This window comes from Panicum virgatum, chromosome 3K (assembly GCF_016808335.1).
Source record: "Panicum virgatum strain AP13 chromosome 3K, P.virgatum_v5, whole genome shotgun sequence".
NCBI lineage: Eukaryota > Viridiplantae > Streptophyta > Magnoliopsida > Poales > Poaceae > Panicum > Panicum virgatum.
Genome location: NC_053138.1, coordinates 10,931,302 through 10,999,304, shown reverse-complemented (window position 1 = coordinate 10,999,304; position 68,003 = coordinate 10,931,302). Strand labels below are relative to the sequence as shown.

General features: G+C 45.0%; 8 protein-coding genes, 3 long non-coding RNA genes and 1 other non-coding gene across 16 annotated transcripts; 4 read left to right on the top strand and 8 right to left on the bottom strand.

Moving 5' to 3' along the window:
• The first annotated feature begins 11,536 nt into the window (after positions 1-11,536).
• LOC120697523 (coiled-coil domain-containing protein 150-like) lies at positions 11,537-20,481 on the top strand. 2 transcript variants are annotated; one of them, XM_039980782.1, is made up of 18 exons: positions 11,537-11,811; positions 12,201-12,407; positions 12,563-12,658; positions 12,751-12,803; positions 13,297-13,393; positions 14,403-14,476; positions 14,775-14,892; positions 15,476-15,586; positions 16,593-16,669; positions 17,197-17,263; positions 17,745-17,810; positions 18,437-18,544; positions 18,707-18,837; positions 18,990-19,056; positions 19,163-19,230; positions 19,315-19,454; positions 19,678-19,748; positions 19,836-20,473. In XM_039980782.1, exons 1-17 carry the CDS (start codon positions 11,668-11,670, stop codon positions 19,701-19,703), a joined length of 1,650 nt encoding a protein of 549 aa, XP_039836716.1. In that variant the 5' UTR covers positions 11,537-11,667; the 3' UTR covers positions 19,704-19,748; positions 19,836-20,473. The 2 variants fall into 2 exon arrangements, with proteins under 2 accessions (XP_039836716.1, XP_039836715.1); XM_039980781.1 differs by having other exon boundaries at positions 11,542-11,811; positions 19,315-19,417; positions 19,836-20,481.
• A 309-nt stretch (positions 20,482-20,790) lies between these two features.
• TRNAR-UCG lies at positions 20,791-20,864 on the bottom strand. Its single transcript has one exon. It is a non-coding gene; the product is annotated as a tRNA-Arg (tRNA).
• A 3,495-nt stretch (positions 20,865-24,359) lies between these two features.
• Positions 24,360-26,039, bottom strand: LOC120697520. Of its 2 annotated transcripts, XR_005684517.1 has the most exons (3): positions 25,881-26,039; positions 25,578-25,707; positions 24,360-24,645 (listed from the first exon to the last, which is right to left on the bottom strand). It is a non-coding gene; the product is annotated as an uncharacterized LOC120697520 (long non-coding RNA). The 2 variants fall into 2 exon arrangements; XR_005684516.1 differs by lacking the exon at positions 24,360-24,645 and having other exon boundaries at positions 25,401-25,707; positions 25,881-26,022.
• Positions 26,017-27,880, top strand: LOC120697519 (peroxidase 5-like). The gene is made up of 3 exons (XM_039980779.1): positions 26,017-26,331; positions 26,653-27,111; positions 27,185-27,880. Exons 1-3 carry the CDS (start codon positions 26,128-26,130, stop codon positions 27,611-27,613), a joined length of 1,092 nt encoding a protein of 363 aa, XP_039836713.1. The 5' UTR covers positions 26,017-26,127; the 3' UTR covers positions 27,614-27,880.
• Positions 27,881-28,962: 1,082 nt separating this feature from the next.
• On the bottom strand, positions 28,963-30,155 carry LOC120697522. The gene is made up of 2 exons (XR_005684518.1): positions 29,457-30,155; positions 28,963-29,375 (listed from the first exon to the last, which is right to left on the bottom strand). It is a non-coding gene; the product is annotated as an uncharacterized LOC120697522 (long non-coding RNA).
• A 3,451-nt stretch (positions 30,156-33,606) lies between these two features.
• On the top strand, positions 33,607-35,391 carry LOC120697517 (peroxidase 5-like). The gene is made up of 3 exons (XM_039980778.1): positions 33,607-33,941; positions 34,114-34,566; positions 34,713-35,391. The coding sequence occupies exons 1-3, from the start codon at positions 33,738-33,740 to the stop codon at positions 35,133-35,135; spliced, it is 1,080 nt and encodes a 359-aa protein (XP_039836712.1). The 5' UTR covers positions 33,607-33,737; the 3' UTR covers positions 35,136-35,391.
• A 435-nt stretch (positions 35,392-35,826) lies between these two features.
• On the bottom strand, positions 35,827-37,974 carry LOC120697518. Of its 2 annotated transcripts, XR_005684515.1 has the most exons (4): positions 37,621-37,973; positions 36,447-36,647; positions 36,120-36,344; positions 35,827-35,847 (listed from the first exon to the last, which is right to left on the bottom strand). It is a non-coding gene; the product is annotated as an uncharacterized LOC120697518 (long non-coding RNA). The 2 variants fall into 2 exon arrangements; XR_005684514.1 differs by lacking the exon at positions 35,827-35,847 and having other exon boundaries at positions 36,016-36,344; positions 37,621-37,974.
• Positions 37,975-39,408: 1,434 nt separating this feature from the next.
• On the bottom strand, positions 39,409-45,949 carry LOC120697516 (probable GTP diphosphokinase CRSH1, chloroplastic). Of its 2 annotated transcripts, none has more exons than XM_039980777.1 (4): positions 45,535-45,949; positions 42,967-43,899; positions 42,318-42,596; positions 39,409-39,679 (listed from the first exon to the last, which is right to left on the bottom strand). In XM_039980777.1, the coding sequence occupies exons 1-4, from the start codon at positions 45,910-45,912 to the stop codon at positions 39,644-39,646; spliced, it is 1,626 nt and encodes a 541-aa protein (XP_039836711.1). In that variant the 5' UTR covers positions 45,913-45,949; the 3' UTR covers positions 39,409-39,643. The 2 variants fall into 2 exon arrangements, with proteins under 2 accessions (XP_039836711.1, XP_039836710.1); XM_039980776.1 differs by lacking the exon at positions 39,409-39,679 and adding an exon at positions 41,891-42,189.
• A 3,025-nt stretch (positions 45,950-48,974) lies between these two features.
• LOC120697515 (ubiquitin-40S ribosomal protein S27a-2) lies at positions 48,975-49,734 on the bottom strand. The gene has a single exon (XM_039980775.1). It carries the CDS (start codon positions 49,627-49,629, stop codon positions 49,162-49,164), a length of 468 nt encoding a protein of 155 aa, XP_039836709.1. The 5' UTR covers positions 49,630-49,734; the 3' UTR covers positions 48,975-49,161.
• A 530-nt stretch (positions 49,735-50,264) lies between these two features.
• LOC120697514 (protein MAEA homolog) lies at positions 50,265-53,561 on the bottom strand. Its single transcript, XM_039980773.1, has 7 exons — positions 53,191-53,561; positions 52,803-52,997; positions 52,028-52,150; positions 51,391-51,576; positions 50,931-51,064; positions 50,627-50,813; positions 50,265-50,546 (listed from the first exon to the last, which is right to left on the bottom strand). Exons 1-7 carry the CDS (start codon positions 53,476-53,478, stop codon positions 50,445-50,447), a joined length of 1,215 nt encoding a protein of 404 aa, XP_039836707.1. The 5' UTR covers positions 53,479-53,561; the 3' UTR covers positions 50,265-50,444.
• A 1,129-nt stretch (positions 53,562-54,690) lies between these two features.
• Positions 54,691-59,093, bottom strand: LOC120697513 (leghemoglobin reductase-like). The gene is made up of 2 exons (XM_039980772.1): positions 58,675-59,093; positions 54,691-56,283 (listed from the first exon to the last, which is right to left on the bottom strand). The coding sequence occupies exons 1-2, from the start codon at positions 58,927-58,929 to the stop codon at positions 55,033-55,035; spliced, it is 1,506 nt and encodes a 501-aa protein (XP_039836706.1). The 5' UTR covers positions 58,930-59,093; the 3' UTR covers positions 54,691-55,032.
• A 1,953-nt stretch (positions 59,094-61,046) lies between these two features.
• On the top strand, positions 61,047-66,503 carry LOC120700592. The gene is made up of 5 exons (XM_039984842.1): positions 61,047-61,324; positions 62,221-62,325; positions 62,420-62,493; positions 62,583-63,001; positions 65,846-66,503. The coding sequence occupies exons 1-5, from the start codon at positions 61,132-61,134 to the stop codon at positions 66,501-66,503; spliced, it is 1,449 nt and encodes a 482-aa protein (XP_039840776.1). The 5' UTR covers positions 61,047-61,131.
• Positions 66,504-68,003: the final 1,500 nt, after the last annotated feature.

Here is a 68,003-nt window from a genome sequence, read left to right as displayed (position 1 = left end):
TAGTTTTAATCTTATATCAATTGCTCAATTATGTGATCTTGGACTAACGTGTACCTTTGACAATAATGGTGTTGTAGTAACTCTTGAAGAAGACAAGTCATTTGTATTCACGGGGTTTAGGCATGGCAACATATACTTGGTGGATTTCTCTTCAAAGCAAACAAGCTCTATGACATACCTCTTCACCAAGTCATCTCTTGGGTGGTTTTGGCATAGAAGAATTGCTCATATTGGCATGAGCAACCTCAAGAAAGCCCACAAGAGAGGGATGATCACCGGCTTGAAGGACGTCACATTTGACAAGAACAAGTTATGTAAAGCATGTCAAGCCAGAAAGCAAGTTGCAACACATCATCCAATCAAGACGATGTTGTCTACCTCCAAGCCGCTCGAGCTACTACACATGGATCTTTTTGGTCCAACTACATACAAGAGCATTGGTGGTAACCTCTATTGCCTAGTAATCGTTGATGATTTTTCACGTTATACTTGGGTCATGTTTCTAGGCGATAAGGGTGAAACTCCGGAAATCTTCAAGACAGTTGCAAGAAGAGCTCAAAGGGAGTACAACTCCCCAATTGTGAAGATCCGGAGTGACAATGGCACCGAGTTCAAAAATTTGAAGATTGAAGAATGGTGCGATGAAGAGGGCATCAAGCATGAGTTCTCCGCCACCTACGCGCCTCAACAAAATGGAGTGGTGGAAAGAAAGAACAAGACACTCACCACTCTAGCAAGAGCAATGTTGGATGATTATGACACATCCGAGAAGTTTTAGGCGGAAGCAATCAATACGGCGTGTCATGCATCCAACCGAGTGTATCCCCACCGACTCCTCAAGAAAACTCCATATGAGCTCATCACCGGGAAGAAACCAAATATATCCTACTTTCGAGTCTTTGGTTGCAAATGCTTCATCTATAATAAAAAAAGGCTCGGTAAGTTTGGGAGTAGATGTGATGAAGGTTTCTTTCTTGGTTATGCATCAAACTCCAAAGCATATAGAGTATTCAATCAAACCTCCGGGTTAGTTGAAGAAACATGTGATGTGGAGTTTGATGAATCTAATGGCTCCCAAGAGGAGGTTGTTGGTTATGACAATGTAGGTGATGAGGAGATTGATGAAACTTTGAAGAAGATGTCCATTGGGGATATCAAGCCGGAAGAGGTGCATGAAGGCAATGATCAAGGGGGAGGACCTTCCTCGTCTACACCAAGCACCTCCATGGCACCCCAAGTGGATGAAGATCAAGAAAAAGATGATCCACAATCTCAAGAAAATACGCCAACGCCAACACCCCAAGTCCAAGAACAAGAAGAGCAAAATATTCCACCACAAGCACAAGTCACCCATGATCCACCCCAACACACATCCACGCATGTACCGCTAGTGAAGCATGGTCGTATCTCCAAGGATCATCCAATTGGTCAAATCATTGGTAGTCCTTCCAAGTGAGTAAGAACTCGCTCTAAGCATGCTTCATTTTGCGAATATTACTCGTTTATTTCTTGTATTGAACCCACTAGCATAGAGGAAGCGCTTGAGGACTCGGATTGGGTGATGGCCATGCAAGAAGAATTGAACAACTTCACCCGCAATGAAGTTTGGGTCCTCGAAGCTCCTCCGAAAGACAAGAATATCATCGGCACCAAGTGGGTCTTTCGAAACAAGCAAGATAAACATGGGGTGGTGATACGCAACAAAGCAAGACTTGTGGCAAAAGGGTTTTCTCAAGTCGAAGGTTTGGATTTTGGTGAAACTTTTGCTCCGGTCGCAAGACTTGAAGCTATTCGCATCCTTCTTACTTATTCTTCACATCATAATATTAAATTATATCAAATGGATGTGAAAAATGCATTCTTAAATGGCGTTATTAACGAACTTGTTTATGTTGAGCGACCTCCCAGGTTTGAAGATCCGAGGAATTCTAACCATGTTTATAGGTTGCACAAGGCACTCTATGGGCTCAAACAAGCTCCAAGGGCTTGGTATGAGAGGCTTCGTGACTTCCTAATCATGCAAGGCTTCAAGATCGGGAGGGTGGACACCACATTGTTCACAAAAGACATCAACGGAGATCTTTTCATTTGTCAAATTTATGTTGACGATATTTTCTTTGGCTCAACTAATGACTTACTAAGCCATGAGTTTGCTACCATGATGCCTAGGGAATTCGAGATGTCCATGATCGGCGAATTGACCTTCTTCCTTGGTTTCCAAGTCAAACAATTGAAGGAAGGGACATTTATCCATCAAGAAAAGTATACTAAAGATATCTTGAAGAAGTTCAAGATGGATGAATGCAAGCCGATCAAGACACCCATGGCAACCAATGGGCATCTCGACTTGGATGTGGACGGTAAACCGGTTGATCAATCCCTCTATCGTTCTATGATAGGGTCTTTGCTTTACCTTACCGCATCTAGGCCCGATATAATATTTAGTGTGTGCTTGTGTGCCCGCTTTCAAGCAAACCCAAAGGAATCACATCTCTCGGCTGTGAATAGGATCCTTCGATATCTCAAGCACACCCCAAGCATAGGCTTGTGGTACCCCAAAGGCGCTAACTTAGATCTCTTGGGATACTCGGATTCGGATTTTGCCGGATGCCGTGTGGATCGCAAGAGTACCTCCGGGGGTTGCCACTTGCTTGGGCGTTCTCTAGTGTCTTGGTCGAGTAAGAAGCAAAATTCCGTGGCTTTGTCCACCGCGGAAGCGGAATATATAGCGGCCGGTGCATGTTGTGCCCAAATTCTATATATGAAGCAAACCCTTTTGGACTTTGGTGTGAAACTAGATAGGATACCACTCCTTTGTGACAATGAAAGTGCCGTAAAAATTGCCAAGAATCCGGTTCAACACTCTCGCACAAAGCACATTGATATTCGCCATCACTTCTTGCGTGATCACGAAGCCAAAGGAGGCATATCTCTTCAAGGTGTGAGATCCGAGGAGCAATTGGCGGATATATTCACAAAACCATTAGACGAGAGTACATTTGTTAGGCTAAGGAATGAGCTTAATGTGCTAGATGCGGCAAACGTCATGTAAGTTGCCATGTCATATAGAAAAATGCATACATATACACTTGTCTAACCATGGTAAGATAGTGATGAGCATGGGTCTAGCTAGAGGTGGTGGTCCACTTGTTTTCCTCTAGGCTTGTAGAAAGGCTCATCATGAAGAAGCTTCCTGTGGGTTCAAACTTGACAAGTAGATCTTAAATTATTGTTATGCATTTTTTGTCATATAGATGTGCACTTCATGTTTACTTTTCTTTCGCATGTGGTTGTAGCTTGCACCATCATTGCATGCGTAAGGGTCACAAAGGAGATCACTTGATGAAAATGAGACTTGTTTCATATGCAAGATCTTAATTCATGAAAAGTGAAAAGAGCAAAGTGTTAGGTGCGTTATTGCCTAGTGAGTCATGTCACAATGAGTTTGAAGCTTTCTACCTTCAATATTCCTATGACAAGGCTCATACATTTTTTTGAGCTTTGTCTCACTTTGCGGCTTTTCCTTGTGTTTGAAAAAGAAAATTACTAAGCTAGTGTGCTATCCTAAGTATTTTGAGGGGTAGAGTCGCCTATGCAAGTCCATTAACTTGAGTTTAGTTGAATTTTATAAGTTTATTGGACTTAGCATAGAAGAGTGAGCTGAGTGAGGGTTTTTCGGGTTCACCGGTTAAACCGACGCTTAATGGATCTATACCCATCGGTTTAACCGGCGTTACTAAGTTTCTGTCTCTAGCTCAGTCAAACCAGGCGTTCAATCGGCGTATACAAAAGTCACAGCATCAGATCAACCGGTGAACGTAACTCAGATCAGACCCAGAAATCAACCGGTGTTAGCAGCGTTCAACCGGCGAGTTCAAATTTCATATCGTCGGATCAACCGGTGTTTAGATGAATTTCTGCTGGAGTCTCGGGTAAATTGAACCGATGAAATCAACTGGCGTTATAAACCTAATCATCGGTTTAACCGGTGTTACGGAAAATCGCGGGCCCACCTATCATATTTGTTTCTTGCTCGCGCCGTGGCCTCCGTTTTCCTTTCTCTTTTCACGCCGTCGCCGTTCCGCACCTGACTCGAGCCGCCGCCGCACTCGTCTACACCCGCGTCGTCGCCGCTCCGCCATAGCCACCGTGCCCTGCAAGCTCCACGCGCCTTGCGCCATCCACGCCGCCGACCCAAGCCGCCACGCGCCGCCTGCATCACAGCCGCTCGCGCTCCGTCCGCGCGCGCACGCACCGCCCGTGCACCGCCGCCGCCACCGAGTGCCTCCGCGCCGCCACCACTGCCACTCCGCGCCATCGCCCACGCAGCAGCACTTAACGCCGCAGCCGCAGTCGCTCTGTGCTCATAGGGTGCTCGACGTATTGCCCGAGCCGTTCTTTGCACTACTTGCGCATCGCGTTCGTGTTCCCACACTCTCGCGTCACGATCTAGCCACCGCCAGTCGAGATGGGTCGCGAGAAGAGGAAGGGGAAGGAGGCCGTAGTCGAGAAGCCAGTCCGAAAGCGGACTCGTGCAGAGAGGGAGGCCGAGAGGGCCGAGATGGTGGCCAAGGCCGCCGAGGGGCAGGCGTCAGGCCGTGCTCGTCTGTTCGCGATCAGGGAGCAGCCAGCCAGGGGCAGGGGCAGAGGTCGAGGTATGGGCAGAGTCTGAGGTGCCAGGGCCACCAGAGCCACGACTGAGGCAGCAGCAGAGTCAGATCACTCAGATACAGCTGCAGATTCAGAGGCAGATTCAGTGGCAAATTCAGAGGCAGAGCAGTCTCAGGGGCAGAGTACTCAGGGGTCACCGACTCCACGACGTTCTGGCCGCACTCGGCAGACGTCCCCAACAGAAAAGTCTTCACCAGCGACCGAGCGTCGCACTGGACCGAGGACGCGAGGAGGTCACCAGCCACAGGAGCCTCACAGGTCCACAGCTGTAGCAGCAGCAGCAGCCCGTAGAGCCGAGGCCCTAGAGGCCGAGCGCACAGTGTTCCGTATGGACACTGTTGTGCGTCTGGAGCCAGGTGTGCTGCTCCAGAACTTGACCAAGGCCAATGCGGCGAAGGTCAAGAGGCTCAGGTGGAGTGTTGGAGAGGAGGACTGGTTCCTCGTGACCTGTGACAGCAGGGTCGACCAGCTTCTACGAGACCTACCAGAGGCGAGGGCACATGATCTTTCCACACAGGGTGCTCGACTGGGTCTCTCTGAGGACAGCTGCAGGGGGAGCAGATGTCAGAGAGCACTTTGCACACTTCAGAGGCCTGCCCAGGTTACTTCAGATAGAGCAGAACATGTATATCGAGGACTGGGTCAGAGTGTTTTATGCCACAGCCTGGATCGCTCCCGAGCGCAGAGCCGTACACTTCGTGTTTGGAGGCCAGGTCTTTGGTCTGTCGAGAGCGACGATTGCAGGGATTCTCGGAGTCGATCTGGTCGATGTCTCCCTGCACGAGATGGTATACGGAGACGCAGATCCACCGCGCAGAGCGATGATTGGCGGGATTGCACCTTCTCACGAGGCGATCTCTTAGTGCTTCCGCCAACCGTTTCCAGCGTCGTACGTCAGAGTCCCTAGCTTGCTGACCCCAGAGGTATACACTGTTCACATGGCACTCCGGAGGACTCTGTTACTAAGGAGTGGCTACCCAGAGGGGTTTACAGGTCTGCAGCAGCTGCTACTTCTTCACATACTCACTCACGAGCCGTTTGACATTGTTGACTTCATTTTGACTGAGATCGAGGATGTGATCACTGACGGGATGGGGGTCGTGAGGCAGTTTCCTTATGCTCACTGGATCATCTACATATGCTCTATGATTGTGCCAGCTGAGTCACCCGTCAGTGCCGTATACCGTCAGGATGAGGCTCCCCGGTTCCCAGTTTACCGTCCGACAGCTCCCCAGGACCGGAGGAGGGGCAGACAGGCCGAGAGAGCTGCCATGGCACAGTTATCACCTAAGGCACAGGCCCGAGTAGCACAGGAGGACAAGGCACTTCTGGCAGCCAAGGCACAGCTTCCCGGAGGAGATGATGAGATACACTGGTCTGAGCTTGAGTAAGACTCCTTCGAGGACCTCGAGTACTTTCTTGCAGCCCCAGCTAGTCACGATCACGAGGCAGGAGGGTCCAGAGAGCCAACTCCAGAGTCTCCAGCAGCTGCCACAGTCACAGAGTCCCAGGTGACTCAGCCTTCCGAGCTCACATCTCTTCTTCAGCAGCTTGTTACTCAGCAGCGAGAAGATCGGATAGCACAGGAGGAGGCCAGGAGAGCCCATGAGGCTCAGCTAGCAGCTATTCAGAGAGAGGCTGCCCGAGAGCGTGCTGCAGCCGAGGAGCGTTTTATCGGGCTTATTGACCGAGTATCACAGAGGACAGACGCTCAGTTCCAGCAGATGCAGCAGGGCATGATGGCGATGTTCGGGATGATTACACAGCTTTACACTCACACCGGACTCGCCCCGCAGCAGCCAGGCCTTCAGGGTATTGGAGCACCTCAGCTTGCAGTCACTCCAGCTCCAGCCCCTACTGCAGCTCTAGCTACTACGGCGACACCGGAGACCACGTTCTCGATGTCCGCACTCCTTGGGTCTGCCGATCGTCCGCTCTTCTCACCACTGCCAGCGACTACACTCTTCCAGGACTCACCATCGGCAGTTCAGACAGTCGCCCTCCCCGTTGTACCACAAACACTACCTTCAGGGGGAGGAAGGGAGGAGTCTATAGTTCCGCAGTCGACACAGCCTGCAGCTTCAGCACTTACTACTTCAGATGTTGATACATCTTCTGCTGAGCCGGCTACCACTTCTACGGACCCTCTTCCAGGCAGTGCCAGCACGAGAGCCTCCACGACAGCTACACCTCTAGTCAGCTCAGACCCTCAGCTCCCGTCCGTCACCGAGGGTTCTCTGTTCGACGACGATGACACCGACGACCCGGACCGCTTCCTCGCTGTGCCACGACAGCCGGATCAGTAGCTCGCCTTTTTGGTGCTTTGATGCCAAAGGGGGAGAGAGTTAGGGGAGTTGGAGTCAGGGGGAGGGTAGAGATAGAGAGAGAGAGCTCGTAGTTGCAGGACCTTTGATGTTATATCTCATTTGATGTTAGTTCATGGATATCTACATTTGACTCTTGAGTATGCTGTGTTTTGAGACATTTCTATGGATTTCGTTTGAGCCGTTTAGCTCCTTGGTTCTCTTTCGAGTTTGCTTGAGTTTATCCTGTTTATCTTTTTCGCTCTCTCGTTATATTTATGTTTGTGTTGTCATCAATCACCAAAAAGGGGGAGATTGTAAGCATCTAGGCCCTCAAGGTATGTTTCGGTGATTAATGACAACCATTATTGTGACTAATGAGTTTGTGCAGCTTAATGAATCTTTACCGCTCATTTGGTCATATGTCAAAAGAGGCCCCTCATTTTCGTTATTCAAAAAGGCGATCTCGGTAATCAACTCAAATATATAACAAGACTAAGGATCTTTCTAGTCCTAAGTGTCGTAAGGTTGAGAAGGACACTTAGGTTAGTATAGGTTTTATAGTTTTGTAGTGATCGCACTATTAAGAGGGGTTAAGGTCAAGTAACTTGAGCATGGACATGATCAATCAAAAATGGATGCACACTATGGTCACTCAGGTTCTAAAGAAGTTCAAATAAGTGGTTTTCAACTTATATCTCAAGAATATTTGGATTTCACTCAAGACTCAAATAAGAAAAGGCAAAATCAGAAAAAGTCTATACACCAGTTTAACCGACGCTTCCATTTTCCTATACGTCGGTTAAACGCAGTTATCAGAGTCTGGACAGGTTCTATACACCGGTTAAACCGACGATGTTTGAATTAACGTCGGTGCATTAGTCCAGAGTTGGTTTTTCCAGGGTATTTCAAGTTCTATACACCGGTTAAACCGACGATGTTTGAAATGAAACGTCAGTGCAATTGACCAGTGAGATGGTTTTTCCAGGGATTTCAGAAGTTGTATTCACCGGTTAAACCGATGATGGATTTGAGTTAACGTCGGTGCAGTTGTCCAGAGACTTGGTTTTTTCAGTTGATCAGTGGACAACTACACTCACCGGTTAAACCGATGATACGTCGGTTAATCTGCCCAAGTTGTAACGGCTAGTTTTCAGAATGGGCAGTTTACATTCATCGGTTAAACCGACGCTGGCTATTGGAGGTACGTCGGATTAATCGGCGCTAAGCAGTTTTCTGGCAGCTTTTCTCCAACGGCTCTATTCGTGTGAGCTGCCTATATATACCCCTCCAATGGGTCATTTTGCTCTCTCTTGACACCAGGCAACATTCATACACTCATATATTATTGAGAGCCACCTTGAGCTTCATCTTCCACACATTTGTTCATTCAATCATTCAAGAAGCAAGACTAAGGACTTGAGTAGAGAGAAGCTTGTGTGCATCCGTTTTTGGTGATCGGTTCTTGCTCAAGTGAAGGCCCTAGCTTGTTACTCTTGGTGATTGGCAGCACCTAGGCGATCTTGGTGATTGAAGGTGTTTCTTCCGGAGCTTGCCAAGGATTGTGGGAGCCCGAAGAAGTTTGTACGTGGCTTGAGCTCCACCACGCCGGGATGGTGAACGGAGACTCTTAGTGAGTGTCACAACGTGGATTAGGGGTGGGTGCCAACACATCGACACCACAGAAAAAAATCCGGTTGTCTCTTGCCCACTCTTTCTTTTCAAGCACTTACTTTCATGCAATTATTCATGTGCTTGACCTTAGAGATCATAACTTAGCTCTACCTTGCTTAGTTTGTTATCTTGTTGTATCTTTGATAGCTTGTGTAGTTTGCTTAGTTAGCCGGTTGGTGAATTGAGCCTTACTAGCATTGCATAGATTAAGGTTGCTTTAATTATTTTAGAAATTTGAAAAAGGCCCAATTCACCCCCCTCTTGGTCCATCGATCCTTACACCAGTAGATGAGACTAACTCAATTACAAGTGTTGAAGTCAGTCCTGAATGGAATGCCTTTAGGGAGGAGCTAGCTAATGATATGTTTGCTGAGTACCTTTTGAACTTGCTTTGGAATAGGTTGTGTGGGTTCACTTGCTGATGGTGGCCTTTTGATGTGTGATAGCATAGCCGCCTTTTGTTTGCTGTGTGGGACAACTAGTTGGTGGTGCCTTTTGTTAGCTTTTGTACATGCATCATCTTGGAAAAGAAATCAATATTATATGATATTATCTCAACTAACTTCTGTAAGTTATTTGTGGTATTTTTTGTATAGCATCATGTCTGCACCAAAGGGGAAGAGAGTTTACCTCACCTGGACAGATGAGATGGACAATACATTGTTGGATGTCCTTGTGGAGCATCACAACAATGGTGATCATGCCCAAAATGGATGGAAGCCACATGTCTACAATGCTGCTATAAAGAATGTGCGTGACAAGTGTAATGTGGAGATCACAACCAGGGGCGAAGCCAGACCACGGGATCACCGGGGTCTTGTGCATAAGAGGATTGGGGTCATAATGATAGATACAGTAACTTTCCATTGATTTTTTTAAAAATCGTCGGGGTCGGCAGACCCTGGTGGCAAAGTGTAGCTCCGCCACTGATCACAATGGATAACATAACATCAAGGTGCAAAACTTTTGATAAGCACTATGAGATCATTAGCAAGATCCTTTCTCAGAGTGGATTTGATTGGGATTTGGACAATAATAAGTTGTCAATGGATAGTGATGATGTTTGGAATAGATATGTGGAGGGAAGTACATGCACGTCTAAACCATGATTACTTTCTATTAAAAAGTATAACAACTTGACTGAGTTTGTGGTGTATGTTATGCAGTGCAACAAGGCAGCAGCTTGTTACAAGACCAAAGTAGTGAAGAATTGGGATGCAATCTGCACCATTTACTCAATTGATCATGCCAATGGTCAAGGTGCTAGGATAGGTGCTGAGGATGCTCAAGATTCACCTGAACAAGATGCTGATGCATCCCCAGATTTGCCCCCAAAGAGACAGCGAACTGGTGATGCAATTCTTTACATGCTTGGAGATATGAAAACCTCATTCAATGATGCTTTGAAGTCCATTGAGCCATTACCAATGCCCCAAGTAACTCCTCCTGCTGAAATCCTTGCTGCACTTCAAATGATACCAGATTTGGATAGATGTGATATGCTGAAATCTTATGGAAAGTTGATCCTTAATGAGCGCTTGTTCCAAGCGCTTATGGAACTCCCCATGGACATGAGGAAGGAATGGCTCTTGATGTTGAATGAGAAGAATTCCAACTGAGCGCAGTTCTGCATGGTTGTTATGTAATGCCTAGATTTGCTATCCTAATTAGGTGCTTCCAGTTATGTAATGTCTTTTGCGAGTGTAGCACTTTTAATTAGTTTGTTCTTGCTATGATGGACACAAAGTTGGGGTTTGTCCTATTATCTTCTATTACTATGGTTGAATATGTTGCTACTACTTGTAAGAGACATGAAAAATATTGATATCACGTTATTGCCTCAAAAATAGCTCTTGTTATCAACATTTATGCTACTGGTGTCATCATTATTTTTAAATATTATTGCTGTTTTCACGTATTTTTCAGAATATTGCTGATATTATGACATTTTTCAAAATATTTTCGGAACATGAAAATTATTTTTCTTGCTTTTTTTTGTGTTTACATATACTACATACTTGTTGATAACATGGTCTCATATAGGAATGAATTTTATAATGTTCAAACCATTCAACATTCACAATTCCACGAGTTGTACATCCAAACAAGAATTGGAATTGCATTCTAGCCTTTGATTCCAGCTACCAATTACAAGCACATCCAAACAACAACATTGGCATTGCAGACCATTTCCAATGCAGCTTGGATTAGGTATTCAAGCCCAATTCAATTCCTCCAGCTGAATGCCTACATCCAAACGAAGCCTTAATGAAAATCATGGTAGCACGTGCAAGTAGGGAAGATGCAAAATGCAACAAAGCCTTAATGAAAATCATGGTAGCACGTGCAAGTAGGGAAGATGCAAAATGCAACAGTGTGTCGTAAACTCTATAGAAGCCAGACTATTTTTTTCCTTTTGCGACGATGACACAAGATTCTAACTTTGAGTAGTTTATTTTTCAAATCGAACAATATCAAAGAAAGCTACAAAAAAATTAATAGCTAGAGTAGTGCCACCACAAAGGAAAATGTCGTGTTAACTTTAGCAACATAGTGGTTTGCAGACTTTAAAATTTCTTATTTTATCAGATGACAATAATAGAAAGATAGCAGCTATAAATATCTAATCTGCAAGGCAAACGAACTTTATGCAAATTTTTCTGTATCACAAAGATCGGACTAACAACATTTGAATTTTTAAAAAACATACATCATTTGCTATTTTAAGGTTTATTAGGCGGCACTGCACTCAAGCAGATCGAGAACAGAAAGAAAAAGTCAGTAGTCAACTCTATCGCTTGACACTTGACCAAAGAAAAGCCCAGGACAAAGTGGTAGAGTTCACCGCCAGCGGGGCCCGCACGACATCCAAATCCAAGAGAGCACGTCGCTGACACACCACCTCCCTCTCTTTCGCCGCATTCTCCACTCCGTTGGTCTTCGCCTTCCACGTCGCCGTGGTCGGTGCCGTCCGAATCCAAAAACCCTAGCTCCCCTCCCCTTCGCCCGCTCGCCGGAGATGTCGTCGTGGCTGCGCAGCGCGGTGAGCCGGGCGGTGGAGGCCGGCGGCCGCAGCGGCGTCGCCCGCGCCGTCAAGGGTTACGCCGACGCCGTCGCGCACCACGCCGGGCAGGCCGTTGCGGACATCCTGCACGACCGCATGGTGAGCTAGCTCCCCTCCATTTCGTTAGCGCTCCGAGCGGGCGTCCCCTGCGGCCTGCCCAAATCCTAATGCGGGGCAGGTCTGGGGCGCGAATCAAACACGGGCATATTCCCTTTGAGGGGTGGATTCATTGCATCTGCTCACCAATGCGATGCGCTTAGTCGATCAGTTGTAAATTGGAGCTTTAATCTGTGGTGTGGCTATAACTGCTGGTGCCCGTAGCTTGGGTTGCTCTGGACTGAAGGTTGTGTGCTTCAGAGTCATTAGCACATAAAGGAAGGGACAGTGAAGTTAAGACTTCCAGTCCTAGTTTAGCATAGATGGACCACTACTGAGTCCTTGATTATCTCCATTGGTCTAAGTTGGTTCTGCTACTGTGTGATCTGCAGGGTGCTCAGAACTATAAAAGTTTCAAGAAAACAGTAGCACGATTGGAAGAGGCAGCAGTTTCATGCCGTGGGGGTGAAAGAGTTGAATTGTTAAAACGCTGGTTGGGGGCATTGCAAGATGTTGATGGTGAACTTGGAGGTTCGGATTTAAAGGTTTCTGAAGATCATGATCCTTCTGGTGAAACAGATACTACGAAAGCACCAATGGTGAGATTACATGCTCACAAATTTAATCACTTGCCTGTTTGTTTCATATAGTTATTTGATACTGTTGAGTTTAGTTAAGTCGTTTGTACATATCTTAGTTATCGTAAACTTTCTGAAGTACATATATTCTTCTTAAAATGACATTTTGGAAGTAGGTTTTGTTCTATGATGCCGATATTGATGGAGCACCTATGAACTTCCGTGACGTATTCTTGTACAGCCAAGCACTTGAAGGTATTACGCTATCCATGGTGAGTTATTTGAACCATGCTCTCCCAGCCACATGGCTATTTTTGTTCGTACTTAGTTAATGCTAAGGACTAATTATCTTTTCTTTAATAAGATTCTTGAAGCTCCTTCTGAGGAGGAGGTTTCACTGCTTTTGGAAATATTCGGGTGAGTGTGTTTTATGAAATCACGCATGGCATGCCTGTATTTAATATTTCTTCATGAGATTAAAAAAAACGAAGAGGAGTTACATTTATATATTGGGATTCCCGTATCCTTATAGACCTTGTTTCGTTTCCTTGACAACCTTTTTCTCTGTTCTCTTTATGGATTATACATGCTGAGCATTGGTGGTTGTGGTTTCTTTTTTGGTTTATTTCATGCCTCATTGTCCTGTTCCAAGTTTACAGCTCGGTTCGCCATTTCATAATGGGCAAATATAAGCTTACCTAGCTAGCATTCTGCTGAAATTACATGCCTCAAAACCATATTTATTCAAATAATTAACTCATTAACATTACTAATGCTTATAGTTTTTCCAAGCATTTTATACTATACAATCTCACCTACTTCATGCACCTTAATTCTCTATTGTCTTCTCTTATCAGTGATATTTTGTAATTTACTGTATTGAAAATTGCAATGCTATTGATTCCTGCAGCATATGTCTTACTGGTGGGAAAGAAGTGAACAAGGAAATCATGAGCAATGTACAAGACTTGGCTAAGGCATTTTCAGAATACAAAGATGAAGTCCTGGTATACTTTTGGTTTGCCTTTAGGCATATCTGTTTTCTTTTGAAAAAAAATGTAGACATTAACTTGTGTTTTTTTTGGTGGCATCTCTAAAATCAATGGTACCTAATAATTCTGGATTTTTCTGTTACTTAAGTGTTTACCTATCTACGCTGTTGTTGGATACAACCCCTAGATGGGAGTGTTTACCTAGGTTTTCTTCTAAGACCTGAGTTCTGTTTTTGGTCCTTTTCTGTCAACTAAGTTTTTGAGTCTTGCAATATGGGAGTGCCATTCTGTTTTTTGTTTCTCAAAATTGCTTTCTTATCATATTTTCTCAAAAATCTTATGAGTTACTTTTACATCATGCATGCCTACACTCGCCTTGTCTTGAAGTCGAAGTCAGTGTTATGATATGGTTATACACTTATACTAGTCAAGGTTTAGTACCATATTGATTTTGTTCTGGACCAAAAATAGGTATACTATGAAAAAATATCTCTTGATGAATATAGTGACACCTTGGTACCATAAATATATATATATATATATATTTGTATAAACTAGGTCAAATTTCGGATGGTTTGACTTAAGACAAGCTATAATGCGGGGAGTACTCTGGTTTCAAGGGTATTATATATTAGTTTAAATTTAGTTTTGTGTTTGTTACTTTGTTTTTGTCTAGATTTGGAGCCCTTATTTAGTCTCAATGTTTGATATGTGGCCTGCACATCAATACATCAACTGAGTCCACCTAAATATTATTTTCAACTGGCCTTTCTCAATCCAAGTTGGGTTTCATACCCTCATGTACGAACTCCTAACTTTAGAGTAGCGAGATCTAGTTCCTATATGGTTTCAGTGTTCCTGAAAAAGACTGAATGAACTTGAGAAACTGTTTATCTAAAATATATACATAGTTACTATTGGTTATTGTTTGTGAAACATTTCCTGAGATGCACTTATAGCTGTGGTTAAAAAAAATATCTGATTTTGTAATGTATCTGGTGGTTCACTGTATCTGTGTGAGCAGGTAAAGCGTGAAGAGCTGCTTGAATACGCTCAAAATATCATTTCAGGCTTAAAGAGAAATGCTGACATTATGAGGTGACTGAATCTGCTAATTACCTGTGAATATGTTGTAACTAATTGCTTCAGCTTCTTTTCTTGTAGCTTAATTGCAAATACTTTTTTTTCAATACTATATCTTAATTTTCTTAGCAACTAATCACACCAAAGGAACAAAGTGTGCAAATTACACGATGGTCATACTGAAATATCAATATCGTGGGCCATACCAGAAATTGTCGTGCATTCATGCAACAACAAAAGTCGCCAAACACTTTTAAAGAGACATATGCTTGGTTTCAGGTTAGTAGCTGATTCTGCAGCTTGTATTTTACAGGATAGACGCTGAAACCCTAGAATTGCGGAGAAAACTAGATGAGAAGCAGAAATCACGAGCTCAATCAGCTGAAGATCAAGATAAAACATCAGAGAAGGTTGCTGTTGCAAATCTTGAGGTATTATCAGCTCCTTCGCGTACATGTAGCATGTAGTTCTTCTCTTTTTGGACATATGTGCAGCAAACCTTTTTAATTTTGGCTATCACTATATTTCTAATTATTAGTTGGGAAACATGATTATTGCATGTAGATTTGTCTCAAAAAGTACTACTACCTCAGTTCCAAATTATAGTTCGTTTGACTTTTTTGACCCAAAGTTTGACCACTCGTCTTATTCAAAAAAATTGTGCAAATATAGTCAAATTTAGATCATTCTTGAAGATCTTGTATTGATAAAGCAAGCCACAACAAAAGAAGTGGTATTTTGCTTAAATTTTTTAATAAGACGAGTGGTCAAACTTGGGGTTAAAAAAGTCAAACAAACTATAATTTGAACGGAGGGAGTATCATGCAATTTAACTTTATTAAATTTGAATATTCCCTCGGGGTTGTGCATGCCTATGATACACCTACTTACTGCCTAGTATTTGCATTGGTGATTAAAGTGTTTACTAATCTGTTTTGTTTTCTTCTACTATTCTAGTGATATTTTCCTTTTTAAGGTCTGAAAGCTGATAACTATGATCTGTGCCTTCTCCAGGCTTTCAAAGAAGCACTTAATGAAGTCCGTTTATGTTCTAGAGTTGAAGAACTTCTACTGAAGAAGAAATCAATTACTCCTGGGGATTCCCTGGATGTTCATTCTCAGAAGGCAAGTTTGTATTTTATCTTTAGACTCTTTCAATTTTGACTTGTGATCCCTTGACTTGTTGTGGAGTGTAATTAGACTATTAATCATGGCAAGCGTTGGGGCTGTCAGGAGTATATTAAACTTTCTTTGGCTTGTCTATGTTTTCAGTCATTGAGAGTGTAAGAACACCTCCTTTACATCAGTAGCAAGGCTCTGGAAGTCTGGATTGTCAGTTGTAGATCTTCGATGAATCTTACTTCTTAAGAAGTATGGGCTTCAGACGTCCTTATAAGAACTGATAACAATTATAGGAGTATGTAGGTGTGTGTGGGATGTGTGTGTTTGTACGGCTATTTTAGCCTTTCTACTTCTTTCTTAATGCAATGATATGCAGGTCTCCTGCGTATTCAAGAAAAAAAAGAACTTATAATAATAGGAGTATGCATTTACCTGCCAATACTTCGATTGATTATGTGGTGGCTGCCTATTTTAAGGACATAGTTGGCAGACTTTAAAAAAAGATTGATAAAAAACACTTGCATCTTTGATGGAGCTGTCCCTATTGTGATACCGGTAGTGAGATCTGTGGAGGTGGGGTCCCTTGGCAAGCTGCAGGAGCTAAGCAGCTTCGGAGCTGCTGGCTGGATAGACATGTTTAGGGCTTTAGGCCCTGTTTAGGGCTTTAGGCTTTATGTTGGTCATGGTTTGTTGTTGAGTGGCGAATCTATGTTCATTGTAATGTTCTTGCACCATTCCTTATAGGCCGGTGCTCTGTACTTCTCTTTTCTGTAATGAAATGAAACACAGCTCTCCTGCATTTCTGAGGGAGAAAAGATCTATTCATATGGGTAGAATTTATGTGGCTCAGCTTTGTCTAGCTTTTGTTTTTGTGACTGTTGAAGTGTTTATTGCTGTAAGACTTTCATTTCTGCCTTCAAATAGTTATTCGAGGAGCTCCTCATCACACACTCTGTTTATAGCTGCATATCCATGACCTGCAACGCTAACAGCATTCACAAATCATCAGGTGGATAAACTAAAGGTCTTGGCAGATTCCCTGGCAAGTTCATCCTCCAAAGCAGAACAACGTATTTTGGAGCACAGGTTTTGCTTCTGAAATTGTTTTTCCTCTATGAATCATTTTTTTATGGCATACAATCCCATAAAAACGAAATATGTTTCATTCTTGGATGTTTGCTTTGGTTTTATTCTTTGGTTGAAACTTTTGCTCCATCGTTATACATGCTTGAATTTCCTTTTATCATCAAGGACTCTGTTGAAAACCAGTTAAATTATTTATGCCAGCCCAAGCAGCATTTCAGTCCATTGCTTTGACATTGTAAATTTGTAATGTGTCATATGCTCTGACCTGAGTATCAGGACTCGCGCGTTCTTTTTTTTTCCCGGCCGGTGGTATTAAATAGCTGTGTTTTCGACAGTAGTACTTCCACTTAACAACTTGTGTTTGTCAATATGTTAGTTGGCTGATCATACACTTCACCACTTTTTGTATATTGCTATGAAAATGCGTCATGTTGTATGTTTATAGACCATTTTTTCTTTGAAAGTCTGATATAACCAAATCATGGTACCGGCAATTTGATGTGAGTTTTCATTTGATATGGTACCAGGCGCCAGAAAGAAGATGCTCTCAACTTTCGCGTGAAAAAAGAGAATGAAGTAAATGCTGCTGAGAAGGTAAGAGCGCTACATAGCTTACATACAGGTGTGGAAGGTATTGAGTGCACTTTTGGGACTTCAAAACGAGTGGAAATAAGCAGAAGTCCCTTTTGGAACATAGGATCATATCTACTAATAAGGAATTTCATAGGAAAGCACACTTTCACTGAAAATGATGTTTTTTTTAACTTTCACAAACAAGACCTTGGTTTAGATGTGTCAAAATGCAATGCATCTGTTGAATTGTCTCTACAGCTTCTTGTCCCCATTTTTATGCTTTAGGATAATAGGAATTTAGTTTTGCACCCTTATTTTAGTTCTATCAGAATATACATTTACTTGTATGATGTCAACTTTTATTTGCATGCTGTTTTATGCATGCTATGAAACAAATATGCATGTGCTTTACTGTGTATTTCAACCTCCAAACCTGCTTATAGTGCAATCAAATGAGATATTAGATATCTTATCTTACTTTCTTTTGTACGGTCTGATAAAGGAATTGCTTGATGAGATTACTGAATTGGAGAAGCAAAGAGATGAGCTTGAGGCACAGCTGAAAAAGGTAATTTTTTCCTTGCTGTAACTATTTGTGAAGATACGTTTTTGTGTAGTTCCATTGTGTAGGAGTGTTCTCATGCCTTGTCATCTGTGATATACATATACTGGTATCTAATATCATCTCCAGAATATTGGACACACATGGTGGTATGGAATCTTTTTGTTTGAACTTTGAACAACTCACCCATCTATTGGTCTGATTATAATGACTCATTGGTAATGTACTGTGGCTAATGAGAGGACCCTGGGAAGGGTCCCTGTTCTGAAATGCAAGCTTCAGGCAATTGCCAGGACATTTAATTGGTGATATGAAATTTGATGATCTGGGCAAAAGAGTTGTTCTTTTGTTCTCTCTATCTAAAACATGGCCTGTTCTTGTCTGAGCAGAAGAGCCATGAAACTTGAAATAGGAATACCCTCATGATGGTCAGTGTACTTTACCTGGAATTAAGCATTAAGCATTAACCTATAAAACTAAACTATACTACACTTGCTTGCTGGAGAGGTTGCAAAAACTGACACCAGAATAATGTGTTGTTTCTCTTTAACATGCTCTGCAAAAATTTCACAAGTTCACTCTGATAGTTCTGTTGAACTATGTTCTTTTGTAAAGATATTCCTCATTTGCAGGTCAATATATCACTAAATGCTGCTAATGGCCGGCTCAAGCAAACTAGGGAAGAGAGGGACCAATTTGATGAAGCAAACAATCAAATCATATTTAGCTTGAAAAAAAAGGTCTGATGTTTACTTGTGTGGTCAACTCAGTTTTATTAAGAATCGTGCATTTCTATCTTTCTCCCATGATACTTTCAATCAAGTTGTGGTCTGTCAATTTCTTTACATCATATTTGTTGCACAAGGTGGTGTTTGTTTCATCTTCTTTCCAAATCTACTTAGGAGGATGACCTCTCCAAATCCATCACCTTGTGTAACGTGGAGTCCAATGTAGTCAAGATCTGGATCGGTTTCCTTGAGGACTCGTGGAAGCTCCAGTCCTCATACAATGAACAGAAGGAAAAGAAGACATGGTATGGTAGTTGTTTTCTGGCAGTTTTTTTTCTGTTATTTCATTATTTGTGCTGTTTGTCTTTTAAATCAACCGTGGACTATGACAACTACTCTGGATGAAGTTGTGTGCTTACCTAGTTTTATCCTTTGTAATATGTTGTGGCCTTCGCAGTGATGAGCTGGAGAAATGTGTGAGTGAGTATTTAAAGCTGACAAAACATCATCTTTCAGCATTCAAGGTAAGTGGAAGTTGTTATTCATATATGCTGGAGGCATTCGTGCAATACGGTATCTGTCTCCATTTTGTGCTGTCAGACTCATTGTCGTGTTTTTCGTATTTATCAGGAAGTCCTAAGCCCATTGATTGAGAGTATCAAAACATTTGTCGATAACTTGGCTGTCTTGAACTCAAGGTACTTCCATAACTTTTCTATTTCTATCACATACTTTGATATGTTCAATTGGTTTGATCACTACTGGTTTTACTTGCCTTGTAGGGAAGAAGATGCAAAAGAACATGGGAATGATGAAGCATCTGAGACTGAGAGAACAAATCCGCGTAAATCCCTCGAAGAGGAATATCTGGAAACAGAAAAGAAGGTTCTACTCAGTTACCTTGCTTTAACCTGGTTTCGCAGTATGTGCTACAGTTTTTTTTTTTATACAAAATTTGATTTATTGTGCATGCTTCTCACTACTTTACATAGCATGATTTAACATATTTGAAATAGGATCGATTCTTATCACTCGCGAAACATTATTTATCGTTACTCTTATTTTATAGCTTCTAAACCTGTTGGGCTTATTCCCCCTTAAAAAACTAGACCAAATAGTCTGATTATGTTAACTATCCTTTTCAGATTATAATTGCTTTCAGTATCGTTGATCACATAAAGAAGCTGTTTTATTCTGAGCAAGGGGCTAATTCGAGGTACCATCTGTGTTCTCTACTTGGTGGATTATTTTTAAGTTTGCATCAATATTATCTTACTCCTTGAGACTTCTAATATTTCTTCAGGAGAGATGACCCAGATGTGAAGAACTTAATCGATGAGATTGAGAAAATGAGGGAATTGTTTGAGTCTGTAGAAAGGCCAACACTAAGCATAGAATCTGAGAAAGCGAGACCGCTACCTGTTGAGGGATCCAAACTGAGTCCTTCACCTCTTCAGGCTCCAGCTACCCCAAAAGCTGCACACGTTGACTCACCAAAATCTCCCATGAAACCCGAGCAGCATTTCGATTCTGATTCAGAGCTTGCAAACCTGGGATCCGAGCTTGGGAAAGAGGACAGAGAGTACTCAGGTGAGGAGATCAGCGGGTGGGAGTTTGACGAGCTTGAAGAGGATCTGAAGAGTTGACATCATGAATCGACCAGCAAAAGTTCAGTTTGCTTCACTGACATGTATTATCTCAGAAAAAAAGCACTGGTTGATGTGTATATAATGCTGTTTGATTGTTTTGTCGCACTGTCAGTTTGTCCAGTTTTAGGAGACGCGGGCTAAGCTGTGTAACCTGGGCAAGGCATTTGCTATTTGTTTGTCCTTGCCATGGATGTTTTATTTTACATGTACACTGAACACTGTTGTACAAGCTGTAAATCCAGAGAACAGACACTTCAACAACATTTATGACCTTGGACTGTTGGGTTTGAGATTTACATACATCTCGAATGCCTGAATCTATCAGGAGTCCACATAAATCCTGCCGCAGCCCTTGGAAATTCACGTCCAATCTGGCCCCAGTTCTGTTGTGATAAAATTGAACCACGAAGATGGCCAGTGCAGTGCGTTTCTCCCTCTCAAAAAAAAAAATGATGGTAACCTGGTTTTGGTGTTGGTACTGACAGTAAAAATACTGTCTTCGAAGTTGCAATTGCAAGACAGATCGCATTACCTTAGTCGTGACTCGTATAAAATGGTGTATGCTGGTTAAGAAGAGAATAACGAAAACAAAAAACAAAAAGAGAATAACGACCACAGTGGGAGTCGAACCCACGACCTTCTGATCCGAAGTCAGACGCGCTAATCCACTGCGCTATGCGGTCTTTTGTGCCAATGGTTTCAGTAAAATTTAACTATTTAATATCAAGAAATTAATGCTCCCATGTCTCGTAAACAAACCCTGTGGACGCACCCTATTCTAATCACTTAGGTTGGCTTGGAGGTGTTCTTCAATGTGTATGAGATCTCTTTAGTCTCCAGCAAGCTTCAAATGGCCGGGGTGAGGCATATATATATAGCCCTCCAACTTGAACTAGCCGTTTAGAGCCGTTTGACACTTTTCTGCGTAGGTATCGGAACTTCCGGTGCTAGGGCATCGGTTCTTCCGGTCACACTGCACTCTGAAGTAATCGTTGGCTTCTCTGACACAGTTGCAGCGACTCCAGGAGCCATCGGTTAAACCGGTGCTAAGGCGTCGGTTCTTCTGGTGACACTTGATCTTCACGTAGCCGTTTCACCCTTCTTTTCTTGCTGACGTCATTGCTCCGATGCGTTGCTCCGGTGGGCATCGGTTCTTCCGGTGCTGCTGCGCACTTGACATCGTCTCTGGACAATAGTATGTTGAATGCACCGATGTCTCTAAGTGACCCGTCAGTTCAACCGGTGCCTAAGGGCTGTCTTGACTTGATCCCATCTGGCACCAAAACTTGCACCGATGCATGGGTGTCGGTCTATCAGACAACCATCGGATGCACCGATGGTGGGGCCATCGGTTTAACCGGTGTTGCTGAATCTGCATCTTCTCGTCTAATTCATCGTGGCGATCTCTGAATTTTCACTATTCTTTGGCACCTCTACGACTGATTGGACTTGTCATCTTGATGATGGATTGGACTTGGCGTCTCGATGATGGATTGGACATTGCGTCTCGACGATGAATTAGACGTGTTGACTCATATCCATGGGACCTAAAGACTCCTACAAATGTGATCTCACAACCTTGTTAGTCCCATTGATTATGTTGTCACTCAATCACCAAAATCACAAACAATGGCCTAATTGGGGCCATGTTCCTTACAACGATCCTCTGTGTGGAAATCAATTTCACAAGTTTCTCGCACGATTTTTTTCCCAATGACGTGCTGCCATGATTTGTTTGAATCAAAAGCTGGGTGGGAAGACGAGGGTTGAGGAATGGCATATGTACTTCAATCTGGGTCACTGGATCAACATCCAAGGGGCATGGAGGAATTAGGTAATTTTACAATTATTAACCGACCGTCCTTGAATTAGGTAAGGACCCATTTGCAAATTCGCCCTCCCACCCCTGCACACCTCTCCTTAGATGTTGATCCGTTGACCCATATTGAAGTTTGCACGGTTTACACGGAGAGATTGATTTGCACCTCATATACTCATATAATACGAACAATCTCCCAAGCAACATACACGTGATGATTGGTAGGAAATCAGCGCTTCAAGAATCCCAGGAATGTTAATGTCTTGGATTCTTCATCATCAACCGATCACCAGAAAAAGAAGGCATGCACCGATGCACGTGAGACAAAATAACCAAGCTACTTGCTTATTATTGGTGACGTCGTTCGGCAGTGCGACGAGCCTGCCATGGCGCACGCGGCATGTTTGCAAGCCCACCGAACTTGGCACCGCAGCAGCAGCGTGCGCTGACAGCTCCTGCTGGCAACTGCCGCTGAGACTGCTCCTGGCACCCGCGGCCCCTCCGTTTTGCCCTAGGAATTGGATTTCTATGATTAGCCTAGAACTGCACATGAATATCTAAAGGCGCAGCTACCATTCCCCGTGCATCCCGTTCCCAGGCAACTGATCTTCCTGCTATATGCAACTGCCGCTGTTTCAACTTTCCCATCTGCTCATCATCCTCCTGGACATCCGGCCGGCTTTCCAGTTGACAGGTTTATATAGTGCGTGTGTATAACACTAGATAGACAGCAACTTTAATTTCTTGCAGTTGCAGTATTGGTGGTTAGATGGAGAAACTTACTGTAGTCACGCGCTACCAGCGCAGACCATCTAGGACTTCAAGTCTACCAGCTACAATAATCACCGACCTCCGAGAGATCATGCTATTTAGTAACTCGACCAAGGCAAAGGCTTGGTTGCTAGACTTCGTTCTACTTGCTAGAGGCAAGTTGGCCAAAGGGCCATGACACATGATTATATATATGCCATTAGAATCGTCATTCTATCTGCCTGAATGTATGCGACGTGATTGTGAATCATTCAGGAACAAAGTTAATTTTCCGCAAACCATGGCAACCAAACTATTTTTCGTTGAAAAAAAAAATGAAAGTGTAGTACTTCGGCAAACCGTTCATTTGTCTGGGAAAAATCCATGTTGCAAATATAGGACTATCGAATTACTTGCATAAGCAAGAACTGAGGTGGGGGTGGAACACAGCTGAAAACCACATTGCGGATAACCTTGGCTGAACACACAATGCTGGCAGACACAGAAACATACCATCTATGAAGACTTTCCTAATAGCTTCTGGGCAATGAGGCAATGAGCTTGTGGCCATGGCTAGAGCGTTTTCTCAAAATTCCCCATGCACCCCATTCCCTGCAATTATTAAAAGTCGCTTGTTGGTGTTGGGTCACCCACTTCGGTGGTTCCACTGAATGTCTATATGGGTCATACTTAACATATATCCTTATCACCATCTAGCAAGTAGAAAGTGAAGAGTTGAGCAAAAGGATAATCGTGGTTTTCAGTTACGTGTTCAGAGTACCCTCCCTTTTGCAGTACCACAAAGCACAGGCAGATGCAGAGGCAGCAATTGGGAGCTCCGATTCAAAAGAGTTCATCAGAATCACCTAAAAGATTCAGTGCTCAAGCATATCTTCCTGATGATGCTTTCTTCAGTTCGAGCAGATCTTTATGTTCTAATTCTTCTGATGTCAATCTAGGATGATTTGTGACGGCACCAAACAGAGTTGTATGCCGCCTGCCACTGGAAGAGATCACAGCCGTACAAAAAACAGCAAGGCAGGATTATTCCAGCACCGTTGCTCAAATGGATGTGAATTATTCCAGTTTCCAGACTAAGCAATACCAGTTTAAGCATGGCAGTACGAGGTAGCAATCGCATCAGGTCAAATCACTTGCCAAAAAAGCTGCGTGGCAAGGCGCCATGGCTGGCTGCCGACAGGTGACCTTTGCTCGCCATTCTGAAGCTCAAACTGAGCTGTCCTGGTCACGAGCCCCTACAGTCCTACTGCAGCTCTGCAACAGGCTGGTTTGTCATGTTACACTCTTGGATCAGATGCTAGTATTTCGATATATACTTGTCCTATGAACACAGCCGAGCAACAGACAGGTGCGTACGTATGCATGGGTTCGGGCTTCAGACTTCAGGGATCATGTGTAAAGAGGTTCAGAAAATATTCCTCAAACATTCAGAGTTGAGGATATGGGACAGTGTGAAGCAAGAAAAAAGGTGATGCGTGTGATCAACATTCAGATAGTTCTAGTTTGGATTAGAGATGCTGGAGTTTCTAAAGAATCCAAAATACCATGCCTTTTCTTGTGCCAAGAGTGAGTTTCAGCACCGAGTCACTGATGGTCAAAAGATGTGTGAAATTCAGGCAACCAAACTGAACCTTCATGTTTGTCTGTGCCAAATTACTAGAGTACAACAAACGACGAATTAAAATAACAAATGGTTCTCATCACAGCAGCAGTACAAAAAGGCCGCATGCTCTAAGCAAATGACAAATGTAGGCGACGAATGAAAGATATGGTGAGACATTCAGTTTTGCATATCTTCCTCACGCTGATATTTTCTGTTCTGGCCTTTCAGGTGCCTAACGTGAGCTGACACCGCAACACCTTATCTGTGCGTCCTGGTTTAAACAAGTCATTTACGAGCTTAGCTATACACCCGCAGTTAATTCGTTACTCCCTACGTTCCAAATTATAATTCATTTGACTTTTTTAACATCAAATTTGACTACTCATTTTATTCAAAAAATTGTGCAAACATCATCAAAGTTAAGTCATTCTTGAACGACTTCTATTAATAAAGCAAGCTCACAACAAAAGAAGTGATATTTTGCATAAATTTTTGAATAAAACGAGTGGTCGAACTTGGAGTCAAAAAATTAAACGAACTATAATTTGGAACGGAGGGAGATCGAGTACACACTCCCTCCGTTTTAAATTACTATGATGTTTAGGATAAGCTAATTATACCATTAAAAATGAAGAGAGTATTTACTTAATCCTAAGCCATACTAAGGAATCATTCCAACCATCTTGTTCTTATTTCCACTTGAGGGATTATAACAAAGGTCGGTACTTGTGGTGCGTACACTTTGACTCTAGTAGCTGAGTAAATTGGCCAAAAATCATATTCAAACAGTCACAGAAAAAGAAATCAGGTGGTAGCATACATCACACGAGTTATTTTTTTCCTTTGAAAAAGAATTGTGTGCGAATTCGTATTAACTTCCTCCGGTGGCTCACTAATGGCCGTCCTTCTAAACTATGGGGGGCTAGGTAATGAAATGCCTTAAGGAGTTCAACAATGCATAATTTAATTTGAGTTGTTGAATTATGACCCTAATTGAATATGGATTTTGTTAATTTACACAAAGGAAACATCAAGGTAAGTTTACTAAAAAAAGGAATTTGTGTTTTTCAACAAAATTACGTAGAAAAGGCAATAAATTTTTTTAAATTACTACAATTCTTTCAGTCAAAGCTTTAGTGGTTTCACACGTGCATGACCGCTTCCTATGACTTTCACCATCTGAAAAAGGATCAGATCTCTAACCATTGTCAGCCTTCACAAGTTGCATATGCTAGTCATTAATAAGGCTCAGCCACCAAACTAGATGATAGAGATGTAAAGCTTGGACCTCAAACCCAAAGGATAGCCAACAGCAAAATGCAATAATAGAGACCTGCAAAATGAACCCCAAAAAACATATATGGGATTAACATACTGCTTGATCAAATCAGAAAATCCCTGTTGGGAGTCAATACTCCACATTGTCTGAATGAATATTGATCCAGCGAACGACAATATGGTGATCTACTGACGAAATAGCAAGTTAATAGTCAACATAGAACTCACCTGTTTTTTCAGCGAATATGTATATTCAGATTGCTGACTCTTGTTCCGACGACTTGCAGAAGCTGCTTGCAGCACGCAGTATCCGAGCTCCTTCCACCGTGACAGAAGAGTAATCGCCCCCTCCGTTTTCTACGGGCCGGCAAACAGCATCCCAACATCCTATAAAACCACCCCGTGGCACACACGGACATGCATCGCGTCATACTATCATAGTCCAGACAAGAAGAACGAGACAGCTAGCCTAGCCATGGCGAAGCGCTGGTGCCTTCGCTTCGCCACGCTCCTGGCGGCGCTCCTCCCGGCCGCCGCCTGCCTCGACTTCGGCTTCTACGACAGGACGTGCCCCTCCGCCGAGGCCATCGTGCAGCAGACCGTCGCCGCCGCGTTCAGGAACGACTCCGGCGTCGCTCCGGCGCTGATCCGCATGCACTTCCACGACTGCTTCGTCAGAGTGAGCACATGCACAACCATATACTAGTATAGCGTGCAGTGTGCTTACTGTGTATGTGCATATTGATGTTATTCTCACTCCATCTCATTCCGCCTTTTCTCTTTGTATCTATACATCGGTATGATTCTTTTTTTAAAAAATTTATAATTAGTTTTAAAAAAATATAGTGAGGTAAAATCTTTTCACATTCCATGAAAAAAAATCCAGATATATATCATGCATTTCCATCTCATAAATATTATTGTGAGGAAAGAGGAAGCAAGGACTTCACCTGAGACTCTGAGAGTGACGTAGTGACGCTCCAACCTCCTTTGTTTTCAGGGCTGCGACGGCTCGGTTCTGATCGACTCGACGACGAATCCGAACAACACGGCGGAGAAGGACGCGGCGCCCAACAACCCCAGCCTCCGGTTCTTCGACGTGATCGACCGCGCCAAGGCGGCCCTGGAGGCGCAGTGCCCCGGCGTCGTCTCCTGCGCCGACATCCTCGCCTTCGCCGCCCGGGACAGCGTCGCCCTCGCCGGCGGCCTCGGCTACCAGCTGCCGGCTGGCCGCCGCGACGGCCGGATATCCCGCGACACGGACGCGCTCAACGACCTGCCCCCGCCCTTCTTCAACGCCACCCAGCTGGCCGACAGCTTCGCCTCCAAGAACCTCACCGTCGAGGACCTGGTCGTCCTCTCCGGCGCCCACTCCATCGGCGTCTCCCACTGCAGCAGCTTCGCCGGCGTCCCCAACAACCTTGCCGACCGGCTCTACAACTTCACCTCACCTGACAAGGTATTTCGTTCACACTGAAGTCGTTCTTACCCACCTATCAATTAAAATTAATTACCATTGCCGTGGTGTGCAGATTGATCCGGCACTGAGCAAGGCCTACGCATTTCTGCTCAAGAGCATCTGCCCGTCCAACAGCAGCCAGTTCTTCCCGACGACGACGACACTCATGGACCTCATCACGCCGGCGAGGCTCGACAACAAGTACTACGTCGGCCTGAGCAACAACCTGGGCCTCTTCACGTCGGACGCGGCGCTGCTGACCAACACGACGATGAAGGCTCTCGTCGACTCCTTCGTGCGCAGCGAGGCGACATGGAAGGCCAAGTTCGCCAAGTCCATGCTCAAGATGGGGCAGATCGAAGTGCTGACCGGGACGCAGGGAGAGATCAGGCGCAACTGCAGGGTCATCAACCCTCTCAACGCCACCACCACCACTGCTGGAAGTCATCAGGTTGTCGACGAATCAGGTTCTTCAGGATTCAATGGAGTGGCTACAGAGTGACGTCTATTGTGAATGTGTGACATTGCAATAAGTAATGAGCAGGATGGCCGGAACTCATCCATTTTCTAAAATGGACAGGGAGAAAGATGGCGTGATCACTCTTGCAGCTTGTTCTAAGTTACTTTGGTGTTCATAATTTGTGCATGTAGCTTCATTGTGAGGAAGAAATAATGGAATCTGTGCGACTGTGCGTCTGTGCCAAATATTGTTGTCCTATGCTAATATGTATGCTCATCTGAGTAGTGAAATGGAAACTTGATTTGTTCATGTATTTTCCACCAAAGGAAAGAACAAACATAGGCAATTATTATTGCAAAATCCTTCCAAACTATCAATATCAGTTAAGATTATCCAAAATTAAGAAAATCTACAAAGCATATACATTCCTCCAAAAATATGCCTAATGAAGCTTAATAAGGCGATAAAAATAGAAGGCATCTGTCTTGCGACAACAGTCTTTTAGATTAAAGTGACGCAATCAACGAATGATATGGACAACCAATTTTTTTAAGTCTAGTTGACCCAGTTTGTCCCTACGTGCTGCAACTGAGAATGATTATTAATTGAATCCACCCATTTTTTAAAAGACAAACAAAAAAAAATTGATCCAATTTAGACCCTTGTCGTTTCTCATCAGCGACGTTCATAAAGAATATGGACCTAGTTGACTTGACTCAGCACTCATCCCAATCTTTGCTGACAAGTGACAACATCAGTAGTTAGGTAACCTTGGATTATTTTTTTTAGCCAATAGCTCAACTGCAGCGGAGCAATTGCTGAGTATTGATGTAACAATTTTTGGTTCTACTATGATGCAGACAAGTTTTCCGGTTTCTTTTGAAGGATTATGAATGCACACATGACACATCTTCACTATGAAGGCATTGTCGTTCTCAAAAGGAAAAGGAAAAATCAATGCCGACAATGCCTGTTTAAGATTTTCTTTCATGTGGAACTAGTTGAGTGTGAAACTATGACTCAGAACCTTAAATAATGTGTGTGCTGGGATTTCCCTTTCCACTCCGGTTCCTTGTGACCTTGTCCTATGTCGTTATATCTTCCTAACTTATTCACAAGCAGCAATTATACATGCAAAATATGCACATGGTGTTTTTTTCATAGTTAACAATCAACTTATTCTCTCGAAGCTGGGGAATATGCGGTGCAAACTCCTCTCCAAACATGTTTGAGCCACAGTTTCCAGAAGTGTGTATCTTAATATAATGATTTTTTTTTCAGTATTGCGTCTCTTTTTGGCCACTGTTTTACTAAATAGTTATTATGGTATTTTGATATGAAGCCCACGAATTCTAAATCTAGGGAAGCTGAACAGTTGTAAGGTGAAAGGATACCATTTGAACAGTTGAAATATAAATTTACCAATGAAATCAGGATACCCTACTGACAGTAATATCCAGAGAAAAAAGTGAACTTACTTGAAATTTCTCCAGTAATTTTGTTTGACAGAGCATTCATATCGAGAGCAGTTGCACAAAGGATCACATGGATCAGGAAGGATTGCATGGAGCTAGTTCTACTCTCCTGACCTTGCATTGGGGCATGAGAGCCATAAGACGGAGTCTTGACCGGCTCTTCCAAACTTGCACTTGACATAAAATTTTCATCACGTCCACCGTATCTGCATACTCTGAAGAGGACACTCAACACTGACATGGAACGGAGTTACAGAGGTACATGTGCCAGTATCTTGGAATGGAAGGAAAATTTCAAGTTTTCAAGTGACATCTTCCAACTGACCTTCCTGCAAAATACAGGCAACCCATCAAGCTGTTGAAAGCTACAACATCCATAATAATCCATTGAATCAAGAGTAATCACTTACCACAGAGAAATGTCCTCTGCTCTTGGCTCTTGCGCACTGACATCCCACCAGGACACCTCTTACATCATGAAGAAGTGAACTCTCCGCTAAGCCCACCGCCCACGGCCACGGGTAATGGCTGAACAACCTACCGGCATGGACCTTCCAAGCCCGCACGACTTGCCGTACACCACCGCCAGCGGGACGCTCCTTGAGTGACCCTGGCCATTTCGTCGAGCGCCTCACGTGCGGCTCTCCCACGCGGCCGCTGTCGCGCCGCGCCATTGGCCTCAATTGATGCTGCTAGGTCGCAGTGCGCCCGTGCCCCTTCTCCTGTGGATGAGCAGCGGCGAGGCTTGTCCCGGTGCGGCGCGCACTAGACGCGCCGCCAGGACTGGAGGCGACCAGGAGCGGCTCGGGCATGGAACTGGCGAGGCAGGCAAGGCTCGCAATCACCGAGCTTGGTGGCGGGAAACACGCGTGCTCCGCGGAGTGCCCTACTACAGCAGCGCGGTCGCCGCTAGGTCCATGCGCCGCCTGAATGCTCCGCCGCTCCGCGCTCCGGCGAGCCGCGGCCTGAGGCAGTGCGGGCGCGGACGGAGTTGGAACCCAAAGGCCAAAAGGGTGGACGGTATTTCAAATACCGTCCACCCCTGGGTGCCTGCGGACCATCCGATCGCAAATCAATGGCCCAGATTAGGCGAATCGCAGAAGCGTCTCCCCGTCTTCCTCGTCAGGCGCAGCGCGCGCGTTCGCTTTTGCCAGCGAGGAAGGCCAGCCGTGGCGCGACCAGACGTGTATGCGGAAGCGCCGCGCCCGCTTGCGCATCCGGCGGCGCCGGCGTGGAACTGCTCCGCCGCGCCGCGGCTTGCCCCGGCGCCGTATTGACTGCTCACCGGTCACCGCCGGCAGGCACGCGCTGCAACTGCAAGGAGCCAAGGACCGAACGAACTTGGCGCGGCGGCACCAGTCAAGAGCCTCTCCGGAACGCGGCCCGGCGGCCATGGTAGGCTCCTGGCGGCCATCGGCGCCGCGCCACTTTCCTCGATTGATGCTGCCAGGTCGCCGTGCACCCGTGCCCCTTCTCCGGTGGATGAGCAGCGCGCCGTCGAGCGGCGCATCCTCTCGGGCTCCTGGCGAGGCTTGTCCCGGTGCGGCGCGCACGGCGCACTAGATGCGCCGCCAGGACTGGAGGCGACCAGGAGCGGCTCGGGCATGGGATTGGCGATTGAGGCACCCCTCGCAGTCACCGAGCTTGGTGGAGGGCAACACGCGCGCTCCGCGAGATCCATGCGCCGCCTGAGTGCTCCGATGCGCCGGGGAGCCGCGGCCTGAGGCAGCGCGGGCGCGGAGTTGGAACCCAAGGGTGGACGGTGTTTCAAATACCGTCCACCCCCTGGGTGCCAGCGCACCGTCGGATTGGGATTCGGCGGTCCAGATTAGGCGTATCGTAGAGTTGTCTTCCTCGTCAGGCGCCGCACGCGCGTTCCTCGCTTTTGCCAGCGACAGAGGCCAGGCCAGCCGTGGCGCGAGCGGGACCAGGCGTCTTTACGGGAGCACCACGCCCTCTCGGGCATCCGGGATCCGCCGAGGCTTTCTCCCAGCGCCGCCTAGATGGATTTATGGCGACGAGCCGGCGAGAAGGTTTCTCGCGAGTGGAATCGGCACGTCAGGAGCAAGGCCGACGAGCCGACGGCCGAACGAATTGGCGCCGGCACTAGCCGAGAGGAATCAACTCAGGCTGGCACCTTTTCTTCCCTTCTTCCCGATGAGAACCCACGAGAGGGTCCTCGTAAATCGACCATGACTCATGACATCGACCTCGCCGCGCTCTGGCCTCCCTCCCTGTGCGTTCACGCCGCCGTCGTCACAGACAGACCGACCCCCCTGGACGACCGCGCCGGCCATCCGGCGTAAGCTGCGCGCTTGCTTGGTGGAGGCAACACGCGGCGTGCTGCAAAACGGAGAAACGGCGAGACTTCCGGCGCCGGAAAGGTAGGAACGGCGGCCTGGGTGCTCTGCCGCTCCGGCGAGCCGCGGCGCGGGCGCGGATTTGGACCCCAAGGGTGGACGGTATTTCAAATACCGTCCACCCCCTGGGTGCCTGTAGACCGTCCGATCTCGAATCAATAGCCCAGATTAGGCGAATCGCAGCGGCTTCTCCCCGTCTTCCTCGTTAGGCGCCGCGCGCGTTCGCTTTTGCCAGAGAGGGAGGCGGCCAGCCGTGGCGCGAGCAGGAGCAGACGTGTATGCGGAAGCGCCGCGCCCGCTTGGCCATCCGGCGCCGGCGTGAAACTGCTCCGCCGCGCCGAGGCTTGTCCCGGCGCCGGCTTGACTGCTCGCCGATCACCGCTGGCGACCAGAAAGATGCTCGCACGTGGACGTGGGATCGGCGGCAGGCACGCGCTGCACCAACTGCAAGGACCGAACGAACTTGGCGCGACGGCATCAGTCAACAACCTCTCCGGAACGCGTCCCGGCGGCCATGGTGGGCTGCCGGCCTGCCGCACGCCTCAGAAGAGTACTCTTCTTCCTGCTGCCTAGCCACCAATCTGAGATGGACGCGACCTGTGGGCCCGGTAGTAACAAGGCCGTGGAGACCAGCCGGGGCGAACAACTCGAACCACACCATCCTGCTGAACGAGCAGCCAACGATCAAGTGATCAACGGTTTCTGTTTCCTGATCACAAAGGGCGCAACACGCATGGTCTTGCAGAGGTTGACGATGTCCTCTGCTTGGCTTGTGTTCTATTTGCCGATCTTTCCTCCTCAACTTCATTGGACCTTCCATTTTTCTTTCATTCTGTTTTTTGTGGTGATACAGGGGTCACAACAAACACAAGGAAGAAATAAACTCAAAAAACAAGCGAAGTCGACGAGTCAATGGAGTGCCAACCACCAATTTACGTACATGAACAGCACCCCAAAGCTAGGTTCCAAAAGGTTCACAAGTATCCAATTTAGGATTCAATAAGGAAAACTACTACTACCAGCTATCTAGCAGAGAATTCAATAAAAGCGAGAGAAAAATCATTAATACAAATACATAGTTGGCATTTTTACCCGTTTCATATGATTTTGTATGGGTATGTTGCAGAATTGGAGAGAGCTTTGCCTGAAAGAGTTGGAAAACTTCACTGGAGAATTACTGAAGAAGGTGAAGCAACCCATCAGGCAATACAACGCCGGTGCTGCTGCCTGCTACCCTGCATACTTCGGAAGCACACACAAGTGCGATGAGCGCTCAAGATTCAGGAGAGGATGGAAGAAAAATCAATAGTTGGGCATGTGTCAAAGTGTGGTAGCAGGTTCCTCGCAAAAAAAAAAAAAAGTATGGTAGCAGGTCTTAGCATGGTCCATGACCATGAGGCAACTTGGAATTGATGGAACAACTGGGCAGACATTGGGTTACTCTCATGCTACAGATGGACACTGGATGGAGTCCTAAGAGTTGGTATCACTGAGAAGACAAGCATATGCAACCTCCAGAATCAGTCAAGGAGGGGCATGATCCATTAGCTGTGTTTGAGGATTGAGGAATGGTCCAGGGGCAGTAATAATCCATAATCAGTCAAGGAGGGGCATGATCCCATACTAATTGATTTTCCTCATATTTAAGCTACAACCGCTCCTTTCCACTTGCAGAATGAACCATCTGTTACTTCCGTAGCTCTAAACCTTCAAGTCTGAACTTGAAGGTGCTTTAATGGCTTCCTCATGTGACGGCTTCCGATGACTTTTGCCATCTGAACGAGGACCTGACCTTCAAGCCATTTTCAATCTATCGTGAGGCTTCCATTTTGCTACACCATAGTTAAGCCTCAACCACTACCAAATTAGATAGAGATGTAAAACTAGGGGCTTAAACCCAAATAAAGGGTAACAGCCAAGCAAGCAAGCAGTTACTCACAAAACGAACCAAAAAAAAAGCACATCGTCAATTACAAACGAGTTGAGAGGCATTGATAGAAAAAAAATTAGTTCATTTTCCACTTGAATGAATGTTCTTCACATGCATTGAGTGAGAACAGTTTTTTTTCTAGTCGATAGAAATTATGACCTACCAAAACACAAGTCAATACGATGAAAGAAAAACAAGCCCAGAGAAAACTCACCCTATTTTCGGCGAATATTCAGACTTCAGTGCCTGTTTCCACTGTGACAAAAACTGCCCCTCATTTTTCTACTGCAGGCATGCCAGAATTTCTATTCCAGCGCGCTATAAACACCCCTCGTGCGATACACAGTCATGCTGCATTCAGAAAAGCAGCAGCAGGACGAGGAGCTCTGTAGTCTGTAGCCATGACTAAGCGCTGCTGCCTACGCTTGGGCACGCTCCTGGCGGCGCTGCTCTCGGCCACCGCCTGCCTCGACTTGGGCTTCTACGACAGGACGTGCCCCTCCGCCGAGACCATCGTGCAGCAGACCGTCGCCGCCGCGTTCAGGAACGACTCCGGCGTCGCTCCGGCGATCATCCGCATGCACTTCCACGACTGCTTCGTCAAAGTAATAAGCGCATGCAGCACAACGAAATAGAAGTTTTTTCATTGACAGATCCAGATATATGATATGATTTCCATGCATGTCATAAATCTTACTAAGATAGTTCAAGAATCTGTACATATTCTAGAACGACGTCGACTTCACCGGAGTGACGAACGCTTGAACCTCCGTGCAGGGCTGCGATGGCTCGGTCCTGATCGACTCGACGCCCAACAACACGGCGGAGAAGGACGCCATCGCCAACAATCCCAGCCTCCGGTTCTTCGAGGTGGTCGACCGCGCCAAGGCGGCCCTGGAGGCGCGGTGCCCCGGCGTGGTCTCCTGCGCCGACATCCTCGCCTTCGCGGCCCGGGACAGCGTCGTGCTCGCCGGCGGCGCCGGCTACCGGGTGCCGGCCGGGCGCCGCGACGGCAGGAGATCCCTCGCCAACGAGACGGGCGACCTGCCGCCGCCGTTCTTCAACGCCACGGAGCTGGTGGACAGCTTCGCCAGGAAGAACCTCACCCTGGAGGACATGGTCGTCCTCTCCGGCGCCCACTCCATCGGCGTCTCCCACTGCAGCAGCTTCGCCGGCATCCCCAACAACCCCGCCAACCGGCTCTACAACTTCAGCGGCTCAGCTGACGGTGTAAGCAAAACATACTAGTTTCCTCTCCAGAAACTAGGATGCTGAATATTCTTCTGGACTAATTTTTCACCAAACATACTATCTTGTCAGTGCTTTGAGTACGATTATATTTTACGGTTAATCACCTGCCGTGCTGTACACTACAGATTGATCCGCTGCTGAGCAAGGCCTACGCATTTCTGCTCAAGAGCATCTGCCCGCCCAGCAGCAACCAGACCTTCCCGACGACCACGCCGTTCATGGACCTCATCACGCCGACCAAGCTCGACAACAGGTACTACGTCGGCCTGCAGAACAACCTGGGCCTCTTCACGTCGGACGCGGCGCTGATGACCAACGCGACGACGAAGGCGCTCGTCGACTCCTTCGTGCGCAGCGAGGCGATGTGGAAGGCCAAGTTCGCCAGGTCCATGCTCAAGATGGGGCAGATCGAGGTGCTGACCGGGGCGCAGGGCGAGATCAGGCGCAACTGCAGGGTCATCAACCCCGCTAGGACCGCCGGCTTTCATCCTGTTGTCGCCGGATCGTCAGGATCTTCATCAGGATCCATTGGAGTAGCTGCAAGCTAATGGAAGATGGGTGTGCAGTGTGCAAAGTGATTGTCTTGTTTGGATGTGATGCTGCAGTAAGTAATGAGCAGATTATAGCTAGATAACTTGCTTGTTACATGATCAGGGAGAGCACGCGATCTAGAAAACTCTGAAGAAAAGGGGATGAGAAGTGAGCAGAGTCTGTTGTACGTTAACCGATGTTCATTTGTCTATCTATGGAGTTTGATTGTGAGGATGAAATAAATATTTGAACAATATTGTTGTTTGTGGCAAACATGTACGGTCATCTGATTAGTGAGGCAAAAAGTTGATTGATCATGTGTTTTGGCCAACGAATTGTACATACAGGCAATGCGAATCATTTGACAAAATCCTGGCAAACTGTCAATAGCAAGCCAGGGACCAGCCCATATAGTCAGATTCATGGGGCCTTCATCAGTTACCATCCAAGATGGCAAGAGCCGAGAAAAAAAAAATCTGCATATATATATATATATATATATATATATATATATATATATATATATATATATATGACACCGCTATTCAGTACCCTGGGTATGGAATAGTTATTCCATACCCGAGCCATCCGCACTTCCGTAGCATCCCGCGCCGGCGTCCGGTTTTTCTCGTCCATCGCCAACTTCCACGCCTGTGGACCGAGCGGCAGTTTTCGTCTCCTGCGCACGTCTCCGTCAATTCGTCTCCCCCCCCATGGAATTCGCTGTTCCTACCAAGTGGCCATCATTACGAATTAGAATACGAGTATTTATGATCAAAAGCAAATGATTTCCGTTTGTACTCCATGTTCTACCTTCACGTGGCTCATTGATTTACTTTTGGAAAAAATGACTGTTTATAATTAGCCAACAAAGATTTTGTGTACAGAACACTTTGGTGTCACAATAAAATGCAAGTCTCTGATTAAAAACCTTAGGATTCATGATTTCACCATAGGCCTCCACATAAAACAAAATACAGCATTTATGATCCAGAACCTACTGTTTTCATTCGTATATGATTGACAAATTGATATTTGGTGTACGAAGTACACCCGCTCTATGCCTCTAATCTAAATTTAACCATCCACCCGCCATCTCCGGCAAGCAAGCAAGGAACTCCTCCAGTTACAGCACTCCTGTGCGTGAGATTTTTGGCAAGCAAACATCTCCAGGCCCCGATCTCCGGCAAAGCAACTCCAGCAAAGCAGTCCTTGCAGCCGGCCTTCTGCACAATATACAAGCATAACTGATGAGCTGACAGCTACTGATTGCTCGGCTACTAGCCCACGGCTCTGATAGTGCACACAATTTAGATAGAGATACTTACTGCAACTATGCAGCAGATTTGCGATATGTGAGGGGCCGGACTAAGCACATCAAACTATAGAAGTTCCCGGACACATTCAAATAAGAAATATTTTCAAGAGCTGATGATATGAAATAAAAGAAACATGTAAGTTGTGTCGTTGCAATTATTGATGGTAGCCTCCCTGGTGGCCTTCCACATTCATCTCCTTCCTCTGCACATCTGCAGAAACAAAGATCCTCAGCAATAGTGTTAGTACAGAACAAAGGTGTGTTTGTTTACCATTTACATGATTAGCTAATTAGTAACTATTAAATAGTGCATTGCGTATAAATTTGTCAGTATACTATTGTTAAATTAGGCAGAGCTATGATTGTTCAGTTAAATGTGTGCTGCATGGGCTAGTGTGACGGTATCAAAAACGATTAATCTCCATTATAGAATCAATAACATTGGCCTGAAGCCACTAAACAGGTACTCAACAGCCAACACTCTACAGGAAAAGTGGAAAACCATGATTGGTAATAAATTGCTTGGTTCAGGAATCAGGAGTCAAACAGCAGCAAATTGTGTGTAATTACATCATAAAGCAATATATAGACCAACCAGATCTCAAATGGCCTGCTTAGAATTTTTTTCAGTGGAGTCAAATCAAGTAGAGGTGCAGGTAAATTAGAAAGGTGATGCAGAATTTCAGACTGAGCGAGTGTGCTGCCAGCTGAAGAGCAACCGTTCAAGGTCAGGCTAGCAACACAGACAGTCGATTCATGTAAATTTAATCAAAAAAGTGAGTAGATTTTGCTAAAGGTTGGTACATGATTGCGTTCATAAACAGAGCACGAGTTTATTTTTCATTGACTCTATTTATACAATCTTCTATAGTTATTTTGCTCACAGCCTCTTCTCTCATGGCATGGTTCATTAGGATACAGATTCACAAGTAGATGCTGTCGACAATGGGTAAATCAATGATCTAACATTGGTATACACATGATTCGATAGTATGCCAACATTGGTAAATCCTAATCAGTGTCAGTTGAACAGGTTGCCTCATGAAAATTTCAGTATTAGCTAAAACATCAGTTGGCACGATTAGAGAAGAGATAGGCGCATGATGTCCTCCCATTAACTAGTTGAGCTCGTGGCCATCGTCTCCAGCTAAAGCAGGAGCAGCAACACTGAAATACATGGGTACCTGTCACCGCATCCTTGTCTACTGGCTGCAGGCGCGCATTCAGCATCCTTGTCTACGTCTCGAAGCATGTAAAGCCCCCAATACCGAACCTCATCCATGCATTGCGCAGCTCAAGGGAGGGTGCCCCTGCATTGGTACCCGGGAGTGATCGGACTGAAAATCATGGAAGCGTGCGGGTGCGGCGTCACCCCCCACTGCTCGGTTGAGAACCAACCCTGCGGATCGACATTTTGTTAGGATACACTGACAAGAACAGGGAAGGGAAAGTTGGATAAGAATCACACAGATACCGTTTACAACAACCTAATTTGAACTACAACCTGGACAAAGCATCGGCAACTATGATAGAAATTGTCCAATAAGGGTGAGGGTAGATGGCACATTGCACCATGCGGGGGAATCAGCAGCGATTCATCCAAAAAATCTGAAACTCTTCTGAGCTGCTCCACGTCGGTCTGATCTGGCAAAATGAAGGACATATCTGAGCTGCTATAAGATGGTGAGGTGATGATGGAACTGAACATTCGGCCACCTAAAACGAGCTCATCCTGGTACATACCTATACAAGAAATCGAGAAAAAAATTTGGGGAATCAAATACGACAGGGGTGGAGGCGCACCGTGTGTACCTAGGCCGGTGGATCTCCAAAGCGTTCCACTGCTCAAGGTGAGGAGGAAGCCGCCGGCGCCGGGCGTGAGGAAACTCGCAATCGACGCCTTGCTGCCACACGGGTCCAGCGCAAGGGCACGGAGATGGAAGCTCCCGCGTGTGCTGAGGGAGCTCATGCGGAGTGGAAGGCAGGCCGAGCGGATCAGGTGGCAGGACTCCGGCGCCATCGGAAGGAGCTCTCCTAGGGGTCGACGGCGGCTGGAAAAAACAGATCGAACTTGCAGAGCACGGAACCGTCGATGGCGACGGGAGGAGCGGAGAGGAATGATCGATCTAAATGGAAACCGACAACTGTGGGAAAAAAATCAGGGTATGCAAAATCGGAAACGAGCTGGAGGCGTGGGATGGGGCGGGGGTGCGTGTCGGTCGGTGAGGGGTGCAGCTCGCCGGGGCGGCACGGTCGCCGGCGGCGCAGGGCAGGACGGGAGAGCAGGCGACGCCGGGCAAGATGGGAGAGCAGGCGGCGCAGGAAGACGAGATCGTGGCCACGATCTGTTATGAGCTGGGGGTGACCATCCGGGAACCGGCGAGGAGAAAAACCGAACGGGTGGGGGGAGCTTGGCGCGGGGTCGGCTCGGGCTCGAGTTAGGTCGGGTATGGAATAGCTTATTCCATACCCAGGTTATTCAATAGAGCTATTACACACATATATATATATGCCATCATTATCCATATATACTCGAAGCAAGAGGCGATAAACATATGGAAGGCATCTATCATGCATTTAGGAGCATGTTGGCTGCATGATTGTGCCCAGTTGCAATGCCCTACATGATACTAGTAAGTGAGCCCGTGCTAACGCCACGGATAAGAAAACAAATGCAGCAATGACTAATAGTTTGCTCATATGGCCTTGCAAATTAAATAGCCATTAAGTACTCCTTTATGGTAATCAAGAATAGAATAAGATCGTGTCTAGGTGTAGCTTAGCTTTGTGGCAATATTGCATATAGATCATGTCTACATAAGAAAACATAGCATACCTTAAAATTCTCAAGGCAAGACCAAATTACGTTTGTTACAATTCTTGTTTAGGAGCCGTTATAGCTATGACAAAAATGCTGAAAGCTGCAACACATGAGAACATTAGAATCGGAAAAGGAAAAAATACAGGTTTAATTGTTTTGTTAGGGACACAACACATGATCCCAATCCATGATTGAATCTGAATTAAGAAAAGATATAGTACCTTCACACCTGAAATTTTTCCATAAGGGCCAATTAGATTCCACAAGACCTAAACATTTCCAACATCCCTACAATCTTCCATGCAATTACATGAATTTTATATTATTTTGACTAATTTACTTTACAATCTCACATTGTTCCATAGTCTATATGCAATCATCCAGCTTCAAGTCTTCAGCCGTAATGCTTCAGTAGGATGACACTACAAGAAAGAAAAATAATAAGAGCATGAACAGAACCAAATACCAGCAAGCTAACTTTATCCTTCACATAAGCAAATACCAGTATGCTAAGCAATGTGCGAGTGTACTTGATCAAGGAAGAGAATTAAACTAATGTGCATGCAAAAGTCATGTACGTAATTACTGCAGCAACCACCAGATGAACAAACATTAATTATTTAATTTAATAAACAAAAAAGACTGAGCAAAGATTACTAATTCGAAAGCTGCTAATTACTGTAAGAAGTAGCAAGGGCAAGTATGCAGATCAGATATGAAAGATACTAAATTAAATAGTAGCTGGCTACTACTTAAAACATTAAAAATGAAAGGTTGCCATACTATGGTAAGTCTGGAATAGCACAGATATAAACTCGATGGCCTGTGAGCAATAATTGATTAATTTAACCATACATCAGATGATCATCAGAATACAAAATAAAGATAGAACACACAATATCAACCATTATTTTTCTAAATAAAAATGTCAAACATATTTATGTGGTCCATTACTTGTGAACTTAAATTGCAATAATTAGTAACATATCTTGTTGGATGCCTTCGCTTGGGTACAGGAAATCCAACTCTACAACCTGACAGTTGCAGAAAGAAAATACTTTGTAAATATTCACGCAACAGTTAATGGAAAGCTCAGAGGAATATAAATAGGCAAGCATATGGAACAAAAAATGCATATGGCCAAGCAATCGTTATAACCTGTTTAGAAAACCCTGAGTTCCTGAACAAAAAATGCATTGGTTAATCCAGCAATTGCTGTTATGTAATAACTTTTCTCCCCTGCTCCATTATCCAGTCCTGTGTATAGAAAAAGAGTTAGGTTTCCGCAATAAACCATTTATTCAGCATTGTCATGCTTGTAACAGATGATACCGTCCCTTGTGCAGAAAAACTTGTGAGTGCTCATAAACTTGGGAACAGAAACCAGTTTTTGCATCCATAATGAGGGCCCAAAGGTTTGTTGAGGAGCCACACAACTAATGTACAGCCCATCCTCATTGCCCTTTTCTATATGTTGACTTAACCTTGAGTCAGCCACATTATAATGGCCAGCACGGATCCACAATCATAATTTTGCTTCTTTTTTTTGCTGTGGCATCCCATTCTCCTCGAAACTGCAAATTTCTATCCATTTGTATTTTTTGTACAGAACAAGTAAAAAGCTGTCATATGAGCAACCATATCTTACATGCAGGGTACTAAAAAAAGGGGTTTGAGTTGGAGCAGATGGCACAATATGCAAGTTTATTTCTGCTAAATTCAAAGAGAAGGCAAATGATACAAGTTCAGATCTATGCATGCATGTCTTGGAAGCACAAACAACAAAAATTGACACCGAGGGGAAAGAAAAATATTGTTGTTTGTGGCAAACATGTACGGTCATCTGATTAGTGAGGCAAAAAGTTGATTGATCATGTATTTTGGCCAAAGAATTGTACATACAGGCAATGCGAATCATTTGACAAAATCCTGGCAAACTGTCAATAGCAAGCCAGGGACCAGCCCGCATAGTCAGATTCATGGGGCCTTCATCAGTTACCATACAAGATGGCAAGAGCCGAGAAAAAAAAAATCTGCATAGCATATATATATATGCCATCATTATCCATATATACTCGAAGCAAGAGGCGATAAACATATGGAAGGCATCTATCATGCATTTAGGAGCATGTTGGCTGCATGATTGTGCCCAGTTGCAATGCCCTACATGATATGCACCTCCAACTTGTTGAATCCAGTTGACCCAATTTTTCCGTAACCGTACTCTAACATTGAAACTGAGAGTAGTGACTGTCATTGAATCCAACTATTTCTTCAAAGAAAAAAAAGTATATTAATATAATGAAATGGCAGTATATTATCTAGCAGTAAAAGACTGTCAATGTGAAATCCGCCTATTCTTTTTTATTACTTTAGTTTTCTTTTCCTTGACATGAGTATCTTTTTAGAAAACGAAATAACATTTCAGTTATAAAATTTACGGGATGTTTTCTTTGCTGCGAATAAGCAGATACTGTTCTAGAATTTAAAATCATTTTGGTGTAACAAATAAATGCTGTGTTCCATCTCCTTTCACCGCTATTTTTCAGCATAATAAATAAGTTTTTTCCCCTCCAAAACCCTAGAAGTCGATCACCTTTCCAGCTTCTGGTGCCATGTGGAAAATTGAAACGAGAACTCAACAAACAGCTCCAACTTTTCTGAATTGCATACAATGTCATGTACATTCAAGTATTTACAATTTGTGGTGGAGTCGTTTCTTGATACAGTATACGCGTGCAGCTACAACAAATGGTGGTTTGGTTGGGTTCTGCAGATTCTCACAAGTTCCAGATCAGCTCACAAGCAGTTTGTCACCTAGCTCCTTGCGGTAGACATGGATGAGACCCGCGCTATCGATAGTGTGCAGCTTCTCCTTCAGTATCTTCCTGTAGTGATCATCCTCATCCTCCAAGCTTCTCATCAGTTCAATCTGATAAGGAAAGGCATGTAAAGGAGATCAAAACTTCTGTTTCCTCCCCAAAGGCTCTACCCGCACAAAAAGGCCATATTCGCAATTATATACTGAAATGATCATTGCCACATATAACTTAAAACTACCTGTCTCTGGAACGACTCGAATTCATCAGAGCTCAAGGAGCCATCACTGTTTGCATCAAGAAGATGCATGAGCTCCGTTGTGTCTTCACCCCCGGCACCTAGATCCTCCATCACCTCAGTGAGCTCTTCGATGCTGATTCTCCCATCCCCATTTTTGTCAAGTTGACGGAAAGCAGGGTTGTTGCAGTTGCCAGCTCCCCGATCACTATCTGGTAGATCACGTAGGCGCAGAGCTGCTAGCTCTGCAGCAGCTAACATAATAGCCTTGAGTCGTTTAGCCTGTACAACATAACAAGGAATGGTGGTTCTAAGCAATGCCAGAATAATATGACTTCATCTTAGCCTATAGGTTTCTAGTATCTTTGTTAGAGGAAAAGCACGTATTACTGTCAGAAGCTAATTTCCAAAACTTGCTAGAGAGCATAGTACTGTAATAAATGGAACAGGAGTTTTACCTCTCCAGGATCTGTAAGACCACCTTTGTAGAGGGAGTGAGAAGCGTCTCCACCAACAGCAAATCTATGACTTCATCTTAGCCTATAGGTTTCTAGTATCTTTGTTAGAGGAAAAGCACGTATTACTGTCAGAAGCTAATTTCCAAAACTTGCTAGAGAGCATAGTACTGTAATAAATGGAACAGGAGTTTTACCTCTCCAGGATCTGTAAGACCACCTTTGTAGAGGGAGTGAGAAGCGTCTCCACCAACAGCAAATCTATGCATCTCTTTGGTGCGTATCTGTATCTCCATTAGGGGCCGCATCCTCCCAGGTTCACTTACATCGATGGCCACATGCAAGCTCTGGTAGCCATTTTCTTTTGGCTGACTGATATAATCTTTTGTTCTACCAGGGACTTCCTTCCACAGAGATTGAATAATTTCATGCGTCCTGTGGCAAGCCCAAGGGCCCCAACCTGATGAATTGCCATCACACCGAGGCTCCAAGATTACCCGCAGACCTAGTATGTCGTTAACTTCTTCTGGTTTCCGGCCATCTTTTACTAGTTTCTTCATAGTACTGAAACGGCTTTTATAGCGCCCCTGAACTGAAATGTCCTGTACAATCCTATTCAACTCGTCATCAGCTTTCAGTGCTTGAAGTAACTGCTCCTTATACAAATTAATCAAGGCCTTGCACTCACTTTCTTGGCTTCTCAACCACCGATCAACATGGTCATATGAATGAGGAAACAAGTAACAAAACGAAAGATCCTCTAATTCTAGTGACAGATTGCCCGCTCCAACAGCATGTGCAAGTGGGGCATATATCTTCATGACTTCAAGGGACTTTATCCGCTGCAGATACTTAGGGAGGTCATCCAGGTATCTCATCATATCAAGCTTCAGTGCAAGCTCCAATATCACCGCCCTGATGTCATAGTATGTGAGACAAAACTTTCTCAGAGCACTTGCACTTTCATCATCCAATATGTCAAGTTTCGAAGGAGCATGCTTGAGTCTTAAGCTCTCGTGCAGCAAATGAGCTGTACTGATCCCAATCTGAGCTTTCACATCCCTCATTCTTACAGCTCCTGCATCTAGTGCTTCTCTCAGTATGCCAGCCGATATGACTTCAGCATCCATCTGTTGCCAGTCATAAATTACGAAATCAAAAGTCCTTATTAGATTTGAGAGCTTAACAATGGCTAAAGGAAAAGGTCCAATTCATGCCCCGGGGAGAATTTATATAAGTTTTAGTTCAACAAAATAAAAGAATTTATAGAAGTTAAGCGAGAACAGGAATACAGAGTACTACTCAAACAATAGTAACAGTAACCAATAGGGAAAAGTCTGTTTTTCAACCCTGAACTATCACGCTAGTCCGATTTTGGCCCTTGAACTACGAAACCGGACATCCTACACCTCCAACTAACGAAACCGTTTGAAAAACAACCCTGGCTCAGCCAAAGGCGGTTTTGCTACAGTAAAATTTCCGAATTTCTGGAATTTCACACCTCTCTCAATTAAATAATAAAGAAAGCATAGTTAATATTGTTTAAAAATCATGATATTTTTTTGGGAGGTAGATCAAAAGACAAGGAATCTATTTTGGCTAGATGTGCTACAATAGACATAAAGGAATTTGAATTATAAAATTTTAAAAATAGGTAGAATTCAAAATTCCTTGAATTTTTAGGTCAGCTAAACCTATGATAAAAATGCATTAAAAATATGATAATTCATAATTTTTTATTTAGTTTAGTTAGGTACTTTTTATTGGCCCAAGTTCTATAGAAAATTCATAAATTAAAATTTGAGGAATCAAATTTGATTTAAATTTGAGCATTGCGAAGGAATTCAAAAACTTTCATAAAAACTTGGGCCAATAAAAAATACCTTATTAAACTAAATAAAAAATTATGAATTATCATATTTTTATTTCATTTTTATCAAAGGTTTAGCTAATCCAAAACTTCAAGAAATTTTGAATTCTACCCATTTTTAAAATTTTATAATTCAAATTTCATTATGTTTAATGTATCACATCTATGCAAAATAAATTCCTTGTCTTTTTATCTACCTCCCAAAAAAATATCATGATTTTTAGACAATATTAACTATGCTTTCTTTCTTATTTAATTGAGAGAGGTGTGAAATTCCAGAAATTTGAAAATGTTACTGTAGCAAACCCCCTCAAAACAGCTTGCTACAGTGTTCGAGGGGTGATTCGGACGGTTTTGCCAGTTCGAGGGACTATGTTACCCGGTTTCGTAGTTGGAGGTTGAAAAACGGACTTCTTGACTAGTCCGAGGTTGTAAAATAGACTTATCCCTAACCAATAACACAACATTAAGAGAAGTTGTTTTAGTCAACAAGCAAAAGCATGAACTTCATTAGAAAGATTATACTCATTCAAATTCCTATTTTGATGGCTTGTTGGATTGAATCATCAGGTAATGCATAAACTGTATCCAGGAATCATCCCAGCTCTCGAGATAAAATCAACTGACCTTACTAAAATGCAATAAGCATGTCCATATCTATTTCACCCGATTTAGCAAATCAATTAACATTTATTGACTAGCACAGTCCTTGCTAGAAAATGTAAACTTGGCAGTTAGCACAGCAGAACAATAATGGAAGCCAAGAAAGCTTCGAATAACAGAAGAACATTTTCAAAAAAGGAATAATTTGAGCAGTAGCAGTTCATATGACAGGCAACACACTCTTATACTCCAAAATGGAAGAGAGGGAAGGGGCTAGTATCAGGTATAGCACCTGGAGGTCAGCAAGGGAGGCGGCAACGGCGAGCGCGCGTGCGAGCGCCCTACCGCCGTCGCCGTCACGGAGGGCAGGGAGCGCCAGCTTCAGCGCACGGAAGAGAAGGCGCGACGAGGAGGAAGTCGCCAGTTCCTCCCCCATCCGCTCTGTCAGCTCGTTGAACGCGCCCACCAGCTCCGCCACCAGCCGCCCGCCGCCCTCCGGCGGGGGCGCCGACGTGGACGGTGCGAGCGGGGAAGACGAAGCGGCTGCGGCTGCGGCTGCGGTGGCACGGAGGCGCAGGCGGTGCAGGCGCGGTGGGCCGCAGCGAGGTCGGGAGCGGCGGTACGGGCGGCCGCCGGCGGGAACGGCGGCCGTGCCCGCGGCGGTCGCCATGGACCCTGCTCTTCCCGGCGACGGACTGGGGAAGGTTACGTGGCAGTTACGTGGGGTGGAGGTTTATTTGGCAGTTTGAGAGGTGGCTATTGGCTGGGGCAGTTGCCAGTTGGGCTTCGTCACGTAAGCATCACGTTGGCCCTTTCCCTCTCCCTCCAAAGAAAATAAAATTAATTCATTTGAGAAATTAACTGACCTGGTGAAATCTTGTGGCTACAGAATTTGAGACATGGAATTTAGTTTTACCTTTTTAAAGTATTTTTCCAGCCCTAAGTTATTAGTCATTTTAGATTTTCTAGATACACTGACTTTGATAAAATTATAAAAAACTAGTTATAGTAATTAAATTAGTATCATTAGTCATACTAAATGAATATACTTATTCATATAAAATCAATATTTATGTAGCATTAGTCATAGCAAAATTAATAAACTAGTCATTTGTCATAGAGAAAACTGTTAAAGCAGATTAAAATTTAAATCTCTATGTAACGACCAGATCCCTCCCGTGTCCTTTTAAACTTTTAGATATTGAAATAGTTTGGTTCTCTTTTCGGACAAAGTTGATTAAATTGGTTCTTCCATAGGGTGTTATAGGCACTCTTCGGTTGTTGATTTTTTTTATGGTTTCTCATAATATTAGTTTTCATCTTTTTTTTTTTGAGATGGTCGTGGTTTGGGGCTGATTTCATGGATTTTGTCCGTCCATGTTGATTGTGCTAGAGGGCACAAAATCAAGCCACATGCTAGTGTTGACGCAGTAATTCAAGCATGAGAACTAGAAATATGTTCTGCAAAACCGTTCCGGTGAAGTGCTATACAAAAAATATGACGTGAAAAACTCCAGCCTGCAATCATTCCTCAAACATTCAAGTTGTTTTGTTTCAGAAGCTAAATTGCTAAACAAATTTAATGAGGTATATTAATCCATAATTAGTGAATGATATAATGTTAAGGTAGCAAATTATGAATTAATTATACTTACTCCCTCCATTCCAAAATGTAGGTCGTTTTAACTTTTCTAGATTCATCTATTTTGCAAATACATATATTATATCAAAGTACATAGCAAACACTATAAATCTAAAAAAGTCAAAACGATCTACATTTTTTTGAAACGGAAAGAGTATAAATTCGTCTCGCAAATTAGCACCCATCTGTCAAAAAAATTTAGAAACAGATTTTGTTTGATACTCTAAATGGTAAGATTACTTTTGATATGATAGGGGGCTTAAAAAAATGGAAACAAACAGCACCGTAGACCAGGGTTAAACTATCCGACCGCTAACCGGTAACCACGGGCCTCCGGTTCCGGTATACCGGTCCGGTTTGACCGGTTACCGGTCGGAACCGGTGGAATTCAATTTTGAATTCAAACTTCGCCGTTCAACCGGTTCCAACCGGTATACCGGCCGGTTTGTCCGGTATACCGACCGGTTTGGCTGGTATCCGATCAAATTCAAATTTTTTTCTTTTTTGGTTTAAATTCAAATACCCGCAAAGTATACTAAATAAATGTTTGTATAACATATTTTAGTTTAAATGAACCCTCCAACCATCTTTTGTACTATTTTTACATTGTATTTGTATACTTTTGTATGCACGCTTTTTTTTTGTTTAACTTCAAATCCCCGCAAACTATACTAAATGAACGAATTTTTGAGAAAATTTGACACCATTAGATTCATCGCACCTTGAAGTATTTTTAGAAATTTTTTAAAATTTTTTCATTTTTTTGAATTTAAATTTAAATTTGGACCGGCTTCATATCGGATCAAACCGGAACCGGTCCGGACCGGTTTGACCGGTCAAACCGGTCTGGTTACCGACAGTTTGGTGAACCCTGCCGTAGACACAGTCGCGCACAACAGTTAAAAATCCGTTTTTACTTCAACTGATTTCCAAACAAAATTGCTATTACTGAAACACTGATGTTTGTTTTTTCCACACGAAAATACAAGTTTAAACGCACTCCGAGGGGATTCGCATAAACCTCCGTTAACCTAGAAACTCGGCAACATGTAAAACTATTCGTTGCTGAGTATGATTCATTGACATAACCATGAAAGCTTCAAACTCCACTGAACTCTAAAATGTTCATAGCAACGTTCTGCATCAATCATCTGAGCAATCAACTTGCCATTAACGTGCTTCTAATGTTCAGTCCACAGATCGAAGAATGGAAAACGAATTGGCAAGCAGTTGAGAACATGCTTTTTATTCTGTAGGCAAATGACCTTTCGGTGACAACCTTATGGTGACACTTGCTGATTTGACGTTCTTCATGAGCACAGCACAATAACCCGATGCTTGCTCCAGAAAAAGTGCACTATGTACTAGGTTTTCCATACAGCAAACCCAAGACTAAATAACCAACTTGCACATGACGCTTGACTGCTTGAGAAAGCACGGTGCAATTGCTCGAGGAAAGGAACAAGGTATATGTATCAAATTACTACGACCCTAAATAACATGTCCAACTAAGATGGAATTGTACCCTATTAACTATTAAGATGGAATCATAAACCCAGGACTTAAGAACCAGGTAGTGATAAAAAAAACAAGCCTGCAATGTCTCGCGGTTAAGAATTAACCCCAAATTAACTTTGAAACACAACCACAGCAAAATCAGCAATGAAGTTAGGTGGTACTGAGTCAACAATCCACAAGGCAAGTTGGCATACACTAGAGCAAATATAAGCCGTTTTCTATAATCTATAATTTAAGAGAAACAAACATAGTTCTTGTCAGTTCATCATTTGCAAAACCACATCAACTAGCAAAATCTTTGGCACAGGCAGTCATGTACATAGGAACAGATATATCAAAACTCAATAATCAAAGAACTATGACACGACCAGTTTATAATCACACAAAAACACTAATCACACAAAACAATGACAGTCGAATGAATCAAGACACATGCTTCCATCAACCAGATATAAGCGAGGCCGTTATAATCTTACCAGCTGCCAGTTGTCATCCAATCGGATCACGAAAACACGACTGTAAGCGCCCTTTGAATGATAGCAAAATGAGCAAGACATAATCATCAAGCAAGATAGAAAATGGAACCAAAATTAAACTCGCATCATATCAGCTCAGTAACAGGCGTTCCGAGAAAATAGATACTGCTACTCCATTTAAGTTTCAACCTCAGACAGATCTAAATGATATCCAACTCGAGAAACCAACAGCTCAATTTCATGATAGGTAGGCGGGTAATGCTAAGCAAAGCGATGCAAGCGATTACGCCTTCTGGTTGTAGACGTAGGTGAGGCCGCACTTGCCGCAGTAGTGGCGGTCGAAGTGGTTGGCCATGAAGGTACCCGCGCCGCAGTCGGCGTTGGGGCACTCCTTGCGGAGGCGGGTGACCTTGCCGGTGGCGTCGTCGACCTTGTAGAACTGCAGGACGGCGAGCTTCACCTTCTTATGCTTGTGCTTGATCTTCTTGGGCTTGGTGTAGGTCTTCTTCTTGCGCTTCTTGGCGCCACCGCGGAGGCGGAGCACCAGGTGGAGGGTGGACTCCTTCTGGATGTTGTAGTCGGCGAGGGTGCGGCCGTCCTCGAGCTGCTTGCCGGCGAAGATGAGCCGCTGCTGGTCCGGGGGGATGCCCTCCTTGTCCTGGATCTTGGCCTTCACGTTGTCGATGGTGTCCGAGGACTCCACCTCCAACGTGATGGTCTTCCCCGTCAGGGTCTTCACGAAGATCTGCATCTTGGCGGCGGTAGGGGGTCGCCTCCGCGCGGCGGCGGCGGCGGCGGCGGCTGGGTAGGGTTGAGGGGCGGCGGGTGGGGGGATGGAGACTAGGGTTTCTAAGAGTGCGGCGGCGTTCGCCTATATAGAAGAGGCGGAGGGTGTGGACTGTTGGATCTAGGGGTTTGGGGATCGGACGGCTGGAGTTGGGCTGGGCTGGTTTGCTTCATATTTGCGGCCCATGGGTAACGAATGGGCTGGTTGGAAGGCGCCTGAGTAGTTTCCGTCTTCGAGTGGCTTGCTTAGCTTGACAAAATTCAGCAGTCATGCCCATGCAAACAACTTGCACTGATCATCACTCGTATGATCAGGTCCAATTTTCTCCATATTTTTTTCAAAAAAAAAAAACAGCAACCTGAGATGAGCCTGCGTTGCAATTACCAATATATGTTACCCAAGCTATTGGCAGCTGTATCTACTTCTGTTCAACATCTTAAGCTGTAGGAGTATCTACTTCTGTTCAACATGTAAAGAGCCTTGATGATTCAGCTTTAAATGATGAAAGCCTCATTTTGATTTAGGTCTGAATCTTCCCAGTTTAAAACATGCAGTGTAGTGCTGAGCCATTTTGGCAGACGTTGAAGCATGAAGGCAGGTTCACAAATGCAACAATCTGAGGGGCAGAGCAGGTGGTTCCAACTTCCAACCAGTTTAACTTTGCAGGTTAACTCAATTAACTTAACATGGCGCACAATGCGCGGACCATTCTATGCGCGGACCATTCTATGTACATTCACTCGGGACTCCCGGGTCACATGAAACAGGGTTGTTCACAATTACGAGATGAAGGCCCTGACGCACTCAGAGAAGTCGCAAACCTCTCCTGTCCTGGGGCATGTGATCTTGCCATCGTTTTTCTTGGCCATCTCTTGAAGAGCCTGTGACAAATTCCAGAAATGTGCTAAGCTAAGATGCTTCAACAAACACATCAGAAGTAACAGCGCAGCTGACAATGTACCTTCTCGCTGTAGACATAGCCGTTCGGCAGAACCCGTGGCGGATTCTCGGTGTCCATGAGCTCCTTGGTGATGTAGCAGACAAGCTTCGAGTGGTGCTGCTTGGAGAAAGGCAGGGGCTCAGCTAGTTTCCTGAAACCCTCAAGGGACAAGGGGTCTTCTTTGGGGCAGCTACCCTCGGAACAGAATCTTTAGATGGTCAAGGACAACATGATACAAGACACCATAACCTCCATAATACTAGCAATCTATGTTTTAGCAGTGAAGAGTGAAGAGAAAAGTAAGAGATAATAGTGTGAGGGATACGGGGTCTTGAGAGCTGTCAGGCCTGCTTGCAGGTATATGTTCAGCAGTGGCTCTAGTGACATGCCATACAACTTGCAAAAATCTTGCTTGAACATGTCAACAAGAAAGTCCCAGCGGTCTTGCTCAAACAGTACCTGCAAGTTAGAAACAGCATCAGGTTGCAAAATCTTGTACTGCAACTGCAGTACTCCACCTGGAGTGGATTCTAGATAAATGATGAACCAATCATGACACACTACAAGCAACAGTCTGACTCCAGGCATGCTCAAGCCAGGGAACAAGATCTGGTGTGGTTAAGATGTTATATTCAAGAGAAGACTGTTGATCCCAACTCTCAAGTCAACTTTCAGCTATAAACCAAGGATCGCCATATAGAACCACAACGTTTTTACCTCCACCTGTTGTCTGATTTGTGACACAGTGGCATATAATAACTGAGAACAGAGAAAATGCTGCTAACCTTGTAAGGAGTACAATTTGTATTGCTTCTAAAAACCAATGTCGCTGTAACACGCTGCAATTCTTTCATGTGAATAGACCCCCAGGGAGCAAGGTATTTTCGAGCATATGCTATAGCCTGTATGCAATTCTTAGCCTTGACAAATTCCACAAACTCTTGAAGCCTCAGTAAAAACTCGAGCTTACTCTGTAGGCAACATAAGATGAGTCAAATAATGTAATAAAACAAAAGAAAGAATCGAGATAAATACACAAAGAAGATATATGCCACTAATCAACTAGTAAGATCAGGTTTCTTTGGAAACAACAGTCGTCTTAAAGCCATATTTGACTGCAAATGTTGATATCAATTTATCCACCATGAAGCAATGAAACAATTATAAAAAAGGGCGTACCCAGTGCAAAAGCTCCCACACAAGGTGGGGTCTGGGGAATGAAACAATTATTGAAATGAAAAATATTCAACAAGTAAATCAAAATGTCTGATGAAATATCAGAAATTATTACTGGTCAGAGATTACTGGCATCACTGCAACCAGCCATTTACCAGTGCTCTAAAGTGAGCATAGAATCATTAACGTCACTTTTATGCTGATTGACGTAAGTCAATAGTAAAGAGTCAAAAAAGTCAAACAAACCTTTGATTTCTTTAATCGGGACTTGTTTTCTGCACACCAAGCTAAAGCAGGAGCAACTTCATTGTTCTGAAGAGAATCAATTACCCTTTTTGCATCCAGGAAGACATCAATATCAACAAGGTCCTGCATATCGCCAGTTAACAGGTTAGCTGGACCGCACAATATCGCTGCAAAGTGCAAAGGTTAGATAAAACAATACTAGTAGTAGTAGGTGCATTTAATAGCCTCCCTTGTCGCTGCCCTGTTTCCTGAATTACACCCTGGTAATTATTTTGGAGTTCCCTTTGTTTGTATCGAACATTTGTTTGGACTGTTGTCACATGTACTTTTCGCGAACATGTGCTAGTGGGCAGAACTACTGGTGATCGGACCATGCAAGCATGCTCGCATATTTTGTATGCTTTCATGCATGCATATGACAGTATAACACACAACTTCAGGATAGTGCAAAAGTGTCACATCCACGGTTCACAAAAGGGGCACATTAGCACATATCAAATACATGATGTTTGCTTATGCACATTGTCAAGTGCACAACAAGCTATGCATGGACTACTATTGAGTTGAACCTCAACGGCATAGATCACCTTGGAGGTAATATGCCACCATGAATAACCAAGGCACCGACATCCTCTACAAGTTGCTAAACTAGAAAAACTATAATTCAAAAGCTTCCACGTCCTCTTGATCCTAGATTCTACATCAATCAATATTATAACATTCACAAAAACACAGATTAAATATTTCTTTCTGCTAAGTGCAGCCATTCTTATACCTGAATACCAGAAGTCTCAGCTAGCTTGGTGGCGGAATCATAGTAGGACATCCGAAGCATGTAATCGACCAGGATCCGCTTCAGCCGCAGGTCCTCCCACTCGGCATCGTCGCCGGTGCTGGCCGTCGCCAACCGGTCCAGACGAGCCCGGCACCTCTGCACCTGCAGCTCCTCCGCTCGCGCACCCTCCTCCATCTGCAAGTCATAAAAAAAAAAACACACACACACACACATCGCTCAGGAAACATCACCAAGACACGATTTTTCTCCAGTGGAATCCAGGAACAAGAGCCGGTGAATCAAAACCATAAGATCTTATCCAGGCCACGTACGATTCGATTCGGCGAGATACAGGGCGGGGTGCGGGGGTGGGATTGGGGGGCAGTACCTTGCGCTTGAGGCCGTGGAGGCGGGAGACGAGGGAGGTGAGGTGGTCGACGGCGGCGGCGCTGCTCTCGGCGGGGGCGGCGGAGGCGGAGGAGAGGGCGGCGGCGATCTCCTTCTCGGCGAGGCGGTGGTTGGACCGGACGGTGGACCGGAGGGCCTCCAGGGGCACGCGCACCAGCTGGTGCTCCAGCCGCACCGACTCCGCCGCGCGTGTCTGCCGACCCCCCGCCGCCGGAGGCGTCGGCGGCGTGGGTGGCGCCGGCGATGGCGTGTCGATGGCCATCTCCATCGCCTCTCTCCTCTTTTCTGGGTCTAGACTCTACAGGAAGAGGGGGCCAGGGGGGAGAGAGGAGAGAGACTTGTGGATGGATGGGGGAAGAAGGGTGAAGAAGTGGTTTTTCTGATGCACTGAGGATTATAGGATAGGGTTTGCTTGTCTTGATTGTGTTTTTGCTTGACAATTCCAGATTTGCATTCATACTGCAGTATGTTTTTAAAAAAGAGAAGTATAATTTCACCATACATGCCACTTGTGAACTTGTAGCGAATTATTATATAGAAGAAAATAATGATCAAAGTGCACGTCAAAAAACGGAACTTTAAAAATCTACAAACTTAGGGATTTAAATGAAAACTATTGAATTATCTGAAATTTAATTGTTCAAACATAAAGTCTACGTTCGTATTTAGAATAGTATTTTATACGACAGGTCTGCATAGTTAGCTTCTTCGGATACAAAGTGACAATGAAACTTTGACACATTTTGTGTTTTGTTTGAAGGGCATCCCATAAGATGGGGTGCAACAATTTACAAACCAATCAAAAGAATATCACAATTCATACCCAGCCATGCAAATTCAGTCATTACAGTGAATCAGACGGTCATTCTTGCTCTAAGAAGGTGAAGTAGAGGTGACGATGCTACGTCAATCTCGTTTTTTTAGGGCGTCAATCTCGCTTTCATGCTGTCGTTGTGATATCTTCTGTTATCAGTTATCCTCACAAACAGTTTGCAGGAAGAAAGGCAGAAAGCATTAAAAAATTATAACAAGCACTGTTCCTACAGGGGCTAACATTGCATTTAGGCCCTGTTTAGTGTACTCGTCACATCAAATGTTCGGACATATGCATCGAGCATTAAATGCAGTTGAAAACAATAACTAATTACACAGTCTAACTGATTAGCACGAGATAAATCTTTTAAGTCTAATTAGTCTATAATTGGACATTATTTGTCAAGTAACAACAAAATATGCTAAAGTACCAAAACCAACAACTTTTCACCAACTAAACAAGGCCTATTAATCTCAGAGGCTCAGCCATCAGCAAACACGTTGCAAGTAAGTAAATGATTTCCAACAATCAGCTGATTCTGAGAACAGGTGAACGTTTGTGTTATGAACAAGGCAGGATTAGAGGGGAATTGCCACTTGAATCACATCTATTCGCTCACAACACATTTGAATCAAAACGCGAAGTGGATGAAAGGCATAAACCCACTGCAAAAGGAGATACCATCATGTTATGCTTCTCCCAGGTATCAACAGAAATGAAACCTAGTCTAAGGTGTACAACCCACACTAGTTTTCGGCCAATCAATCTGGTGCATAAGCAACACGGGAGAACTGCAGTTTTGAAGCATTATTAGGGAGTAGGGGGGAATGCATCAGCAAGAAGGAACCGAATTTAACAGCATATACTATATTCTGCAGCAAGGGAGACAATTCACAGTTTCCCGATGGCAAAAAGGGCAAAGGTAGATGTTCCAGGACCACATCCATACAAAATTATTCCAAAATCTTAGCAAGTATTTTGAGCCCGCAGTTGAAATCGTATCTGGAATCAGATGTGGATTGCCTTCGTGTACGTCTGAAGGCAAGCTTCCTTCAGGGCCTCGCTCACCGTAGGATGAGCGTGACATGTACGGGCGATGTCCTCGCTTGACGCTCCATATTGAAGTGCAAGTACGGCCTCATGGATGATCTCTCCAGCATTGGGGGCCATGATGTGCACGCCGAGGACTCTGTCGGTTTCCTTCTCAGCCACCACCTTCACCAACCCTTCAGCATCATCAATTGCCTTTGCGCGGCTGTTGGCCATGAGAGGGAACTTCCCAACCTGGTAAGCAATTCCTGATGCCTTCACCTGTTCCTCAGTTTTGCCAACGGAGGCCACCTCAGGGTGTGTGTACACAACGCCTGGTACAGTATCATAATCTACATGGCCCTCCTTTCCAGCAATGAACTCGACGCATGCAACCCCATCTTCTTCCGCTTTGTGTGCAAGCATGGGTCCAGGAATCGCATCACCGATCGCATAGACGCCGTTAACATTTGTCATAAAGCGATTGTCGACAAGGATTCTTCCACCCTTGTCCATCTCGACACCGATGCTGTCCAGCCCAAGACCAGCAGTGTATGGAGTTCTGCCAGCAGATACCAGGACAATGTCAGCATCAAGCACACTCTGCTCTCCACCAGCTGCAGGCTCCACAGTTAACTTGACGCCGCTCCCGGAAGTATCAACCCCAACTACCTTTGTCTTGAGCATGAACTTCATTTTTTGCTTCTCCAGCATACGCTGGAACTGCTTCCGAATCTCTCCATCCATCGATGGGACAATGTCAGAAGCAAATTCCACAACTGTAACCTCAGACCCTAGTCTGTTCCAGACAGAACCCATCTCTAAACCTATGTATCCAGCTCCAATAACGACCAACTTCTTTGGTATTTCTTGAAGCGCAAGAGCACCGGTAGATGATACAATCTTTTTCTCATCTATAGTAACTCCAGGGAGAGATTTCACATCTGAGCCAGTAGCGATGATTATGTTCTTTCCTTTGACAGTAGTACTCCCACCATCAATCAAGTCCACAGATACCTCAGAAGGGGAGACAAACTTCCCAAATCCTTTCACATAATCAACTTTGTTCTTCTTGAACAGGCCTTCAATACCTTTTGTAAGACCAGTGACAGCCTTGTCTTTCTGTGCCATCATGGCAGGCAGATCTATCTCCAGATTAGAAAACTTCACACCATGGTGTGCAAAAGAACTCTTCGCCTCATGGTACATGTGTGACGAATGAAGAAGAGCCTGAAATTTTGAAAAGCATGAATTAGCATTGTTAATTAAGCAACAGAAATTTGACTATTCTAGCTGCCATTAGGCACTTAGGGGAAACTCAATCAAACCGAAGGTCACTGAGTCCCATGATTACTGAAATAAAATAAATAGGCATTTACTCATGTTAAGATCACAAAGAAGCCCAGAAACTTGAGCTTCAATTTCTACAGCCAGCCAAAATGTGCACTCATAGTTTTACATTTGCCGGGTGATTCACATGCCACTAGAAACAAATTAGCAAAGTCAATAAAATAGGTAATTCAGCAGAGCTTGCAACATCATGTTGTCAAGCATGCATGCACCTCTAAGAGTTACGGACTTACCTACATGGTTTCATCAGGTTTATAAATTTCAGATGTGATAGGCGTTGATATGAAAACATGAGAAAACACATCCAAAATGTATATAATCAGTAGAATGATTTGGAATGCTGAGCACCTAATTCAAACTTCAAGAGGTAGCTTGAGCGAAATTTACTCCATCATAGAAAAAGCTAGAAGCATAATGAGGTGTCAGTCTGTCAGATGAGAAACTAATATCACAAAGCTCTCAAGGAATCAAGGTGTTTGAATTCAGCATCTAGCTTCACCTCTGGGAAATAGTAAATTGCAGTCGGCATTTTCTTTTCCCAACCAATAAGTAGAGAGGACTTGTGAATGTGTGGCATTTTGATGGATGAAAGTAATCACACTGAAAAGCTAACTATACTTTCAGAAAAGAAATAAAGCTAACTATCGAGGCTGCTTGTTCCACTTAGGTTCATTTGGACACGCACAAACATAAAAGAGGAAACTTCAAGATCGGGTCAACAGAAGCAACCCTATTTGCCACACTCTGGGGTAAAGAAACAAATAGCTATTGACAAACATTCTAACTACGGAATGTTTCCTTGGGGCCTGGCAAAGCTCCCCTATGCAACACGGATACGGATACGCGGATACGTCAGTTTTCTAAAAAAAATTAAGGGCACAGGGACGTATCGAAGTATCTGATATGGATACGTGATACAGGATCGCATTGAAGTATCAGGGTAACATAGAAGCTCCCTGGCACAGGCAGCGGCCCCAGGAGCATGGGCCTGGGCTGGAGATCGCTGCCTGGCAGGCAGCTGCAGAGCCAGGCTCCAACAAAACAGCCCTACATGCTTAATGGCAACCATCCACAGACAAAGTACAGCTAGAGAATTGGAGAACGAGACAATATACATAAGAAGCACATGAACAGCACAAGTGTAGAATAAACTACAAAAAACTGATCTCAAACAGCCATTCCCCTGTTATGATCAAGTAATGTACTAATGTCAGCAAATACATAATTCCAAACACCTGGAGTTGTCACGACATTTCCTAAGGCTCCACAATTTTCCCCTTTGTTACATACAACAACAACAACAACAAAAGCTAAAAGGCAAGTTCTATAGGACAACGATTCGCCCGGCGATGTTATATGGTGCTGAATATTGGCCCACAAAAAGGCGACATGTCCAGCAACTGAGTGTAGCAGAGATGCGGATGTTGCGGTGGTTTTGCGGGCACACAAGAAGGGATAGAGCCCGGAACGAAGTTATTCGGGAAAGGGTAGGGGTGGCACCAATTGAGGAGAAACTTACCCAACATCGGTTGAGATGGTTTGGACATATCCAACGGAGGCCTCCTGAGGCGCCGGTGCGTAGTGGGGTTCTAAAGCGTGTCGATAAGGTAAATAGGAGTAGAGGTAGACCTAAACTGATTTGGGACGAGTCGGTTAAGAGAGACCTTAAGGATTGGAATATCTCTGAAGAGGTAGCTTTGGATAGGAGCGCCTTTGTTACATAAGTTATTCAAATTCTGATCCACGGACAATAACTCTGAACCTATTTCTAATGCATTTAGTCTCCATGAACATTTCAATCACATGGCATGATTAGTATTACAATCTGTAATCTAAACGATGCATCACGTCACAACCAAATTGAAGGAGAAGTCACGAAATTACACCCTGAACAACACATTTCCGCAATTAATTATGCAATCCACCAGCAAACAGCACAGGTAATCTCACGAGCAGGGCCCGAGCGCACAACGCGAAATAGGAACTATGACAAGACAGACAGTACGAACCCAAAAAATCTCCCAATTAAACTAACCAGTACGAAGTACAAAGCAAGCATAGCTTCAAATGCAACATAAGATTGACTGCTCACAAAGCCGGCTAAAATAAAGCAACAACCCACAACTGCGAACCCTAGTGCCCGAATTAACGCACAAACTAGCATAGATCTAAAAAATCTTCGAGCATCACGAGTCGCAACATTTACGCGCCGCCCACCAACCAACCAGATCGCGCACGGTGAAGGGAGCGGGATGAGGAGCGCGGTAGTACCTTGGAGGGGATGCAGCCGACGTTGAGGCAGGTGCCTCCCAGGGTGCCCCTCCTCTCGATGCAGGTGGTCTTGAGCCCTAGCTGCGCCGCCTTGATCGCCGCCACATACCCGCCGGGCCCGCCGCCGATCACCACCACGTCGCTCTCCTCCCCTGATGCCGCGTACGCCCTGAGCGCTGACGCCCAGGCCGCCGCCTTCGGCCGCCGCAGCAGCGCATCCGCCGCCCGCCTCCTAGCCAGGCTCGCCATCGCCATCTCGCGGGTTCCTCGCTTCGATGCTTTTTTTTTTTTGCTTACAATTATTTCGGTGACTCGTTTGGCTTCTGACCTTTCGCGCAAGAAAGAAGAGGGCAGATTTGTTAATACGAGTCGAGCAGAAGACGAGGGAATGGAAGGGGTGGGTGCCCCTAGTTCTAGAAGACTGGAAGGGAGAAAGGAGATTAAGGCTTTCTCCAACCATTCCCCCCATCCAACTCCCCCCAAACATACTATTTACTATATTTTACTACCTCTCTCTAAAAGATTACTCCCCCTATAACTCCTTCTCTCTAACCATTCCCCTCATATCTATTCCCCCTATATACTATCACTCATTAACTAACTATTTATTTAATGTTTTTGAATTTAAAAAAAAATCATACAATATTTGTACTGTCATAATACGCATTATCATCGTGTTACGGGGCTCAAACGAGATTAATATCGCGAAGAAACGGTGTGATTAGAGATATAGGGGGAGTTGAAACTCACCCTATATATGGAGGGAATTTCAACTCCCCCTTATATAGGGGGAGCTGTGGGGGGAGCCGTTGGAGGGCTCGCTCCCCCCAAAGCCCCCCCTACGTAGGGTGGAGGAGGGATACGGGGTGCCGTTGGAGAACGCCTTAGAGCAAGGGCAATGTATTCGCCTGCTGCGGGCTGCAAGGACGGCTAAGAGTGGTGGCCCCGTTGCCATTCAATGCGTCGCAGGCAGCAACCACCAATGAGAGGAGCCGCGCAGTCTCTCCGCCCGCTTAAGCGGGCGTTTTGCCAGACGCCGACTCCCTTCTCTCTCCTGCTTCCACGTAGGATCCAACCAATTCTCAGCTCTTTATAATACTTGCTCTTAGGAGAATGCATGTAGTTTATCGGATTCGATCTGTTTGATCGAAATGCTTAGAAGTCCAGCTTCATATATATTGATATTTTAAATTTTAAATAGTATAAGTCGAATCCTCAATGTTGTGGGGCATTTGCATCCCCGGTCAACTCAAGTTTGTAAAGATTTTTCCTTGCAGGAGACGAAAACATTCACTGTGTTCGGCTTGTTGCTCCAGCTCCAGCGCTACAGTACTTTTCTCTCACACCACTCCAACTCCAGCCTCCAGCTCCAGCCAGCCCAACAGTATTTTTCTCTCACACCACTCCAGCTCCAGCCTGGCGAACGCAGTGATTGTACACTCATCTCCTATACATCGAACGCGCCGGCAGATCTCGAGACCAATAAACTCAACTAATGGACTTAGAGTCTGATTGGTTTGCTTTCAAAATGTTGATGAACTAAAATATAGATATGCCAAATAGATTTTGGTACATATTTGATTGAAGACAAAAAGGTTGAAGACAAAAAAAAAAACAGCTCATCTAACCAAATTGCTATTCTAAACTTGTCAAAGAAGTTTAAAAAATTAGCATGCCCGTGTTTTGTCTAGTGAATTTCTTTTCTGAAAGAACAAGCTCTCATATAGAATCAGAATTAGTTGGAGCTTTACTAAACAAACCTTTAAACTGTTTATTAGATCTAGTTTTAGAGACGGCCTTGGATTGGATCATGTGAATCAAAGCAAAATTTCACCCGCATGCAGGCACCATTATATCAAACTAGATCACCTTTCCATCATTGTAATCAATGAAATTCATATCTGGAGAGCACTGTATCGATCAAGATACGAGAGCTGGTTTTTGAAAATCAGGGAGAAGTCACTTTTGAACCAAAAAATTGAGTTGATCGCTTGCTTTGATTTGTCGCAACTAATTACCGTTTACCGTGAACGAGCCGTAGCTCGGTTGGCTGGGTCCGCTCGGTGGAGCGCCCGCCGTCCGCGTTCGAGCGCCGCTCGACGCGGATTTTGCACTCGGGAACAGTAGGTTCCCTAAATAATCTTAGATGAGCCTCTCAACGCGTGGAATCACAAAGGGATTGCGATGCGCCTGTCGCCGGAGCCTCGATGACTCTAGTGATCTATCTAAGGACGCGTCTTGATATCTGTGTATAGTTGTAGGTCTGGTTGTATACTTGTGGTGTGTGTGAGGTGTGCGTGTGTGATGTAGGTATGTGTCTGTATACGAACTACAGCTGTATCCAGATGATGAGAGGTTTCAAAAAAAATTACCGTTTACCAACCTGGCTTCTCCCTTCCAACTGACATCCGGTCCCACTCGTTGGACCCCACATGTCAGGCACACAAGGAAAGAGAAATGAAATGCCACCGACCAAGCGCACCTCGGCTCGAGCGTCCGCATCCTCTAGAACCCCCTCTCTTCCTTTCCCGCTTTTTGCCTTCCCCCTCTCCTCGCCTCCTCCGCCCCGCCCCTCTCCCGGTTCCGGCTAGGGTTTCCACCGCCGGTGACGAAGAGCTGGAGGACCCGATCGCGCCGCCGCTTCGTGGTGGTGAGCTCCCCCCCACTTCGCTTCGCAAGCCGATCCTCTTTATACGAGCTGTTCGCGTTCGCGGGGTTTGGTGCTGGTTGCTTGCGGGGTTGGGGTTTTCCGGTTCGGGGTTTTGGGCGAGCGTTCGGTTCCGCGAAGGCGCGTTTGGTTCGTGGACCGCATGGCTGGGGCTTCGTGGCTGTTGCGCCGCTATCTAGGGTTCCGTACTTCCGTACGGTGGTTGGGGTTTGGTTTTGTTTTTTGGCGGTCTTTACTGCTGAAATGGAGGTGCATTGCTGATGATCGGAGTGCTTGCATCTTGTATTGCGGCCTTGATATATCGCACAGGGACAGGCAAGCAATTGAGCTACGAATTTGTGGGAAAAAATGATTCCCCTGTTTATTGGTCAGCTCGCTGGTCCGACCAATGCATGCTTTTGGTATTACTTTCTCAGAGAAGCGTCAGTAGTTATGCCCTTTGTCGTGCTGCTGAAATTGATCTAGCTCTGGTCACATGGTGTGGTTTCCCTGGCTTGCCTGTTTGTGTTGGAAATGGAATAGAGGCGTGGTAGTTTTACCAGTTAAACACTGTTTTCTATTCTTAAAAAAAAATACACTGTTTTCTGTGTTTCCTGTCGCATTCTGACTGATAGATTAGAATTCCTGTTACCCCTTAGTTTATTACACCAGATTGCCAATTTGAGGGTTGGTTTGTTGGTGCAATGCTCATGCTGCTTGGCCCCAAGATTTCCACAAATGTATGTAGTTGCAGAACATTAGGGGATCAGGGCATTGCATTTTATACCCTAGCATGTTGCCAACTGCAGTGATAAAACCGATAAAAAAAACTGCAGTGATAAATCATACTCTGCTTGCCATTCGCTGGTTTCATCAGTGTCTGTTTTTTTTTTTCCCAGAGTCGCATTCCATGGATCTTCAGGAGCATCATGACCTCATATTTGGAGAGGAGTTCTGTTTTCCTACCACCACAACTTACTATCCAGCTCTCTATGCTCCAACTGGTATATTGCTGTCTTTATTAAGTGATGTATGTTTCTGTTGACTTTCTGTTACTTGTAACCTGTTACCTTCTTGTAATGAATCTTGTGAGTGCAGGAATTAATGTGCCTCCCCAGTTTTATCATCACCAGACAATGTCCAGATGTGACAATCGAGCTCCAAATTACATGGTCTGTCCCACAGCATGCAATTTTCTTTCTTGATTTTTGGTGTTGCCTGTTGTTCAAATTTTAATCGGGTTGTCATCATCCTTGAACAGGGTCACCAGGCGCAAGGCACATCATGCATGTATTATGTTGTACCTGAATATGGGATTGCCCATTCACCCCATGAACCTGACCCTTTGCACCCTTGTGCCATAGGCGATGGTAGGTTTGTCAGAACCCAAGAGTATCGAGCTGAAACTGTGGAGCACACATACTATCAACCAGTTCCTGTACCCCACTATGCTGCCCTTCCATCTGCAGCGGACAGGACCCCAGCTACCACCGCTCAATCTCTTGCATACGCCAATGGCCTGTTTGTCCCCTGTGGACATAAGCAAACCGTAGCTGTTACCTCAGAAAGGGGTGTTGCATGGAATCAATCTGTACAGCAAGCTACTACTTCTTCAATGGAATTTCAAGGCCATACTTTGCTACCGAGCGGCGCGGTGGGATTCGCGGCGGGCGGTCGCGCGTGGGCGACAGGCAGCCGAGCGGCGCGGGATGGGACGGCGGCGAGGAAAAAGAGAGAGAGAGCGAGGTTCGGTCGGCGGAAAAAGGAGAGGAAAAGGTGGAACAATGATTGGGACGGCGAAAATTTTCTGGTTAGGGTTAAATGAGCTCAACGATGAAATTTTTTTGAAAAGAAATATTTTAGCGTGTGATTTAATTTGGTAATTTTTTGGGATGTCACAATATGTCTCTGGTGGGTTTCGCAGAGTTGAACTGCGGACGGTCCGCTATTGGGGACCGGACAGTCCGCCGTAGAGTTTGAGAAATTGTCCAGAGACGATGTTGTCTCTGGTGGGTTCGCAGAGTTGAATTGCGGACGGTCCGCCAAGGAGGACCGGACGGTCCGCTGGTAGGATTAGAAATTTGTCCAGAGACGTCGTTGTCTCCGGTGGTTTGGCGAAGATGTATTGCGGACGGTCCGCTAAGGGTGAGCGGACAGTCCGCCAGTCAGTCTAGAAATTCTCCAGAAACATTGGTGGTTCTGGTGGGTCTGCCGAGTGGAATCGCGGACGGTCCGCCACTTGGGTGCTTACAGTCCGCAGGGCATTTTAGTTTGAAGTATAGTAATTATATAATTGAGCTGCACTCAATTATTTCATATGCATTCATGTAGCATCCGCAGTTGAGGACATCGTGTTTGAGGTGATTGCGGCACCGCAGGAGCAGCCGCAGCAAGCCCAGGAGGAGAGGCGTGAGAACCCGGCCCAAGGCCCGTCTGACTCTAGCTCTGAGCAACAGCCCGAAGACAAGCTCTGGTGCACAACCCAGTATTTTAAATTATGAAACCTTAATTATATTTAGTACTTGTGCATTACGTTCAGGTATTGCTTGAAACTTTAGATGCATAATCCTTAGGTTCCATGAGTGTCCTACTAGTATGTGTAGGTCGACAGCCCTGCTATGCTAACTAGAACTCGGTAGAAGTCGAGTAATTTTCTGTTACTCGCGAGATATAGGATGTCTTTATATTCCAGCAATACGATCTACTGAATCCAAGAATGAGAGGAAATGGAAGTGGAGACCAGGCGGAAAATGTTTAGTCCGTCTGTGTCGATTAAGGACCGATCTGTTGTCGGCAGTGCTGATCGGGGATGGAATTGTACAAACCGCATACCAGGAGTAGGAGGTAGTCAAAACCGGTAAGCCTAGTACTGCCTTTCTTCGAAAGTACAGGACTCCTTCGCACCCCTTAGGGTAGTCGAGTGGCCGCGGAGAATTGGGATGTATGTATTTACTTTTGGTGGTCTCTCGTAGGGTTCGGCTGACTATACGCTGGTGGGGCGGTCCTGTAGTTCGAGGCGGGGAGGGGAATGGTTGGCTCGTATCGTCCGACAGAGCAAATGCGCGCCGTGTTGGTTAGGTCCACCTTGCAAGGTTAAATCGAATCGATTCGCCGTGTCTCGCGGATATGAGAGCCTCGATCTCTTTGTCGCATCATAGTGAGGAGTTGGAACATTAATGATATGTGATGATTATGACTTTGGATTGTTATTAAATGCTTCACCATGTTTTGCTCTAGTTATTATGCAAACATTAGCTGATGGGTAGGCTAAGGAGAATCTTGAGCTAAAACATTGCAAACAAGGATTCACTCTTAGATGCTTTTCTGCAAAATGAGCCACTAGCCAGAAAACTTTGCATGTCTAGATATGTGGGCTAAGTATACCCATAGACGGGTAAGTCTTGCTGAATATTAGTTGCTCAGGGCTTTTGTTGTAATATTATTTCAGGACACACAGACATAGACTTCTGTCACTGCTGCGTTAAGTTCATCCGTCGGGACGTAGAGGGATGGGAGGTTGTGGAGTCAGACACTTAGTTAGGTGGCTCCTCAGTGTCCACTTGTGGTAGTTGTAGGCCTTTTTCCTCTATGCGAACCTTAGTTTCGGCAATGTAAAGTTATAAATTATGTATGTATTCAAATTTGGTTTGTAAAACTTATGGTAGAGTCATGTGTATATCGTTGTATTTTCAAGTATTTGTCGTGCTTGTACCATTTGCGCTCACCTTCGCGTGAGACTATCGGTGTTGTTTTGATCGGGACGTGGGCTGAGAAAGGACCGTCAGATTAAACCATTAAGCTAATGCGCCCGATGTGTTCAAATGACGGCCATTATGCTTAATTAAGAGTTTTAATTTGGCGGTCCAATCACAGCTGGTATCAGAGCCGAAACGCACCGAGGGTGGTACGGGCATGACTAATTTGAAGGTTTTCCAAAAATATAAAAATGAATTTCTAGCGTAGGGTGAGCATGCATCATATCTTTGTTGTGTTTTAGGATCATAGGAGTTGATCGGGGTGTGAGTTTAAGGCCTTAAGGATCTTTGTAGATGAAGTTCGGGTCGTAAGATTTTATAGGAGCGACGCGAAGTGTTGCGAAAGCGTTGTCGGTTGGACCGGAGACACTGTTTGGTAGTTCAAGTGTGTTGCGCGGACAGTCCGGTCATGACACGCGGACGGTCCGCCGGCCGTTGAGGAAAAACACACAGAACCATCTGAAAACTGAGTTGGGTTGACATATTGTGAAGCGGACAGTTCGCTAAATGGTAGTGGACGGTCCGGTGAGCTGAAATTCCTTCATTGCGGACAGTCCGCCATACATTTTTTCGGCCAGACCAGGGCAGCCCGGTCAGACCGATTGAACTGAGCCGGTCGGACCGCCTGACCCTACCTGCAACCATTACACAGAATTGTTTTTTAAAGCTCTACATTCTGCAATGTGTCATGAATAGAAAAATTAGTCGCTATCGAGATTGTTGTATTTTATCTAGATAGTGGAACTAATCCTGTCTTGGGTAAATACAGAATGGCAGACGGCGTTGCGGGAGCGCCACCACCACCCCCTGATTTGGTGCAGACCATTGCGGCCATACTCACTGGGCGTGACAAGCAAACGGCGCACCTCCGTCAACTTGTGGAGCAAGGGGCAGCACCACGGCCAGGACACCACACGCCACCTGTTCCTGGGTACCATGAGTTCCTGGGGACCCAGCCGCCGCTATTTCACAAGGCAGACGAGCCGTTGGAGGCCGACAGATGGCTTAAGATCATAGAGTCCAAGTTCACTCTATACCCATACAATGAGGGGGACAAGGCAGGATTCGCAGCTCAGCAGCTCAGGGGTCCCGCACGTGCGTGGTGGGACAACCACGTGGCCATGTTTCCTGCTGGCACTCGATTCACTTGGGCGGAGTTTAGAGAAGCTTTCAGGGCACATCATGTCCCAGCAGGGGTGATCAGAAGGAAGCTTACGAAGTTCTTGGCTCTGAAGCAGGGCAACAATAATGTGATGCAATATGCTCAGAATTTCAACACACTCTCACAATACGCTGGGTACCACGTGGACACGGATGAGAAGAAGCAGGTGTATTTCAGACAGGGGCTTAGCAGCAAGCTCCAGGACCGCCTGGCAATGTTCAAATTTGGCACTTTCAGTGAGCTAGTCAATGGGGCTATCGTGTAGGAGGATGCCACCTAGCTCATAAGACAGAAAAGAAAAGAAAGGCACCGGCAGCGGGGTCTTCTAGTAGCAACCCACAGAGGTTCCGTATCATGCAGTCTGGGCCACAGCGAGCCCCCTTCCAGCACCAGTCTGTGTACATGCCATCCCAGCAGCAGTGGGGATATCGGCCACCTCAGCCACCACAGCCACAGGAGGTAGCTAGGCCTCCTGTTCCTCCACAGAGCGAGCAGAAGATTTGGGTGCCACAGCAGGGAGTGCGCCCAAATTTGTTCCCATGCTACAACTGCGGACAGCTTGGACACTTCGCACGTAATTGCCCCATGTCGTCGAAGCAAGGACAGCCGTCCAGTCAGCAGAATCAGAAAGGCAAAGTCGTTCACTTCAAACCGAGACAAGTGCACTACACTACCCCTGAGGGTATCCCGGAGGGAGCTCCAGTGATGACGGGTATGTTTTCAGTTAATAATCATCCCATTGTAGTACTATTTGATTCTGGTGCATCCCACACATTTATTAGCAAAGAATGTGCAAGTAGACTTAGGTTCGAAGTGAAAAGTATGTCGAGGTCGTGCCATATTAATTCACTAGGGGGACAATTAGTTACAAATCAGATTGTTAGGCGAGTTCCTCTAAATTTGCAAGGGAAGATTTTCCACACGTCCCTTATAATTCTTCCAACTCAAAAGGTGGATATTATTTTGGGCATGAATTGGATGGAAGATCAGGGAGTTCTTTTGGACACTCTTTCGCAATCTGTGCACATCAAATTTTCTCCTCATGGTTCTATGACTCTGCATCTTATGGACCATGGATCATTGACCCATACGGTGAATCAGGTTGAGAGCAAAAGTTTGGTAGAAATTCCCGTGGTATGTGAATATCCGGATGTATTTCCAGATAATTTACCCGGTATGCCACCGGATCGTAACGTGGAGTTTGCCATTGAATTACAACCGGGAATGACACCGATCTCCGGAAGACCTTATCGGATGCCACCAAATGAACTAGCTGAGTTAAAGAAACAGCTGCAGGAATTACTTGATAAAGGGTATATTCGTCCTAGCACTTCACCTTGGGGCTGTCCAGCACTCTTTGTTAAAAAGAAAGATCAAAACCTCAGGTTGTGTGTGGACTACAGACTTTTGAATGCCGTCACAATCAAGAATAAATACCCACTCCCCCGAATTGGCATCCTGTTTGATCAGCTATTCGGGGCTCGGGTATTTTCAAAAATTGATCTCCGCTCTGGTTATTATCAGATAAAAATTAGAGCTGAGGATATTCTCAAGACGGCCTTCTCCACCAGATACGGGCTTTATGAGTACCTGGTCATGTCTTTTGGGCTAACAAATGCCCCTGCTCATTTCATGTATCTCATGAACTCGGTGTTCATGCCCGAGCTGGATAAGTTTGTCGTGGTTTTCATTGACGACATTCTTATATATTCCAAGAATGAAGAGGAGCATGCTGAGCATCTTCGCATTGTGCTTCAGCGCTTGC

Excerpts from the sequence above, each read along its gene's own strand:
- LOC120697523 (XM_039980781.1), top strand. The coding sequence starts at position 11,668 with ATGTCGTCGTGGCTGCGCAGCGCGGTGAGCCGGGCGGTGGAGGCCGGC. Across the intron at positions 11,812-12,200 it reads ACATCCTGCACGACCGCATG|GGTGCTCAGAACTATAAAAG; the intron begins GTGAGCTAGCTC and ends TGTGATCTGCAG. Across the intron at positions 12,804-13,296 it reads CTGCTTTTGGAAATATTCGG|CATATGTCTTACTGGTGGGA; the intron begins GTGAGTGTGTTT and ends TGATTCCTGCAG.
- LOC120697519 (XM_039980779.1), top strand. The coding sequence starts at position 26,128 with ATGGCGAAGCGCTGGTGCCTTCGCTTCGCCACGCTCCTGGCGGCGCTC. Across the intron at positions 26,332-26,652 it reads TCCACGACTGCTTCGTCAGA|GGCTGCGACGGCTCGGTTCT; the intron begins GTGAGCACATGC and ends CTTTGTTTTCAG. Across the intron at positions 27,112-27,184 it reads ACTTCACCTCACCTGACAAG|ATTGATCCGGCACTGAGCAA; the intron begins GTATTTCGTTCA and ends CGTGGTGTGCAG.
- LOC120697517 (XM_039980778.1), top strand. The coding sequence starts at position 33,738 with ATGACTAAGCGCTGCTGCCTACGCTTGGGCACGCTCCTGGCGGCGCTG. Across the intron at positions 33,942-34,113 it reads TCCACGACTGCTTCGTCAAA|GGCTGCGATGGCTCGGTCCT; the intron begins GTAATAAGCGCA and ends ACCTCCGTGCAG. Across the intron at positions 34,567-34,712 it reads TCAGCGGCTCAGCTGACGGT|ATTGATCCGCTGCTGAGCAA; the intron begins GTAAGCAAAACA and ends TGTACACTACAG.
- LOC120697516 (XM_039980776.1), bottom strand. The coding sequence starts at position 45,912 with ATGGCGACCGCCGCGGGCACGGCCGCCGTTCCCGCCGGCGGCCGCCCG. Across the intron at positions 43,900-45,534 it reads CCTCCCTTGCTGACCTCCAG|ATGGATGCTGAAGTCATATC; the intron begins GTGCTATACCTG and ends GACTGGCAACAG. Across the intron at positions 42,597-42,966 it reads GTCTTACAGATCCTGGAGAG|GCTAAACGACTCAAGGCTAT; the intron begins GTAAAACTCCTG and ends TATGTTGTACAG.
- LOC120697515 (XM_039980775.1), bottom strand. The coding sequence starts at position 49,629 with ATGCAGATCTTCGTGAAGACCCTGACGGGGAAGACCATCACGTTGGAG.
- LOC120697514 (XM_039980773.1), bottom strand. The coding sequence starts at position 53,478 with ATGGAGATGGCCATCGACACGCCATCGCCGGCGCCACCCACGCCGCCG. Across the intron at positions 52,151-52,802 it reads CTGAGACTTCTGGTATTCAG|GACCTTGTTGATATTGATGT; the intron begins GTATAAGAATGG and ends GGCGATATGCAG. Across the intron at positions 51,065-51,390 it reads CAAATTGTACTCCTTACAAG|GTACTGTTTGAGCAAGACCG; the intron begins GTTAGCAGCATT and ends TCTAACTTGCAG.
- LOC120697513 (XM_039980772.1), bottom strand. The coding sequence starts at position 58,929 with ATGGCGATGGCGAGCCTGGCTAGGAGGCGGGCGGCGGATGCGCTGCTG. Across the intron at positions 56,284-58,674 it reads TCGGCTGCATCCCCTCCAAG|GCTCTTCTTCATTCGTCACA; the intron begins GTACTACCGCGC and ends TCAAAATTTCAG.
- LOC120700592 (XM_039984842.1), top strand. The coding sequence starts at position 61,132 with ATGAAATGCCACCGACCAAGCGCACCTCGGCTCGAGCGTCCGCATCCT. Across the intron at positions 62,494-62,582 it reads ATCGAGCTCCAAATTACATG|GGTCACCAGGCGCAAGGCAC; the intron begins GTCTGTCCCACA and ends ATCCTTGAACAG. Across the intron at positions 63,002-65,845 it reads TTCGCGGCGGGCGGTCGCGC|AATGGCAGACGGCGTTGCGG; the intron begins GTGGGCGACAGG and ends GGGTAAATACAG.